The following is a 55,749-nucleotide window of genomic DNA, read 5'->3' as shown; positions in this document are numbered from 1 at the left end:
AACGTTACGCTATCAAGCCGTTGCCTCTTCCGTCACCATTCCATTAAGACAATCAACTGGGTACAGATTTCAGCCTTGATATCCAGTCTTATCCTATTTGAAAGTTCGTCAAATGTTGCTACTTGGTGTATTTTCCATTGAGCCATTTTTAACGTTTTTGAAATCTAAAGATGCGTGGCGAAGAATTACCATGTTACGAAACGGAGTACTTCCAATATATAAAAATACCGGTAGATTTGACGGGGCTCCGAAGCACCAAAGACTCTGTAATATTTGTAATGATAATTTTGTTGAAAATGAAGTTTACTTCTTATTTGGATGTAAAATGCATCATGACTTGTGAGTATTTTAAAGCACTGCCGCACTACACAGATCAGCAATACTTTCTTAACACATTATCATGCACTAACTTCTCAACAGCAACTAATTGTTCCTCCTACATTAAGTAAGCATTGTCACTGCGTTCTCTATATATATGAATTTGACTGTCAATGCCACTATCTTACAGTTTCACTTATTTATTTTGTATTGTACGCGGGCCTAAGGAAATAAACTTCATTTATTGACTTGGTGAACATTTTAATCACGGACATTCTTGTCATTGTCACGGCTGTTGTATTGTACATAACCATTGTACTTGTTCATTCGCGCTGCTGTATACAGCCACTGGATTCCAATAATGGTCATTTATTTTATATATATGCATATGTCTTTTGTTTGTTTGTTTGTTTCCCACTAAAGTATTGTGCTTGCAAATACATTAGCTATTTAGTTTCCATTAAACCCACTTTAAATTGTTACATACAGGAAATCATTTTAACCTTTGTGATGATTATTGACAAGCCTCCTCCTTACCACACGTAAGAGACGCAAACAGAATGACCAGAGGCGCATTTGAGCTGAGTTTGTCCACCACCAGACATTGATATCACCTAAATATAGTGCAACGCATTTCCTATCCCCTGGTATAATAACGTGTATGCGCCAACATTGACATGTAGTGAGAGAATGAGAGAATAGATACATCTACTATAAAAAAGAGAAAAAAAGAAACGCAGAGTCGATTTGTATTTTTATAAACCTATTAATTACCTATTGTGCTCAAACAATAGTCATAGTCATTAACAAAAGGTGTTGATAACATGATTTTACACAACTGCACCAGTAGAAAATAGATTTTACTTGAAAATGTTGATCTTGAAGAGATTTCTTACAAGGATTAAAAAGGCCTCGCCACAACGTAACAGAAATCTTCTGCCAGTGGAGACTGTGCTGAAAAGAGCATGCACTGCCTGGCAATAAAGATCCACAATACTTTCGGAAATTGGCAGTCACCCTCACTCGGCGACACGGAACATCGTCATTGAAAGAATGCACGCTGGAGATAACCAATCTTCTGTTGCCAAACCTCTAAACTAAGACTTGAGCACGGTAGTTTCTCTCGAGTCCTCATGTGTTTTTGACAAATGGCTATTCGGATAACACAAGTCAAAACACACATAGTGCGCAAATTTCCATCTTCTCGTCTTTACATCAAAATAATCTCTTTGCTATTCTAATGTTCTATAACGCAATGATTTTTATAATCAAACGGTTCACCGAACTTTACTTTCCATCAAACGGAGTCAGTTTAGGAGGGTAATCAATTCTTGGTTGTCTTGTGCATTAACATTGTGCAAATAATTTCGTTGCTTTTTTACTCTCATAGTGCTTGTGGATTTAGTTTGCTAGTTCAGTTTTAGGAAACTGGTAGCTTAAATCTTTATCGCTTGCTTCCTATTTGATACGTGGGTGGATTCTATAATGTTTCTCATATCTTCGTAGTATCAACACTTTTTGGCAAGAGAAGACTCATATATTTACGGCTGCGAACTCTATTGATCATATTCACTACCACCTAATTCACCAGAGAAGACTCAAATACTTGCAGATACAACCTTTCATAGTTCACAGTGTCAACCACTTGTTTGTCGTGGGAAAACAGGTTCAATGTTTCTTTTTCAATGTATCAACCTTTTGATGAACAAAGAAGTTAATTAAGATAATTTCGATTTAAAAACGTTGATAATATACTCAGAACCAATAACTTCTTATTTAAGGTGAGATACATGAATCCCTAGCATGTTCGTGTTGTAATGACCCACTTGCAACCACTGCATGTTTCGTATGTTTGTCAGTATGCAAATATATAAAAACATATGGAAACGTCTTTCAGAATAGCTTGCAAAATATACTGGAGGAAACATTGAAGACTACATATTGTTTGGACTTTAGGGATACAGATATACTATTAAGAAAATATACTTTTCCTACATGAAGAAATATTTAGATGCTACAAAACATCACAATCTACAGTATTCTCAAACTGTTAACAACCAAGTTTTCATGTGCTTTCGTTGTCTCTGCACACGTATTTTCAACAGTCCTTTGTAATGCTCTAGACATCTAAATGGCCATTCAATTTTGTGTACATTTATAGGCACATGTACAGGGTTTTTTTTCAGCTTGACCTGGTCAGTTGAATACCAATACAATGCGTGAGCGTGTCCAAACTGGTTGGTGATATTTGTGTGAAAGGGGTGCGCTTTAGTCAGCTGCTTCTCAACATGTCCAAACAGCCGTAACAAGATCGCCGTTTGCGTCGAGAAATCGTCAGCAATGTCGTACCACTTTTCAAACAGTTAACTACAGATGACGTTATGTTTCTTTTTCGGGATTTTAGGCAGCCAGCAGCAGCAGTGAATCAGATTCTGAAAGTAACTTACTTGACGTTGTAAGGTCAGTACACCAAACCAGGTAGCTGAAGACTGTAAAAGCAATTAAATTAAACAATGAAATGTTTGTGATTTTTTTGTAGAACAATTGTTTCCCTGGACAAGTTCTGTAACGAATCCGTGTGTGTACGGTTCGCACGAGCGCAGCATTAATAACATTCTCTGCACCCCTATTTAATGAAGTTAATTCGACCAGCCGTTTGTTCCGTTTAAACCCCGGGTCATATGCATATGCAGAATAGCTCAGGACAAACCGAACAACCTGTAAAAGCATATATATTTATTAAAATGTTCATAAATGAATGGAATTGTAACCAAAAAGAAGAAATAAAACCAAAGAAACAAAAAGCACTAAAACTTCATACGTTTTTGGTTGTCAGTAGCAGAATGCAAAAGCTAACGTTGTATTCATTGCCGATTAATCAGAAGATCACCCGAAGATAAATATTAGTAGATCTTCTTACTAAATGTAATAAGTTAACAGTCAGAGCAGGTGCATCACATTTCCGTATAATATCTAACTGGGTAATAATTAGTGTTAACGTGAGGCTGCTGTCACAGAGCACCGACTGCGCTTGTCCACAGCAGAGAGCTGTTTGGTCTACACTTAAGTTTTCATATTTTATGTGTGTTTCAGTCACTCTGTATGTGAGGTACACGAAAACGAAGCAAGCTGAACCTCAGATAGACATCCTGCCACGGGTTCATTCTCGGATAGCCGTACCTACTACCATGTGTTGAATCCCGGATAGCAACACAGTCTGTGCAAACCTTAGTGGCATCTTGCAGTAATTCCCTACGGCTGTGTTGTTACTTCCTCTTCTCTGTCATTGGGTACAATGTGTGAATCCCAATTCTGGTGTCCCCGCCATGATATTGCTAGAATATTGCATAAAGTGGCGTAAAACCATACTCACTCACTCTCTTCTTTGTCATTGTTTCCTCAATGACCCGTAAAGGTCCTGGTTAGAATAGGCCTTCAGCAACCCATGCTTGCCAAAAAATGCGACTATGATTGTCGTTCGAGGCGACTAAAGGGATCTGGTGGTCAAGCTCGCTTGATGCTCATGTTGTTGATCACTGAATTGTCTGGTCCAGAGTCGATTATTTACAGACAGCTGTCATATGGCTGGAATATTGCTGAATGCGGCTCAAAACTCGCCAACTCACTCACTGTTTCATCAATATTTCTATCGTCTGTCGGCGATTGGAGTAGCCCCAGAACACAAGGGAAATAACTCTTGCAAGCTTGTCTGGTCCAGAGTCGATTATTTACAGACAGCTGTCATATGGCTGGAATATTGCTGAATGCGGCTCAAAACTCGCCAACTCACTCACTCTTTCATCAATATTTCTATCGTCTGTCGGCGATTGGAGTAGCCCCAGAACACAAGGGAAATAACTCTTGCAAGCTTAAAGAAGTAGGTTTTGGTATGCCGGTAATTGGTAAAAGAGCGATAGTGTAGCCTACTGGTTTCAATGTTCGTTCGCCATGCCAACGACCTGAAGTGGATGCCCTACATGGATACAAATAGTTAAGCTAATTTCCTGTATAACACGCAGTGATATTGCTGGAATGTTGCCAAAACCGGCGTAAAGCTAAATTCACTCACACATGAAGGGTAAACTCTTAATAGAGCCGGCACATGGATGATCTCAACAGCATGCCACGACTTAGCATAATAGTTTGAAAGAGTACATTGTAAATTACTTCGGTTTACTTGATGACATAAACGTCATTACACCTCTACCAAACAAGCGGTTATTTTAATCCCAAGATTTTGAAAAGGCCCCGAGTAGTCTCACGTACATGCTAAAGGTTACTGATTAGGCAGGGTTACCAGTATCGGGAACTTTGTACATTTCATACCAGTGCACCCGAGGGGGAAGCAGAGATGCTCGTTATATCAGCCTCTGCCTTGGCTGATCCAATATTGACAGGCTTTCCTTGTACTAACTGAATATTGTTGAGGGCACCGCATAAAAAAGAACTACCACAGTGACAGGATAATGGTCGATCAGTCAATAAAATTTCGCGATTGACGATGTCGAGTTGTATCCCTTAGCTAAAGCCTTTTCTGATGACAACATAAATGAATTCTAAATTTTTCGAAATAGGATTTTTGTTTTGTCACCTTCATATATTTTATCATTCATTAGGCTGAATATATTCTATTAATGCACAAGACTAGCCGGCTTTGACATTCACAGAAACTCATTATATTTGCACTGGGGAAAGGGAAAAATAAATGTTAAATTATATGAGTATTTGAATGTAAATCAGTGATGACAGGTGTTTGCTAAAATGTATCACATCCTGCCTTACCGGTCACACCCAACATTTATGATATTTGCCTAAAGCTAGAAGCATTGCGTTACTACCGCATCCGGTAAACAAACCAGAAATCAGTTTATCGAAGAACAGGACAATCCAGTTCAGTAATATGGGATTAAGAATTCTGTACTCTAGTATTCTTGTGCTTAGGGGTACAGAAGAAAAAGCTTCCAATACATTTGTTTCACAACACATTGTGGTCAATTTGAATGTCTCGGACTACACGTGTCTTTGCCAATGGACTCCGCATACGAGGAAATATACGACTTAGCGTGGTACTAATGCTATATTGAGTGAGCTTAAGTCTCACGTAAATATCACCATGACGAACAGGGCCAAAGTGATTTAACCCGTGCCGGTGTCTAACAATAAATTATTCTGTGCAATATGCTTCGATATGTTTGTTTGGCTCTAGAGAGATGATTACCAGTTATGTTTTATGACACTTTATATGATTTACAAGAGCAACGCTTGGAATGTTCAGGTCTATACCTGTTCAGTGAACCCCTGGATAAGCGCTCTGGTCGTTTTCCAAGTTGCAGGAATATAATTCACTGTTGTGTTTTTACAAACTACAAAATGTTCATTGCATTTTCAACAATGAAGATTGCTAACAGCAGTGTTAATATGGCTGTAACGATTCATTGAACAATCGATGGATTGCAGTTGTTGAGACTCCAATAGTAATTAATCAATGGTAGAAATGAAAAACTTTCGTAATTGACTTCGGTTGCTAAACACAGGAAATACCAGATTTGTTCATTTTGATTTAGAGCTATCATCCTCGCAATCTCTGATCTGGCTTTCAAATTTTGTTATAAGTTATTAAAAGAGACTGAGATTATTTCAGCTTGCTTTTATTTCATATGAACTATACAGGCATTCGGAAAATGACTCAAGTTTCAAATGAGACAATTCTAGGAGAAAACAACTATGGCAATAATACTGGAATAGTTAGTGGCAAAAGGCTATCGCTTTCCAGTTGTATGTGGCAATAAACCGTCGCTATCGCAATAGTTGTTTCCCCCACAATAGTCACAACACAAAGTGCTAACATCAACAAAACCAAACATACCGTCTATATATTGTTACCTGCTGTGGTACAACACCGAACCACGCGAACACAACAACACAAGGTCCATTTTGAATATTTCCTAAATCCTGTGTGAGTATACAACACAACACAATGTCTAATCTGCATAATGGTAACTGCTAAGGTAAAAATAACACACAAACACAACACAATGCCCAGTGTGACTTTGTGCTAACTGCTACGTTAACTCACGAAACACTATGTCCACATGCAAAATACAATCTAGACAAAAACTATATACTGCAAGAGATATGTTTGTGATATACAGGAAAAACCGACCAATAGATAGAGAGCATAAACTTGACAAAAACCTCTCAACAGAGAACCTTATGGGTTTTAAAAAACACTTGTTTTTGTGTCCGATGTTAAAGAAGTATTTTTGAGCACACTTCGATAAGACTTCCAGGTGTCAGTGTAATATTGTCTACTCATTATCTTAAATGAAGACTTGAAGTTACCGTCACACAATGTCAGTCATTGTGTGACTCTATACTGATGTCAAGACGGTGGCTATTTGAGATAATCAGTGTACCGATATATTCCATATATAAAAGTAACTAAAACCCTGATATAGAGTGTTGCTTTATTATAACGGCGTGCTCCATAGTACTCCATTGTGGTACAAGATTGGTATCCATTGTATTCTCTCAGCTCTCAGTGGAATTCCCGTTCGTGGTGTATCAATCAATCTATCAATCATTCAAGCAAGCAAGCAGCCAACCAACCAACCAACCAATCAATCAATCAATCAATCAGTCAACAAATTGTAACCATTATCACTGATATGGCGGCAATAATGCTAATCTTTGCTAATAAATCTTCGGACTCACACATCCATTCATGATTGATGAACTTTTTTTATAATTTCGTCAAACAAGCTGTCTACACAGTCAGCATGAGGCCTTTCTCAATGATTGAAAGAGATACAGCATAGGTCCTACGTATTTTACTTTAGTCGGCTGAGGCTGTTGATGGTCTTGATTAACACATCTCCATAATTTCTAGGATTTTTTTTACATTTCATTCAACTTTATTAAAGTTTGAGTTTTGTAATTCAGTTTGTGTTTTCTTTCTGGCGACAAGGTACATACCTATTTGTCGCCGGTAGCGGTATATGATTACACCAAGGATTATAAGTAAAATGAAAAGCACGGGCAATCCGATTGCAAGCCCTAGAGTTGCGTCTGTGGGAGGGTTTTCCTCAACAGGAGAGGGGCTGGTGGGCGTGGTGGAGGACTCGAGGCCCGGGGTTGTTACATCTAAAACAAACCCAAACAAAAATATCAAATCTTTGAAGAGCATATAGAAGTGAACTGCATAACGCAAGATTTATGGATGTCAACATAAGTACTCGGAATTATACTGGAGTGTATGCTTAACCAGATGAATGATGAAGCATACACTCCGAAGCAACATGTTATTAACAATACAGAAGCTATATCCATACATCTTGCACATCTTGTGTGTGTTGTTATCGAGAACAGTGATTTAGTTTGGTTGATGCAATCACGGGCTAATTAACTTATTAACTTACTTGTTGAAATCAGACAGAAACTATCGAAGTAAATGCTTAAAAAATGATTTGCCCATTATGAATATACTGTTACGTTTACATTCAGACTTGAGTATATGTCTACCTCCAAATCCATGCAAAGAAGTTAATATATGAATGTGTCGTAGCATTAAAGTTTTAGTACAACATCATGGGTTCAAAAGAAACCACATCACATTCTTGTTCATGAATACGTGGTGAAATTCCATTCGGTGTAAACAGATATTTGTGAACATGATGTGAATGTATCGCAGAATGTTTGATGATGATCACGTAATGTCTAAATATATCGTGCACCCGCCATGCCCCCAAACTGATTTCCTGTCCAACTCACCGGATACTGTGACTGTAGATGTTTGTGTAGTCGATAGTGTTGCTCCTACAAGTAAAGAAAATGTGCAGTGATATTTAAAGTATCAGTTGAATGAATTCATCAACGATGAGGCATATACTTATAACTCGCAAGATCGATTATTGGACGTTTATCTGTTACAGATAATTTGGGGTTTCACGTAATCCCTTAAGACATGATGAAATCACTGTGGACCCCAGGGAATTTCATGTATTCCCTAAAATTTCAAGGGACTTCATGAAATAATGATTTTCATGGAGTTACGTTTCACAGTCTCTAATAGGATATCAGGGATTGTGTGAAATTGTTTCTAGCGTAAAGGAACGCTGATCCAAAGCAGTTCCAAGGTTGATACATGATGTCCACCATTTTTAAGAAAAAGTAATTTAGTGAACAACAATAAACAATCAATCAACGTTAACCCTTTGAAGGAAAGGCGTTGTCTCAGAAAAAAACAGAATGCATAAATACACTACTTTTCATCAAGATAAGATAACCTAACTGATGAATTGCGTATATTACGCGCGTGTGTGTGTGTTTATGTGTGTGAGTGTCACCCACGACCATTCTCAAGTTTTTATTCTAGCTAATTGTTAATTGCGAAAAGCGTAAACATGTCCTGCACCTGCAATCACCAAACTGAAGCTTTGTGAAACTGAAACTTACTGGATACGGTGACAGCAGATGTTTCTGTAGTCGATGATATTACTCCTATTGGTAAACGAAGTGCGTAAAGGCAAAGGTATTTTAAGTATAATTTCAGTGAGTACATTCACGCTTAGACACAGACGTCCGATATCGTAAGATCGATGCCAAGTATTCAAGTCTACGCAGAAGCAGATTTTTCTGCAGGGTCAGATGACAGAGCATATGCACATTTCTATTACTTTCTTACATCTCTGTATGTTTCGTTGGTCAAACGCCCTGTTTCTGTCCGTAATCTTACAGCTTGTACGCCATAAGCAGGCACGGGAGATAATGTGTCTAAACGTTATGTTATTGTGGTGCTGAAAAGATACCACGAAGAACAGGATTACTGGGATCGGGTGGTCAGAGTCGCTGACTTGGTTGACATGTCATCGTATCCCAGCTGCGTTGATCGATGCTCATGCTGTTGATCTCTGGATTGTCCGGTCCAGATTTCGATTATGGGTGCTGGTATATATTCACATACGCACACGCACACGCACACGCACACGCACACGCACATGCAACACCTACTATATCTTCACACGTGCACGTTTGTCACTGGGCACTATGACATCGAATTTGAACAATCTTCAATTCATCATTGATGTGCAAGCTTCTGCTGAACCCTGTAGTAATTCTAAGAACACAAGATAAGATATTTTCGCCATCCAACACGGAGATCCCAACGGTTACCATTTCCAACATTTTTGAGGCATCACTGACTCAATATATGAGGTGTACTCACCATTATTTACGTATATTTCCCATGTGTTTATACTATAGTAGTTAATAGAAAATATTTTCGAAATATGAATAAACCCATCCTAAAAACTACTGCACCAGTCGTGTTTAAAAGGAGAGTCCAAGGGCCAGCAGATCGTGACACCCAAGGGGCGCTACTCTCCACAGTGACATCTAGATCTATATTGACCTCGGCTTGTTATCTTCACGAACATATAAAACAGTAACTCTAACCTATTTTCTCGGTGTTATAATGTTGGGGACTAGAACAGAACTAATGTTTGTGGTCTATCATTATCTTTTAAATGTTTATACATTTCAAACATACAAATACAAATATTTACCACTCAGCTTGTTTACTCCGTCACAGTCAAGGTGTCTTGGGACGCTGTCACACATGAAAGTGACAGTGACGTCACCGAAGTGATCAGCAGTGACAGTCAACGACTGTGTGAGAACAACGTCAGTTACATTGCTCATGGTCTGGTTTCCCAGGAGAGTTTCAGTAATTATTCCAGTTGTGAGATCAAACCCAGCTTGTTGAGAACAATAGTAGCTTCTGATATCGACTGTCAGGGTGAGATTTGTACCAGGATCCAGTGCGGTGGTGACTGTGTCGCTGCTGATATTGCAATATGGTGGACCTATTTGCAGGATAGGATTTTCTTAAATGAATGAATAGATGGTGTATGTATGAAAGGAAGAAACACGTACAATACCATGCAAAATGAATGAATGCATGAATGAATGAAGTTGTACAATACAAAATGAAATAAGATTGTTAAAAAAATAATTCTGTCAAATGTCCATTCACCAACGTGTAGATAATAATAAAGTAGTGCCAACACGTGTCTCTTATTATATGATGGCCACTATACAACATCTGTTGAGTTGAGTGAACTACTAGGGCCTGAATGTAAAGGGATTTGTTGAACGTATGGGTGAACGATACGGGATTTGTTCTATGTATGAATGGATAACAATAGGTTTGGTAAGTACGGGATTGGGAAATCAATGATGAATGAATGAGAAGGGATTTGTTGAATGTATGAATACATTCATTCGTAAAGTAAACGTTCTTTTCCCATTCAAATACTTAACAAAGTATACTAAACAAAGTATTTGAAATATAGTTATCTATACAGACAGATATATATTATCAGTTACATATATTAATTCATTCATTCATATATATATAGTTTATACATCTCGAATGCCAGGACTCGCTCATCAATGTTTATATACATTATGTACTCAGGGATCGCTTCCCACACGAACTTATTATGCCAAGATATAACTGAACCTTTCCCACGACCCATCAATGCAAACTCTCTAGTTCAGGAACCTTTCGTTCTGTACACTAAAATACCTGTCTACTTACTTTTCAGCAGCTTCTGGACACCACTACAAGTCAGAGACCAAATTCTGTCACATGTGAAGCCCATCGTTACATCACCTAATCGTGTGATGTCTACAATGAATGTCGTGTTAATGGTTAAGTCTGTTTCATCACTGACGTTGTGCCTCTTCGTCAACTCTTCAATAACATCACCAGTAGTGAGATCAAAGCCAGCCTCTGCTGAACAGTAGTAGCTTCTGATGTCCACCGTCAGGGTCAACTGTGTTCCAGGTTCCAGGGAGTTTGTGTCCTCGTCACTGCTGATATTGCACTGTGGGATACCTGATAGCAAGGCAATGTGGAGAAAGTTGTTTAACACGCAAGTAGTATAATATAAATACAAAGAGTAACGTTTGTGTACATTGGAGGTTTGTTTTTCCTTCATTTAAGGTTGTCTTTTTACACTAACGTTTGTCATATTTACAGCATGTATCCACATTTGGGGCGTTTTTGTATAATAGTCAAGGTTTCACGACCTTTCAAACACAAAAGCTAAACTTTCAATCATTATGATTGTGAATATTATTATATTAAATAAATCTCCAAATACGTTTCGACAAAGTCTTCCGTATACGGAGTGCGTCAAAACACCCATTGGGCACCATCCGATAGTTTGGCCATAATTCATAAAGTCACCTAAACTTTCATTAGTGACTCAAAAAAGGAAGCTGATTCATGTCATCGATAAAATAATCCATTGATGTGTAATATGACAAATGGAAACAAACGAGCATTACGATGTTCTATTTGATCCTTAGTTTTTTCCCCATTTGGATAGGTAGATACGCTCCCTGTACTTCTGTTACTTTGATACATGCCTTAGGTCAGATTGAGGGACTTAATGTATATAGCTGAAGTCAAGTGTAAGTGTAGCAATTGATGGTACAGGACCATATTAATTCATGGCAGGGGTATTTAATAAACGGTTTTGTTACCATTGTATTGGAAACAAATACAATTTGACGTTGTCAGGTTTTGAGACTCAAGGTGTTAATTAAGACGATCAGAATGTCTTGTCTTTTTACTCACCAGCTGCTGTCAACTGGCACACCTCGACTTTGATGGCATCCTCCACGTTTGCATCCAGTAAGAACCAGTTACCAACATCTGTCGTCTTAACACTATCAATGACTAGTGTAGACACTGTGTCGTTCAGAGTGGCAGAGTACCCAGGTCCAGGTGGGATGCAGACATCTTCGCAGACGACGACAATCGTATCACTAGGGTCTATCCACGAGAAGCTCGTGTAGTTGCTCCTGTCAGCGAGTATTGTGTATTCTGACCCAAGACGAGCCATTCCACTAGGGCATTCAGTGGCAGTCTGAGCTGAAAATAGGCCTTACTTGTTATATTGCACATAAACGTCGTTAGGAGCAAATGTCCGGTTAGCGTGCAGTATTTCAAATTTAGCATCGAAATGTGTTCACACACAGAAAGTAAGGAAAACATGTACACTGAGCAGAATAACACGTTTTAAATCATAACATGTATTCACTGAGATCTGTATAAATTTGAACTTCAGGCATTGCACTACTTACGCCTTTATGAGAACATTTATTTATTTATTTATTTATTTGTTTGTTTGTTTATTTATTTATTTGTTTGTTGGGGGTATTGCTTGTGTTTTGGCTGTTTCACATTCTGTTTATTGCCAACTATACAACGGCGGAGTGTAAATAATTGAATCTGAACTATATAATAAAGCAATTAACATCACGGGCATTGATCAACGCAACTGGGATATGATGACATATGTAACAGTTGTAACCTGGAACTTCACGAGGGGTTTATGTTGGTGTTTTAACCATACTTCATGAGTCCATCTCCCTAGTTTGAATACCATATGCCAACTTTCACCAAAAGACATTTCGTCACGTACTAATGCCCTTTGCAGACATTAACCACTTACATTTTAGCACAATTGGCAGCTGCATGATTTGTTAACACTGAATTCTTTCTCAGTGTACTTATTGATATGACATCAGTGCTTACCACATGTGAAGGCCACAATCACATTCAGCAGAACGAGGTTTATCATCTCTTTGTCGAGCATTGTCACTGAAACACTGAAAAGGAAAATGATATCAACAACAAAAGTGAAAGATTCTTCTTGCACGTTTACTCAATGCAGATAAAAGGGCCTACTATTCGCAATAGTTTAAAAGTGTGATTTGGAGCCAGTTTTCCATTATACCACCCCATTTCAGTTTGATGTGAGATAAAAGCATCATGAGGTGCAGCATTTAACGTTTACACCACGGTGAACCCTTTCATTGTGGAGCTTGGAAACGCAATAAACGAACTTGTCACCAGCAATCTTTTTTTCTTGGTTTAGCATAACAAAAGCGAGAATTAAGTGTGTGGGGTGACAGTTTAAAGATATAAAGACACTAGGCTATAAGGTCACAAATGATTGCACAAAAAAGAAAAAAATGTCCTCGCAGAAGAAAAGGCGCCGTTGGTCCTATCGATGTACCATAACGTTTGATTTCTGCCCACATAAAGCAGATGATTTATTAGCCATGCACAATACTGGGTATATAGATGGCAAACAGCAAGTGGTGTCAGGTACAAGGTATGCATTGCAATGTTGCGAATTGACATTTGATCCATATTCCACATTTGGGTAATTATTGCACTTTATTGTGCCATATAAGAGACAAACAGGGTGTGTGTTTGATGTATTATTGGCTATAAAAATGTTTATATCAACATCGTTCAGTATAACATTCCAGAGACTTTGCAATAATGAATTCAGAAGTCGACTTTCCATAATAACACACTACTGGAAATGCAGATGCTTTTCAGTCTACGAGTCAACATTATTCTCCTGCGTTAGGCAGGAGGAAGATAGTTCAAATGGAATTATGTTTCCAATAATTGCCCTAAACAATACAGAAATACTACGGATGTGCCGACTGGAATATCTGCGTCTTATTGCAATCTCTGGGCAATGCCAGAATCATATATGTTTCCGTTCACGGAAATTATTACTGTTGGTTTTCGGCTGTTTCCTGTTGCTGAAAGTATGAAGATTAATTTCAGCGTCTGGAAACTGCCGAAAACCAACGAGGTTAGTCTCCAGAAAAGGAAAGTGACAGGGAAGTATCATTGTTAGTGTCCATTGCATAAAACAACTGGAACACATCATGGATATTATCCATTAGTAACATTTGAATGAACCGATTGTAGAAAAATAAATGTGTATGCATATATCCAGTAGCCTACATTAACCTACATTACACTGCCTGTATTCTATGTTAAACATAGCGATCTCAGTGTTTCTTTACACCAGAATTCAAATAGAGGATATTGTCACATTAAATATTATTAATTTCAAAACAACGGAAACCTACTTCAAAGAATATGGAAACTTAAGATTCTACTCTGTCCGTTTGACGCACATATATATACGTGTGCAATGTGAAGGTTATCACTGCTAGATGATACGAAAGTGGGACATGGGAAAGAAACACCCAAATTACAGAAGTGGTCATTGTAACTACTGACATGTGCACGTTGTCCTGAAGCAGTAGTATGATTCACTTTGATCTGTTCTCACTGACGCAGTTTTCGTGAATACTATCATCTGTTGAATACATTTTCAACAACAAAAAACACCCGGTTAAACGTAATTTCCTTTGTGGATTAGGAGAAATATTGTCAGCCGTCTCCTTAATTGTAGAATCAACAAAGTGGTGATTAAAAGTAATATGCTAAAATATGCAAACGTGTGTTGCTGATGCCTATTAACATTTTTCATAAAACAACCACATTTTGCACATTTGATAACATTATAACTCACCAGTATTTTGCACTTCAACGATACAATATATCCCACACTGACTGCAGCCGACTTTCAACAATCTGTCGCAGTGCTCACGAGGAAGTGTACTCCAGCAGTAATAAAATGCACTCGTGACTAAGATACACCTCTGCTATTAATAAATATATGTTTATATATGTAACTCCCAAGGCACATGTGAGCATGATACACAGAGCAACAGGATGGTAATTCAATCCTGACCCGGAATATCATCTTAACAATAAAGACGAAAGCACACAGTGAGGCAGCTGGGTGGAGGATAGCGCAGTGAAGTCAGGTACACGTATTCAGATAACACAAACCATGTTCAGCAAAGATTGCCAAGAACACATAACGGTTGGAGCCATAGCCTGTTTTATTTTTTTGTTTGTTTTGTTGTTGTTGTTGTTGTTTTGTTTTTTTGGTTTTTTTTGCATATTGTATTGTCCCTATTAGTTTTAACTTTCCACAATAGGTTTAGTTGTAATTGTGATATTCTAGGTGTTCTGCTGTCCTTTGAGGACATGTTTTTATATTATACACATATGTCATTTCAATGTCAAATATATTCTCGTCTTGACATGATTGAAATATTGCCGATGTGACGACATATCGTAACCCAAACACTTACTCTTGACCGATGGATTTTCACTTATCTGGCGGTTGCAACAATTCAAAGTGAATTGTGAAAACCAATAATGTCACTACTAGCATCTGATAAAGAAGCACAAGCCACATCAACAGATATGTAGAAACATCGGGAGGGTAACATCAAATATTTATACGACATAGACATTATAGCAGTAAGTGTAAACAAATATTGAATGTGCACCAACGTATTTATAGCAAGCAACTAAATATGTTGCTTAACGGCCTCTGTTGATAGAAAGTCATATGTCCGTTGACATGTTTCATCATATAATGTTTTAGAAAAATAAATAAACAAAGAAATTGTAATACGCTCCGTATATCTGTGACAAAGCAATTAGGTCCAAATGATAAATAACTATGACCTGTATGTTCAGCTCCAGTTTTCCTTCTACAAACACTTTGTATCAAATAGAGTATAGCTTTTCTTGTTAATACACTGTCACAACACTGACTAGCTTTCTTCTACAAAAACTAGCCATGAAATGAAATATATACAATACCTCGCGAAATGTCCCAACATGACTCATACGAGGTCCTCACAAACTGTAGTCGTAATGAACATGTGAACATGAAATCCAGGAAACACACCCATGCCGTCACCAAGAGTCATATCAGAAGTCATATAAGAAAGTTATACATGGTCGGATCAATAATCCTTGTCATGCATTGGTAAAACAGGGGAGTTGTGAGTAAATGAATTGACACTGCAATTGTTTGCTGTGTACGGACAAATACCCACACGTACAAGAAGGGCAATGTGTGTCGCCCTTGTTGTCGCAAGGATCTGCTTATCATGAGTGAGTTAATATTTAAAGTCACATCCGCAATATTTCAGCCATATCGTGACGAAAACATGTTTGATATTGAAATAAAATAAATAGACATTATGAAAAAATGTCGTCAAAGGACGGTAAAACAACTAGAATATCACAGTTACAATTAAACCTATTGTGGGACGTTAATACTAATATCACAATTTGAACAATACTATATACAATGGGCTATAGATTGCCAACAACTGAAGGTAGATCACCATACTAGGGATCGTGGGAACTTGCGGCACATTTGTTTCCTGCATGGCCGTAGCTGGATTTACACCATCCCTTCAGCTGTTAACAGTTTAGGAAGTCTAGCCAGACATAAAAAAGACACGTATTCTACGCCGCTTATCATGACTTCAGATACCAAACAGGCCTATTTTACATGATTTGATTCACCAGTGTTGTACATGTCTACAATATGGGTCAACCAAGCACAACTAATACCACTAGAAAGTGTTCAAAACGATATGAAACAGCAAGCAGGTCGCACTTTCAAACGACCCAATCTGAGTCTAAGCCTGCTGTTTTGTCACAGGTCCTGTTTTCGCTACTTGACCTGACCTTGCGATAATTTGGCTACATGTACAATGCACAAACCGCACTTGAGGCGAGTGGAAAAAATAAAATGTTTCATTTCCTTAAATCTTTCGTCCTTATATACAATTAAATATTTTTTCTAATAAGGTTTTTGCCATGAAATAGACGCGTTCGTATAGGTTGTTGCAGCCTGTTTGCTGATCCGTTTTCTTTCGTATTTTTTATTTTTAATATAGTACATGTTTTAGGGGAGGTAAAATGTTGTTTAAGTCGAATAGTCCTCTTCTGAACTCGAGATAATGATGATCAATGCCACAACCTCATCTGTTCCTAGATTGCTGTGACCATAACTAAGACGGTGATGAAACACTTGACACAAGACTATATGACCAAAGTATGATTTTTCAGGAGTCAGCAAAGGACTTGAAGTCTCAGATGACTGAGAATTAGAGGAAACAGCGCACTAGTTTTACCTTTTGTTACATTGTTTGAATAGGGATATTTTCACACTGCAAAACGGCTCCAATACGTGATAGTGTCAAGTCTAAATACATGTGTGTAGCTTTGTTGCCACATCTGAAATGCGTCAAAACAGTGCTGAGAACAAGACAATGACACATTGTCACGATGCTGCGTTTAATTGTACTCGTTTTGTCGTATATTAATTGCAAAAGGTTCCAAAGGAGCAACGGCAGTGTGGGTTACCTTAGAAACTGAAAGCAATACTTTCGCAATGGAAATTATTGCATATATTGTTCACATATGAAAAGTAGTTTCACAGCTAGGCGGAATCGCTTTATATCGATTAATTCAGCTATTCTGGAATAATGTGTTGCTTCTTCTATGTGCACAAGAAAAGTATGATCCTGGGTGATCAATTGAATGAAAGATTACATTTCATGCATAACTGAACAGCGTCGAATATAATGCATGTTTCATAAAATTGATTTAATGACGTTACCCCATTTTGCATGTTCTTTTCTTGTGCCAAGCACTGTATCAAGTTTAAACCAGTAAAGATCGGGAATGCAGGATTGGTCTTCAGTGATTGTCATGAGAGGCGACTATAACGAGATTGGGCGGTTGGGGTGGGCAAGGGTAGTCAGGCTCGCTCACCTGGTTGGCACATGTCATCGTATCCCAATTATGTGAATGATGGGAATGGTGTTGATCACTGCATTGTCTGTCCCAAACTTGCAGGCCACTGGAATATTCCTGGGTGATATTCAGGATAGTCAATCAGTTAATCAATCAATGAACAGGATGTCTTTCCATTTTAATTTCCACGGTGATATTCCGATTACATTTGTGTGTTGAGGGTTATTCTTGATACACATTTCCCATGCTGTGAGTGACTATGGTTTTACACCGGTGGAACATTATTCCTGTGATATCATGCCGAGGACACGACATAGCGTTACATACGTCATAATATTAGTCATTGGTTTAACAGGCATCCGCCCTAAAGCTGGAGTGTCACCTAGTGCGGCGTTAGGCAACATGCACTTGTATAAAGTCCCATATCGACCAGCAGGTCAAGCAGTCTTTAAGTGGGACAAGATCCGTTCTTCTGTGTTATGTAGCCTGCGCACGCCTCGATCTATAGAAACGAATTCCAGAGTCTCTGATGAACATGTTTGTCAACGCCATACTAGTGATCACTGAGACCACCAAACAACTGCACCAATTCGGGACCTTACCATTCCGATGACCTTCTATAGACCTAAATTGCAAGACAAAGCAGCGTTACCCCTACCGTTATCTAACAATACGTATAGCAATGGGCGTGCACTATGTCAGCTTGACCTTAGGCAATCAGTATATTAATAAAGTTTTATGACATCATTTAGAGCAGGAACATGGATTTCAACAACCACTCATAAGTATTCCTCGACTACTGCAAGAGCTACCGGGTGAAAACGTTAACACAAAAACTATGTTCCCTGTTTGCGTGAGTGAGTGAGTCAGTCAGTCAGTCAAATCAACAGTAAGAGAAATACACAAATGTGATTGATCACTGAGTGAGTGTGAGTGTATATGTGAGTATGGGTTTATGCTGCTTATGGGTTTCAGTACTATTCCAGCACGATCATGGCGGTATGCTCTTCACACAAGGATATTGTGTATCTTACAGGCAAAGGATACTGTGTATATGTGGTTGATAACCCAACAAAAGAATATATTTCTGATGAGTCCAAAATATGTGACTATCTTAATAAAATAAATTTAAACTACGCTGGGGTACCGAAGATCTCCTTCACCCATGCATTAGCTATTGCAGAGTATTTTAACGGGACGTCACTATGAACACACGAACTGGGTAAATATTGTAACGTATTAGAAAAAAAACTGGGAGTAATCGTATTATATTTTTGTTTGTTTGTTGTTGTTGTTTTGGGGTTGTTGGGGTTTTTTTTGTTTTTTGTTTCTTGTTTTTTTGTTTTTGTTTTGTTTGTTTTTTTGTACGATGAGCCTTTGTACCCTGTTTTTGAGTTCGTAATTAAGAATTATCTTCACCTGATCTCAAAATATGTGATTGGTACTTAAGGTGCTGTTTACCACAATTCCAGCACGGTTAAAGGTTTTTCCGTAATAATTTTAAATTCAGAAACTAGACAAACCTCTGGTCGGTATGCAGAAAGAAAAATTAGTCTGACGTCACCGTGTCACTGATTTGTTTCCCTCGATGAAGAAGACAGTCTTCGATCATGTCTTGCTGTGGTTCACATCAGAGACGAAACGCAGGGGAGTGTTCAGAGAAGACCATGTGAGTGAGTGATTGGATGTGTGGGTGAGTTGTTCAAGAGAGGATGAATGCTTGAGTTACTGAGTTAAAATGATAAGTTTTCAAATATAAACAACAGAATACATGTATGTTGTAGGATTTGGTAAATATTTCAGTATTGGTGGCTTATGCTGGAAAGTTCCATCTGATTGTAGGGTCTTGTAGTACCTTCTAGACCTCCTGTATAATTGTAGCATTAGTCTAAATATAGCACAGCGCAGCCTTTGGGAAAAGTTCAACAGAAACAAATGAGTGAGGTTATTTTTATGGCGGTCAAAGCAGTAGTCCAGTAACATCACTGCAGATGACACAAAAGTGAAGGGTTGTGAACCACAATCTTTGTACAGTTGAGGGAAAGCTTTAAGCTACTTCAACGCCTCTCATTGGAAACAATGTAATACACTTCAATACATGATTAAATACATATGGACATTAACAATATCGAGAAGGATGTAAAAATTGTTTTCATCTGTTTGCATGAATGAATTAGGATTTGAATAACGTAACCTAAAGGTAAGTATATTAGGGCGCGAGCGGACAATGAGAACTATGGCGATGACAAGGATTAAGGCAATTCCCATGGATAATCCGACAGCAAGAGCTACAGTATCACTTTCAGTAGGAGGGGAGCTGGCCGCTGGCGGCTGGCCAGGCGACAACGTTGTATCTGAAGAAGAAATTGTTCATAGCGATAATGTGAACAACATAGCCAATATTTATTCAGTTAATAACAATGTACCTAAGGAGAAAACAGCAATACTGCCTGAACAACATAAGCAATAGATGCTCAGTTGGTAACGTTGTCATCGTTACTCCACAAGCCGTGATGACAGACTTGATGACAGTTATTAACAGGACGAATGGTGCAATCCCAGAGTCAGATTTACTGAGTGACGAGCTACTGCTTTATCGACTGGGTTTACCGCACCACCAACAACGTTTGGATATTTTAATATTTTAATTTTAATACATATGAGTGGCCTCGTGATGCTATCACACAAGAACGTGACAGTGACGTCTCCAAAGTAATCAGCAGTGACAATCAAAGACTGTGTTATCACAGTGTCAGTTACAATGTCCATTGTCTAAAATAATTATCTACTTACTTTTCAACAGCCTCTGGACACCGTTACAAGTCACAGTCTAAATTCTGTCACATACGAAATCCATCGTTACATCACCACTTTGTCTTTTGATCAGGATGTTTGTCATAGTAACCTAATGTTCGGATAAAAAATATCACAGCTGGACCAATTTACCATCAAGGTTATGTCAACTTTAAACATAACAAATGTGTATCACTTACTCTATCTCTCACTTCTTTGAATTGTTACGTAAATAACTCATCATCGTGACGCATTTTTACATTTGTATTGTTAATATTGTATATTCTTTGCTCTTGTACTACCAATGGTGGTTTTATGAGAATAAAGAGCTGAAGTTGAAGTTGGATTTACGACAGTTATCAAACATTGTAGTGTGCCTATATTTTTTACGCTATTCAGTAGTTATGAGTTAACGACCTTTCAAACTCTCACGATAAACTAACAGTTATTATCAGCATGCAAATGGGGCCACTGTTCATGGACTATCAGGATTTAAAGAAGACTTTAATAAATAGATCTCCAATTAATGTTTGAGGCTCATGGTATCTATTAACTCGACAAATTCTAGCCTGCATTTCTTATCACTCTGATTGAGGAATGTTAGTAACAATGCACAAACACATAGACCCAGCATCACTGTTCTAAAAAATCTGAAAGTATCGACTGATCATTTTAACTGATCATTATGACACCTGTTCATTATGACATATGTTTCGACAGGTAGATTGGCGATTAATTATTGTATCTTCAATTTTACGTTACAAACTTAATAGTACGGTATATCGCTAATGGTATGTCACTTACTTATTAGCGTTAATACATCCAATGGTAAACGAGGTGTTGATACAAACATTTATAGTTACGTTTTGTTCACTGACTGAACTGAACAATTTGCTGTATGTTCCTCTCGAGTTTAGACGCATTGTTATGACAGTCTAGAGCTTGTATTTTAGGATATATATACATGCATAGCTGCGTTATTGTAACTCGGCCTCAAGAGTCATCGATCTGATCCACAATACACCTGTTGTGATATGTTTAACATTGCTACAGTGTCTCTATACTAATTACTGCTTGACAAGTAGTAGATGAGCCATGACCTGACAAATGACCCCAATTTACATGTTAGGGAACGCCATCCAGAACATTCCATTTGAAACAAGAGGGAAATAGGTTGTCGTCTAAACATTGAAAAGTTAAATTTCTTCGTGCGATTCTTGTTTTCATTGTTATATCATACTACTGCTTGACAAGTATTACTGATGAACCAGTATGAGATGAGCCACGACCTGACAATTGACGCCACCTTGTATATATGGGAAGGCCCTCTAGAACATTCCACTTGATAAATGAGTGAAACAGGTCGCCTACAACTTGACAAATTCAGTTTCCTTGCGAATCGTCTCTGCGGTGTTAAACAGAAGCGTCATCGAGAGCACGCCACGGTCAGCGTGTATTGCACGTGCTTAATCACCATCTACCATCACCATCAAATTTCACCAAATGACATTTAGTCAAGTAATACTGCCCTGTGCAGACATTAGCAGTTTAAACTGAACAGATTACATGTCCTATTAATCAATGCTATCTGCTATACAATTGGTATATGCAGGATGTGTTAACACTGAACTCGTTCTCGGTGAAATTATTGATGTGATAACAGTGCTTACCACATGTTGAGGACACAATCTGGGTGAGCAGAACTAGACTTTTTTCTGTCTACCATTTTCATTGAACCCCTGAAAAAGAAAATGATATCACCAATTTAGTCCGTCAATGCAGATAAAACAGTCTAAGTTGTGAAATAGAGTACATGCGTGACTTTGCGCCCGTTTTCAGTCACTCCGATTCTGTTTAATGTGAGATGACAGCCTGACTAGAAGTAGCACTTACCGATTAAACCATGGTGAACCCCTACAACTATGACCCTTCGAAACGTAAAAAGGAAGTTGTCAACAACGATGTTTTTTTCTATGTGGGTGCAACTTCAGAAAAGGGACAATTATGTGTGTGTTTGAAAATATAATTACACTGGGCTTTAAGGTCACAATGACTTCACCAAATGAGAAAACAAAACAAAAAAACAAAGCAAAACGCATTTTTGTCCTTGGCGATGAAAATACGCCGTTCGTCCTGTCCTTGTACCATAACATTGAACTTCTGCCCACATCAAGGAGATAATTTATGAACCATTTACACTGTTGGGCATAAAGATAACAAACAGCAGGTGCTGCTGCGTACAGGATATTCCCAGCATTGTAGCACTGTATTGACACATGGTCTAATGTATCCAACGATGAGTAATTTTGCAGGTCATTACTCCTTATAGGATGCAAACAGGACGTGTTTGGCATTATCAGAGGGGTATTGTTGTTTACTTTGAAAAGTGTATATTTCACAATCGTTGATTTTACTACTCCAGAAGCTTAGCAATAATGTAAATTGGGGCTTCGACTTTGAATAGTACAACAGCAACCTCCATCTTGGTTCATTAAAACTCTGAAGACAGTAAGTAATTACTGGTGCATACACCATACGTGTGTTATGTGACTGTATGGAAGGTTCAACACTGCTAGATTATAAGACAATGGGACATCCGAAAGAAACACCCAAAGTATAGATGTAATCATTGCTACTTGTGTGTGACATGTGCACGTTGTCCTGAAGCAGCAGTATGTTTCACCTTGATCTGTTCTCACTGACGCAGTTTTCCAGAGTGCTGTCGTCTTTTGAATTCATTCTCAACAAACAACACCCAGTTATGGGGAACACATGAAAGGAAGAGCCGCGTACAATACCATACACAATGAATGGATGAAAAGAGGAAATTTGTACAATACAATGCAAAATAAAATAAAATTTAAAAAAAACAATATAAAATAATCCTGTTGGTTTCTGAGTCGGTGTTGTTGTAATTTGATGGATCTCATAAAAAAACGAATAAAATCAATGATTACACGATGCCATTTAGAAAGTGGTCAAATGCAACATATGTCATATTTGGGATTTCACTTTCTTAGTAAAGTACAAATTCTAGTACTTTTTTCGGTTGAGTCCCATCCGGGATTCGAACCCGCACCCTCAGAGTCAGGCACCTAATCGCCAGCACACAAAGTCAGCCGCCTAGCCCGCTCAGCCACCGCGACTTCCACAAAAATGAAAGTCGGACAACTGGTAGTCTAGACTGCGTACTTTGTGTACCCCTCTGATGAGTGTAAATTGGCACGGCTCCCATGGCCGAAAGCTATGATTACACGATGCCATTTAGAAAGTGGTCAAATGCAACATATGTCATATTTGGGATTTCACTTTCTTAGTAAAGTACAAATTCTAGTACTTTTTTCGGTTGAGTCCCATCCGGAATTCGAACCCGCACCCTCAGAGTCAGGCACCTAATCGCCAGCACACAAAGTCAGCCGCCTAGCCCGCTCAGCCACCGCGACTTCCACAAAAATGAAAGTCGGACAACTGGTAGTCTAGACTGCGTACTTTGTGTACCCCTCTGATGAGTGTAAATTGGCACGGCTCCCATGGCCGAAAGCTATGATTACACGATGCCATTTAGAAAGTGGTCAAATGCAACATATGTCATATTTGGGATTTCACTTTCTTAGTAAAGTACAAATTCTAGTACTTTTTTCGGTTGAGTCCCATCCGGAATTCGAACCCGCACCCTCAGAGTCAGGCACCTAATCGCCAGCACACAAAGTCAGCCGCCTTGAGGGTGCGGGTTCGAATCTAGACTACCAGTTGTCCGACTTTCATTTTTGTGGAAGTCGCGGTGGCTGAGCGGGCTAGGCGGCTGACTGTGTGCTGGCGATTAGGTGCCTGACTCTGAGGGTGCGGGTTCGAATCCCGAATAGGACTCAACCGAAAAAAGTACTAGAATTTGTACTTTACTAAGAAAGTGAAATCCCAAATATGACATATGTTGAATAAAATCAAGTCAACATGGAAAGGGATTTAAAGGAGTTTGCATTGAATAATGGAATGAACGTACGAATGAAGTGCTTAACTAATTGAATGGAATATTGTCTTAATAAACAATTGCAAATTTGCTTATTATAGATTGAAGCGAAAGTATTATTCATGATCAACACTATACAGATTCCCGTGGCTTCTGCCAAGCTGATGAATTACTAGGACCTCTGTCCCTTCGGGTTTTCCTGCAACTGTAAGCAGGGGTATTAAACCAAACTCATCAGGTCAGAAATGTTTCGCTTTGCGAGCTAACGTTTCTACCCACTTTTCAGTAGTTTCCGGACACCATTACAATTCAGAGGCCAGCTTCTGTCACATGTGAAGTCCATCGGTTACATCCATCACCAAATCGTGTGATGTCTACGATGAATGTCGTGTTAGTAGTTAAGTCAGTTATAACACTTACGTTTTGACTCTTCCCGAACTCTGCAGTTACATGACCAGTGGTGAGATCAAAGCCAGCCTCCACAGAACAGCAGTAGCCCGCAATACCCACAGTCAGAGTCAGCTGTGTTCCAGGTTCAAAAGAGTTGGTGTCCTCGTCACTGCTGATACTGCAGTGTGGAATACCTCATAGCAGACAGAATGGGGAAGATTAATAATAATGCATAAATACCTAAATGCATTAATCGCAACAATGTTTGTGAAATGTTAGTTCAATAATCTAAAAGAAAGAATCGATTGATGATTAAAATTGATGATTAAAATCGATATTGTATGCGTTCATTGATTATTTCTAGAAGTGGAATGATCGCTTCTTCAGTTTTACGTTTCACACTTACGGAGTGTCTGGTGATATATCATTTATTTCATGTAAAGACATCTAACTGTAAATGAGCCTTTAAGCAAATAAGTATAGATAGGTTTGTCAGTGAATGGAACCAACTGCAGTATTTTCTTCAAGAGTTCAGAAGTGTTGTTGTGACAGTCGAGAGTTTGGATTTTGGCACGTCGTTACAAGATAGGATCGTCGTACATCGAATGGAGTTATCGATCTACTGCACAAGAACGTTGAATGTATAATGTCAATACGAATGTGTTCATATGAAAAAAAATGTTATATTTGGGATTACACTTTCTAAGTGAAGTACAGTTTCTAGTACATAGCGCTATCATTTACATTCGAATGGCAGAATGGTAGGATCATGAATAAAGCCGACAAAGATATTAACTTGAGAGTCTTGCCAATTTACTCACCAGCTGCTGTCGACTGGAACAGCATCCATCACGGTTGCGTCTCGTAAGAACCATTTACCAACATCTATAATGTTGACATTGTGTATAATTAGAGTAGACTCGGTGTCGTTCAAGGATGCAGTGGAGCCAGGTGATGCTGAGTTGCAGTCGGAGCTGCAGATGACGACAACTGCACCACTAGGGTCTACCAAAGCAAAAACCGTGTAGTTGTATCCGTCAGCGACAAATGTGTATGCTGATCCAAGAACAGCCATTCCCCCGGGATACTGGGTGGCCGTCTGAGCTCTAACTTTAGACAGGTATGACTAAACGTAGCTGTATTATTTTCGTAATTATTGTTCTAAGCCTACATATTATCTAACCATGTTCATATTTTGCAGAAAAAATATTTAATAAAATCAGTCAACAGTGTGTTAACATAAACCCTGTCATAGGTTCCACGTATAGCTTGATGCAGCATACTAAGAGAAAACGTGTACAAAATATCAGAGGCCATATTAGATTCGTTATTTCCATAGTATACATCTGCAATATGTACATGATACATTGAACGTCTGCCAGCAATCACGTGAGTTCATAAACCGAATACGTTTATGATATTACAAATGACACGATAGAGAAGATTTATCTACACTGCGTAAATATCAACTATAGACGCACCCTTTTATGACTTTGGGTTTGACTAAACAGCTTCCTTTGTCATAAATATTGATGCCTTTCTATTACAACCAGGGGCCAATCTGTCTTGGGATCGATATTCATTATACAAAGTAAATGAGATCAAGTGTAAATACATTTAGGGAAGTGAGTGTTATAACGTTATACAACGGCCATGTTTAAGGTTGTGCTGGATGTCGGGGTGGCCTAATGGTTAAAGTGTCCGCTCATCATACAAACCCTTTCCCGATTCCCCACATGGGTACATGGTGTGAGGCCCATTTAAATTGGTGGACAATACATTTTCAATCGAGACATATTACGAAGTTCGTCACATTTTGCAGCTTGGTGATTTTAATCAAGGACATTCTTGCTATTATCATGGCTGATATATTATACATAGCCATTGTACTTGTTCTTTACCTCTGCTGTATACGGTCACTGGATTCGAATAACACCCACTTTTTATGTAATCAACATGTATTTGTCGTTGTTTTATTTTTTGGTTTCACACTAAAGTATTGTGCGTGCAAATGCATTGGTTGTTTTGTTTCCATTGAAGTCACTTTAAATCGTTATATAAAGGAAATCATTATAACATTTGTGATGATTATTTACAACCCTCCTTACCACACGTAAAAGAGAAAAACAGAATGACCAGCGGCACATTTGAGCTGAGTGTGTCCATCATTTTCATTGAAATCTGAAAAAGAAATTGGTATCAGCAAAATATAGTACAACGCATTTCCTATCCCCTGGTACGTGTATGAGCTAACACTGACGTGTAGTGAGAGAAAGAGTAGCTATTGCTGATACATACACTATCCAAAAAATGAAACGCAGAGGCTATTTGTATTTCTCCAAAGCTATTAATTACCTATTGTGCTCAAACAATAGTCATAATCTTTAAAAAAGGTGTTGATAACATGATTTTACACAACTGCACAAGTAGAATATCGAGTTTTAAAAAGGCATCGCCACAACGCAACAGAAATCTTTTGCCTGTGCAAAAAAGAGCAATAAAGATCCAGCATACTTTCGGAAATTGTCATTCGTCTTGAGTCTGCGACACGGAATATCGTCATTGAAAGAATGCACGCTGGAGATTACCAGTCTTCTGTTGCCAAACCTCTAAATGTTAGTCTGAGCAAGATATCATGGCTTGCAGCCCAAGATTGATACATCCGGGTACTGCAGTAGCGTGATCGTACTTCGGAGGATATCCGGTCGAACTGTACGAAAGAGGTTGAAAGAGATTGCTCTGAGAGCCCGGAGACCCGACGTGTCAACGTTACCGTTATCTAAAAGTAATCACTTGGTTGTATAGACATTAAATTCTTCTAAACTAGTGTAATACTTCATGCACTGTAGTCTATATGTGCATGAGTTATACATGTTTGAAATAAAACATTATTGCAAGAGATTTCCGCTCTATGCGTTTCCTTTTTGGGATAGTATATGTATCAGTGCTCCGATATTGCTAAAACACATCTCTAACTAATCATTTTATGTTACAAAATGCCAGTAAAATGACAGCTTGTTCCCAGTTAAGAGTTGTAAGTTTAATTGCACATTTATCAAGCACTCAAGATTTTATATGTAACTTCCTTCGAACTATGACATTGCATATAAGGTAAAAAAGGATTGATATTGTCACATACAACCCAGATAGCGTTACAGAACATGATATATCACTTGGGTATGATAACACTCCCCTTCATTCCAGCGTGTCGATTATATGTTGAAATATGGTATAATTGTTCCTGCTGAAACTGCGTTTAACGTGTGGACACTCAGGTGAAATGGTCTTCTCCTTGGGTTAACAATGGAATATGTTTATTTTTACTACGTAGGCAATGCTCATCGTTTTATAAGCGAAACATAATTACCCCATGTTAAGCTGACGGGGATACTCTTCTCAAGACACCGGGCGTTTACAAGCGCCATCTTTTACACATGACAATACTGGTCTGTTTAGCTCCGACATGTTAGTAAAGAGACTAAATCATCATTACATATCTTTTACATATGAATTCTATTATACGTATTTCCATATGTATAATAATGTATATATTCCAACCATGCGACTGAACGTCTTTTGCCTTGTTTTTTACAAACTAATCTTCTTTGGTTAACAGTGGAATATATGTATTTTTACTACGTCAGCAATACTCGTTGTTTTATGAACGAAACATAACAGCCTCATGTTACGCTTCACAAAATGTTAACAATTGACGTTAAAAAGCGCCACCTTTCAAACATTACGACCACACTCCTTTCAGCTCTAAAAATTGTGTAAGGAGGCTGAATCCGCATTGCATATATTTTCCACATGAATTTTGTAATAGTGCGTATGCTTCAACCACTTGGCAGAACGTCTCAGGGCCAGGTTTCATTGCAGGCTCACAGGATAGTGAATGTGTGTGTGCGAGCGCCCATTCCTGCTGCTTTTTTACATCTCTCCGTTTATGCCCGATTTCTGTCTGTAATCTCTAAAGCTTCTTGTCGAGAACGAGTAGATTTGCTTATTGGTATCATAAATTCTATGTCTGCCCTTAATGTCTAATTTGATTTGGTTAGCTTTTGGCTTTGGGTTGTTACTTTGTGCACCAATTATGACATTCTCAGCCCAGATGATGAATTCAAACCAGGAGCCAAATCTCAACGATACGGTAGATTTTACTTTTATCCATGTAGCATGTGGGCACCTTTGAAACGGATTATTAGTTATTTTCTAAATTTGTGTACAGGTGAAGATGCGGGTTAGAACTGGTCATCAGTACCCCATGCTTGTCGTAAGTGTCGATTAACCGGATTGGGTGGTCAGGATCGCTGACATAGTTGACACATGTCATTTTGAGTGAGGTTAGTTTTACGACACATTCAGCAATATTCCAGCTATATGACTGCGGTCTGTAAATAAATCTGCATCAGACAATCAAGTGATCAGCAACATGAGCATCGATCTGTGCAACTGGGAACCGATGACCTGTGGCAAGCAAGTCAGCTTGCCTGACCACCCGATCACGTTAGTCGCCTCTTATGGCAAGCGCTAGCGAAGTCGCCTTTAGTGGCAATGACAAGTTACTGAAGACATTTTCTACCCCGAATCTTCACGTACCAACATCTCATGCTGTTGATCACGAGGTTGTTTCGTCCAGACTCTATTATTTACAGACTGTCGCCATATACCTAGAGTATTGCTTAGTGCGGCGTGAAACAACAATCAATCTATATTTGTGTATTCTGATTCCATGAGTTTCACGAATGTGCTTGTTTGAGCATACAAGCAGGATATGTTGTCATGGAGACATGCTTTCTTAATTGTGGAGTTGACAAAGCTAATTAAAAATGACTATTTATCCGGTATATATATACTAAATGGTTTTCGGGTATATATCAAACAAATCGTTGTTTAAAGAAATAACAACTCACCAACGATGTAAGTCACCTTATTTAATTCACTATGACTTTCACTTCAGTCCAGCCCACACCGTCCGTTTTAAGTCTTGACGTGCAAGTGTACTCGAGCTATCATAAAATAAGCCCACGAGTTGGTGAGATATCCCATAAATACTGTGCAATTTAATATACTAGTTTAATTTGCTAGTTCGCATGTGGGCGTCCCCCATGTCATCAACACATTACCTGCACGTTGCAGAGATTGATGTACCCTTTATGAGTATTTCAATGTAACAAGCACAAGTGTACGAAAGGCAATATTTATATATACCTTTCAATTCATGAACAGCTTTACATGTTATTTTCATACATTGAATCCATAGATCAGTATCAAGATCTAATGTTATCATTTGGCACTCCTCCAAATAGATTTCTAATCGGAACACCATCATTCCAAACGGTTGCAAAGGTTTTAACAGATTACTAAGATAGTTACAAAGACGTTCTCTGTTACATTCCGTGTGTGGACAGAACAGATATACATGTTTTTACAATGCCATGAGCATATGTGTCACATAAACATTCTTTAGATTGTATAGCAAAAGTGGTTACACGGATAAAATAGGATATGTCATGGAAGTAGTCTGAATCATTGAGAGTTATTAGCCAAAGTTTGTTACCAGCAGCTGGGTTGCGTAAGAGAGAATATGTGTGGAGATGGACCCTGTAGTTAAGTTCAGAGACTTGTAGACTATTGATGTTTAGTTAGAAATGCAGATGACTTACGACAAATGTCAACATATTCAGTAAGATCATATTTACAGATAAGATATTGCATATGATGTAAAGGAGAGGATTTACACTTCAGCATGTTTTTCATACTATGACTAAAATCATATTGAGCTAATCTGTACTGAAGACTCTGAAAATGAAATTTACATGGAACTGCTTGCAGTTTTAAGCAGGCTTCCCAGGAGCAATAACGCTCAATATATGCACCGAGTGACACGAGTCCAAGACGGGAATGACCAAGCAAATGCGTTTACAGAATCCTTGTACTTTTTAACATTGTACTTTTGCACACATTCAAGCATATCGAATTCTACAGCTGATCATTTACACCACATATTAGAAGCAAAAAGACAACAGGGTGGTATAATTGGTTCCCATTTGCGTACGGCATACATAGGGTGTAGACCAGCAAGATACAATCCATAACTGTAGTTAACATTGACTAGCTTTTTACATACTCAAACAGTACGACTAATGGTAGATTTAGCGGTGTTTATGTACAGACCCGCATACATGAAATCCGTTTTGTCGATATTAACTTGATCACCCAAGTATTGTTCTGGGAATTCATGTTTATGACAATCACCAAACAAAAGAAATGCACTTTTACTGGCATTAAGCTTTGGGTGCATTTTTAGCATCAGATATAACATTCAATAAACATTGAACGTAAAAGCCATCTTTCCAGATTCTGATACCTTTCGGTGTGCGCTTACCAAAGCAAATCATAAAAAAATTCCAATTTCAAAATATAAAGTTGACGTCTGTAAAGCCATAAACAAAGAGCCGGCTAAGCTTATCGGTAAATGAAACAGTGGGCATACACACACACACACACATACACACACACACACACACACACACACACACACACACACACACACACACACATACAAAAGTGAGTGAGTGAGTGAGTTAAAATTTAACGTCACATCGGCAATATTTCAGCCATATCGTGACGGGAACGTAACATTAAAATGGAATATATGAGTAGTATAAAAACCTGTCGACGAAGGACAGTAAAACAACTAGAACATCACAGAAAAGAATGTAAAACTAATACCTATGCCTAAAACAATTTATCTATAGAGGACAATACAATATAAAGGTGGGCTATAGATTGCTAACACCTGAGGGTAGATCACCATACTAGGGACCATGGGGACTTACAGTACCTTTGCTACCTGCATGGACCCTAGCTGGATTTACACCATCCCCTCAGCCGTCAGCAATTTGGGAAATCCAGCCATACAATAAAAAAACACTTATACTATGATTAAAAACCTGGAAATTTAGAATTTACTTGAATTTGAATGTTTGTGGACTTACGTACCCTCTCAGGAGGACAATAGTTTTACAGTACTTCAACCCCCTTTGAGGATACAGCCACTGACAAGCACAGTTATGAATTTAAACTTCCAATAATTAAATATTTATCTATTTAAAAGTCAGTCAATAAATGTAATTCTTGTAAAAATGCAATGAGTAAATGAGAGCTTGTGTTATTAAAAAGATCCTTCAGAGTTGAATTAAAATACAGATGTCTGGTGATGGAATAGTCAACACAGTCAAGCAGGATATGCTTGACTGTGGTTCTTCCATCACAAGGGATACAAAACGGAGGATCCTCACCTTTAAGCAAATATTTATGTGTATATCTTGTGTGGCCAATACGACATCGTCTCATGATGACCTCCTCAAATCTAGACTGACAACCCAAGTAGGTGTAATCAATATACGGTTTTATTTCATGTAATGTAATGATACCTACCTGAGTGTCCCACTTCTTCTGCATCAGATCACGGATATACGTTCTAATGCAAGCTTTGTAATCTGAATATGGAAGAAGAAGTGGGGTCACAGATCGGCCATCACATTCCCAGAAATACCTACTTGGCTGGGTAACCAACAGAAGACGATGTCGTATTGGCCAGTAGCAAGAATATTATACAGTTCAATAATTTCAATTAAAAGTGGATGTTTACAAGAGATATGTTTAATAGCCTGAAGGCAAGAAAGAGAGTCGGAATATATTATATACTGTTTACGTTTAGGGTATCTTTGAATATATTTAAGAGCTGTTCATATGGCGTTACCTTCTGCTGTAAAAATAGAACTATTGTCTGGTAATCGAGAAGATATTGTTCTGGATCCAATGACAGTGGCACAAGCCACAGCGCCAGCGTCCTTGGACCCATCTGTAAGTAAGGATTTGTAATTGCTATATTTACGTTTCAGTTGATTATATTCTTGTTTGTACTGTAATTCATTAGTTTCTGATTTTTTAAATGTCGTTAATGTTAGGTCAACTTGTGGCCTAACCAACTGCCAAGGAGGAGAAGGAGCAATGTTTTCCAGCTCAATGCTGGCAGCAGAAATAAGTGGTTTTATTCTTAAACCAAGAGGTTGAAAAAGAGAAGATTTCTTTTTGTATAAATCCTCATACAGGGGATTGAAAACACAGTTATATGCAGGGTTTGACTCATTTGAATATAGTTTTGTTACATACTGTAAAGCTAATTTTATACGTCGCTGCTAAAGAGATGGTTCATCAGCCTCGACATACAGGCTGTCAACAGGTGAAGTTCTAAAGGAGCGAAGACAAAGTCTTAGACCTTGATGATGGACTGAATCTAATAGTTTTAAGCTGCTTTTGCAGGCTCCACCATAGACGATGGAGACATGATCAAGTTTGATCAAGTTTAGAACGCACGAGAGATCGATATAGATGGAGAAGGGTAGCTTGATCCCCTCCCCATTTAGAATGTGGAACCACTTTCAAAAAGTCAAGTGCTTTCAGGCATTTAGTTTTAAGTGATTTAATATGTGGTAAAAACGTTAAATGTGAATCAAAGGTTAGACCTAAGAACTTGGCTTCCTTCACAACCTTAATGGGCGTCCCATCTAGAGATAGTTCAGGGTCTTTATGTAGTTTGTATTTACGACAAAAATGTATGCAGTTAGTTTTCGATTTAGAAAATTTAAAGCCGTTTTCAAGACACCATTTATTAATCTTGTTTAAACACAACTGTTATTGTCGTTCAATAGTATGCATCTTTTTCCCACGACAAGAAATATTAAAATGATCCACAAATAACGATCCATCAATTGAATCGTTAAAAACTTTTGATAAACTGATCTTGATGCTAAAAAGAGTGACAGACAAAATACTGCCTTGTGGAACACCCTGATCCTGATTGTAATGATCAGACAGGGTAGAACCCACTCGGACCTGCAATTGTCTGTTATTAAAAAACTTGGCTATAAATTCAGGCAAACGACCTCGCAAGCCGAAGTCATGTAAATCTCTTAAAATGCCATTTTTCCAAGTAGTGTCATATGCTTTTTCAAGATCAAAAAAGATAGACACAGCATGTTGTTTGTTAATTATAACAAATGATTCCAGTCGCACGAGGTGATCAACAGTACTTCTGTTTTTACGGAAACCACACTGTATATCTGTGATAAGGTTATTTGTTTCCAAGTACCAAACAAGTCGATTATTTATCATGCGTTCCATGGTCTTGCAAACACAGCTAGTTAATGAAATCGGACGATAATTGGATGGATCCGAATGATCACGTTTAGGTTTAGGTATTGGTACTACTATGGCATCACGCCATGAGGGAGGAAAGTAACCCGATGTCCAAATATCATCAAAAATACTGAGAAGAGTTTCTAGACAGGATTCTGGTAAGTGCTTCAGGAGTTGATAATGTATGTTATCAGCTCCTGTAGCAGTGTCATGAGCTTGATCAAGAGCAGTATGGAGTTCATGAATAGAAAACTTTTCATTATAATCTTCCCCATTATCAGAATAGAAATTAATAGTTTTCTTTTCTTGTTGTTTTTGATACTGTTGGAATTTAGGTAAATAATTAGAAGAGTGTTTAGCAAGGGTTTCGCCTAGTTTATTTGCGATATCTGATTTATCAGTAAGTAACTGATCTCCATGTTAAAGATGATGGACAGTAGATTTAGTGCCTTTACCTTTAATTTTTTGGACCATGTTCCATACCTTGGACATGGGTGTCCGAAAATTCATTTTAGATGCACAATTTTGCCAAGATTCTCGTTTATTCTGTTTAAAAGTACTCCGTGCTTTAGCATTTAAAGGCACCTGTGGTGCGCCACCTCCTCGTGGTGGGTGCTGGGTTACTATAAGAGTTCATGTTGTGGACCCGGGGGGATATTTGGTCCACCAACCCGTTTGCCGTGGGTTGCTGCCCTATGTCGGTGGAGGAAGGGATCCTTGTGGTTGAAGGCAATAGCAGCATGCAACCGTGTTCCTGTTGCTCAACACACCACTTTGGCCCTGACTTCACCTAGACGGGTGGTTGAATGGGCCCGATTCAACCAATCGGCTGGTCATGCCATGCCCTGTGCATGGACATTCTGGAAAGTATGTACTATAATTACTGTGAATCTTTGATAACGAAAGTTCACATTCTAAATTCGTGTTATATATGTTTGCCTAGAGTCTGATGCCAGAAGGCGGTGGCTCATGGGCCAATCTTTAGATACTGACCTCTAAATTCTGAGCTTCTTAAGAGGAATGGCATGGGCCGAACCAGCCTGACATTTCTTCTTTTAGACATCTTAGCTATTTACGTCTGTATCTCTGGAGTATAACATCCCTGTAGCTCTGATCGTGCAGTTTGGTTTCCACTGTAGGATCGTCCTTGTTGACACTCGATGGCGGGTGGAGAGCAGAGATGCGGAATATTATTAATCTACCATGGCTCTAAACCTACTCTCTGGTTCAAAGAAAAATAAACGCAGACATCTTTGAACATCATCTGATGATGAAGTGTCTTCCGCAGAAGTGGATACTTGGCCAAGATTCTTGGTCATTGAAGCAAGAGATGGAAGTCCATTGAAACTGAATCCATTTGCCATTTCTAAGGGCATCAAAGGTGTCTGTGGTGAGGTGACAAACGTAACAAGGCTTCGTTCTGGTTCACTCCTTATTGAATGTGCCCGAAGGCAACAGTCTATCAACCTGTTAGGATTAAAACAGTTCGTTAACACTCCAGTTGTTGTCTCTGCACACAGATCATTCAATACTTGCAAAGACATTGTCCGAGACAGATCTCGTTGTCTGGCTTATATGTCGGAGGGAGACATTGTTACAGAACTGAAACATCAAGGAGTGACGTCTGTAAAGCGTTTTACGAGAAAACAAGATGAAAATATCATTAACACAAATACCTACTTGTTTATGTTTGGACTGTCAACTATACCAAAAGCCGTTAAAGCAGGTTGTTTCAACATCCGAGTGGACGTGTACATACCTAATCCACTGAGATGTTTCAGATGCCAAAAAATTGGTCATGGTGCCAAGTCATGTACACGAAAGATAGTATGCTCCCGTTGCAGTGGGGCTCGTGATAACAGTGAATGCACAGAGGCCATCAGATGTGCCAACTGTACAGGTGAGCACATGGCATCATCCAAATCCTGTCCAAATTTCGAGTATGAAGCAAAACTTCTAAAAATAAAAATCACAAACAACCTCTCCTACCAAGAAGTCAAAAAGTTTTTATTCTTGCACTCTCAGAGTCGAACATATTCATCCACTGTTTCCGCCCCTGTTCATGGTCTTGTTGAAAAGGTTTCCACTTCATGTCAGACAACTATATCTTGGGTGCAGGACAAACAAATCACTCTCGATGAACAAAATAGAATTTCTGAAAATCAACCAGGTTTAATAATGTCGGCTTCACAGACAGAAGTAGACCTAGAGATTGAATCAAACAAACAGTCTGGACAAGGAAGAGCCACTTTGACGAATAAAGAAAAAAAAACAGCAGCGAAGGGCAAAAGCTCTACAGCATTTACAAGTACCGTCTACCCCATCTACGTCGGTAACGGATCATAACCCATTTGAACCTCTCGAGAACATTTTTTACTAAAGTGAAACATGCATACATTATAAACACCTGTCGTCAAAGGACAGTAAAACAACTAGAATATCACAGTTATAATTAAAACTAGTGTGGAAAGTTAAAACAAATACCACTATTTGGACAATACAATATAAAATACGGGCTATAGATCGCCAGCAACTGAAGGTAGATCACCATACTAGGGACCATGGGGACTTACAGTACCTTTGCTACCTGCATGGACCCGAGCTGGATTTACACCATCCCTTCAGCTGCTGGCGAGTGTAAGAAATTTTAGCCAAAATTAAAAGAACACAAGTACTATGCTTAAAAATCCTGGAAAGTATAAATTTACTTTGAAAATTTTTGGACTTACGTACCCTCTCAGGAGGACAATAATTTTACAATACTTCAACCCCCTATGAGGGTACAGCCAGCAATGATCAATGTTCCTAATCTATACTACCATCCCTTAAAATACAACTATCTACAGAACATAGCAATTATAATTCAACCAGGAAATCAATTTCCTTTAAAAATCCAATAATTAAATAAGCATTTACTGTGTTAAAGAGATCCAAAAGTGTTTTTACATTAAAATATTTATCCCTTATGATGGAGAAAGCGTATGATACCACAAGGATTTACATGATTTTGGTTCAAGAGGTCGTTTACCTCTTTTTATATCACAGTTTTTAAAAGACAGGCAATTTCAAGTTCGAGTGGGTTCTACCCTGTCTGACCATTATAATCAGGATCAGGGTGTCCCACAAGGGAGTATTTTGTCCATTACTTTATTTAGCATTAAAATCAACAGTTTATGAAAAGTTTTAAATGATTCGATTGACGGATCACTTTTTGTGGATGATTTTAATATTTCTTGTCGTGGTAAAAATATGCATACTATTGAGAGGCAACTGCAGTTGTGTTTAAACAAAATTAATAAATGTCGTCTTGAGAATGGTTTCAAATTCTCTAAATCAAAAACTAATTGCATTCATTCCTGCCGTAAATATAAACCACATAAGGACCCAGAACTCTTTTTAAATGGCACTTCCATCAAAGTTGTCAAGGAGGTCAAGTTCTTAGGTCTGATTTTTTACTCACATTTAACGTTTCTGCCACATATCAAATCCTTTAAAACTAAATGCCTAAAAGCACTTGATTTATTGAAAGTGGTGTCTAATTCAAAGTGGGGAGGTGATCAAGCTACTCTCCTACATTTATATAGATCACTTGTCCGTTCGAAGCTTGACTATGGCGCCATTGTATATGGTTGGGCCTGCAAAAGCAACCTACAGCTATTAGATTCTGTCCATCATCAAGGTCTAAGACTTTGTTTTGGCTCCTTTAGAACTTCTCCTGTTGACAGCCTTCATTGGCCATACGGGGTATACTCACGAATATTTATTAAAAGGTGAAGATCCTCCGTTTTGTATCCCTTGTGATGAAATATTCCATCACAAGGGATAAATTTTTTCACTCACGAACTTTGAAGGATCTGTTTAATAATGTTACGTCTCATTTAATTATTGCATTTTTAAAAGACTTAAATTTGCTAAATGAATTGTAAATATACAAATATTATATTCTTGGAAGTTTGAATTAGTAACTTAGAGTGTGAGTGGCTGTATCCTCGAGGGGGGTTAAAGCACTGTACAATTATTATCCTCCTGAGAGGGTACGTAAGTCCCAAAACATTTAAAGTACATGAAGACGTTCCACTGTTTCTAATCGTAGAATACCTGTCTTTTTTACTTTATGCCTTTATTTCCTGACTTGCTGACGGCTGAAGGGATGATGTAAATCCAGCTAGGGTCTATGCAGGAAGCAAATGTACTTTAAGTCCCCATGGTCCCTAGTATGGTGATCTACCTTCTGTCGTTGGTGATCTATAGCTCGTGTTTTATATTATATTGTCCAAATAGTAATATTAGTTTTAACTTTCCACACTAGTTTTAAATTGTAACTGTGATATTTTAGTTGTTTTACTGTCCTTTGCTGACAGATTTATTTATGAAATACATATTATCTCTTTCAGTATCCAACATGTTCTCGTCACGATATGACTGAAATATTGCTGATGTGACGTTACATATAAACTCACTCACTCACTTTAGCATTTAAAATTTTGAATTTATTTAAATTATGCACCATAGGATGGCGACGGAAATAATGTTCTGCTTTTTTCCTTGCCTTCCTAGCTTGTTTGCAGTCATCGTTGAATCATGGTTTTCGAATATGTTGAACAGCAGAGGACGTTGGTATACACTCATCAGCTATAGAATTCAATGCATCAGAAAAGCATTTAATAGCATCAGCAACGTCAATAAACCGTTCGGGTTTAAGTTTTTCAGCACACAGTGTTTCATATAAAGCCCAGTTAGTCTTTTTAAAATTCCGCCTTGATGATGGAGGAACATCAGATGGAGTTACAGATTTTAGTATAGTAGGAAAATGGTCACTTCCATCGTGGACTGACCATTTAAATTCATTTAGTAGTTCTGAATTTGTACGTGACAAGTCGAGAGCAGAATAAGTTCCTGTACCAGGGTGTAAATATGTGTTTGAACCGTCATTATATAAGCATAAATCGTTATCTGAACATAATAGTTTACCTTTAGTATTCGTAGTTGTACCGCCCCAGAGTGGGTTATGGCCATTCAAATCTCCCGTAATAATACACGGTCTGGGAAGTTGATCGTATAGGGTTTGAAGGTCAGTCTTCTGAAGAGCTGTTGACGGTGAGACATACAAAGAACATAATGTAAGGGTAACATGTAAAGTGAGTCGGACGGCAACTGCTTGAAGATTAGTAGTGAGTGTAATTGGGCTATGGATAACATTCTGTTTGACTATGATTGAAGATCCTCTAGTGGCTCTGTCACCCGGAGGTGAGAAACAATTATAAGCATTGAAATGACGTAGCTCAAAAAGATCTTTAAATAAGTCTCCTGCAGACAGACTGCTGACGGCGTACAATCCTGGACAATAACTGTAACTCATTATAATTATGCCTTGGTCCTCTGCAATTCCACTGTACAATATTGTTTAATGGGGATCTACCCCTTTTTGGTGGGCGACAAGCTGTCTGCCCTAAAATGGACATTTTCGGACACGTCAATGTCCTTAAGTGATCCATATTTGTTGTAAAGTTTAATCTTATTTTCGGACCCTTTTGGGGCTCTGCCACTTTGTTTTTGGGAAGCATCCGGTTTATGTTTACTTTTGCCTTTAACAGCTTGTTGCACTATACACAACAATTGAGACCTTGTGGTAGACTGAGATGACAAATTGTAATCACGATCTGGCTCTGGCTGACTTTGAGACGTGCCAGGAAGTGGCTCAGCAGTTTGTGTAGATATTGCAGGTGCAAAAGTCTGTGGGGAATCAGTGTTCACCCACGTCAAATTTGTTTCACAGCCTGAAGTTGATCTGGTTGCTTTATTCGTCGCCTCAGATGATGTCTTAGTTTTTGAAGCATATGTTTCTGTTCATTCAGATCTCTGAACAAGCTGTTTTGCTCCTGAAAAACTAATATTTTGAGTAAATTTCAGTTTGTTGATCTCCATCTGCTGCTTCCATATTGGACACTCTTTTGAAAATGAGGAATGGTCTCCTGAACAGTTAGTGCATTTCTTATAACTACTGTCACAATCTTCTGTTGTGTGTGTCTTCTCAAACCACAGTGAGCACACACAACAGACAATGTGCAAGTATTGACGCCATGCCCATACGTCTGACACTTGACACATCTCAGTGGATTCGGAATATATGTTTCCACTTTGATAAGACAGTAACCAGCCTTTATCGATTAAGGAGCAGTCGGAGTAGAGAAAGAAAACAAATAGGTGTTTGTTTGTTGGATGTCGTTGTGTTTCCGGGTAGTGAAACGTTCGGTGGGCAGAAACTGATACGGGAATGCCAAGAAAAGATATGGTTGACAGGAGGTTATTTGCCTGTTGTCTCTTACTACATTCAATAAGTAGTGAACCTGTACGCAAACGTCTAACATTTTTAACATCCCCTGCTATGCCTTGTACGCCTTTTGAAACAGCAAAAGGGTTCAGCTTCAAAGGCGTCTTGTCAACAGTCTCAAGTAGTATAAAACGTGGCCAATAGTCAATAGATGTGGACGGTCTTTGTTCATTAACATCAGGATCCGTGTCAAGAGGACGTTTTTTCTTGGTGATAGGGGTTTCGTAAGCCATAGTTAGTGTTTTAAGGTTCATCATCCGAGCTCCCCACCCACCACGGAATATCACAAGGACAATGCTAAAAAAAGTGGGTCTCCAACTTGCAGCATCAAGGATACTCGGATAATATACTTCAGCAGAAAAGTTATAAATAGCTAATCCACCAGATTGGCCCATGAGCCACCGCCTTCTGGCATAAGACTCTAGGCAAAGAGCAAAACATCATATTGCAAATCATTGACATCTGATAAGAATAAATGTACCAAATCCAAATGTAAAACATTTTCAAATTAAATTTGTGGAGTCACGTACAAGTCCATACACAGGGCTTGGCATGACCAGCCGATTGATAGAATCGGGCCGATTCTACCACCCGTCTAGGTGAAGTAAGGGTCGAAGTGGTGTGTTGAGCAACAGGAACATGGTTCAGGCTCCTACTGCCCTCAGCCACCAGACTACCGCCCTCCCGCGGCAAACGTACAGGTTGCCCAATTCGGTTGCTCCTTGCAACCAGCAGTGGGGTGCTATGGACCTAGTTGACCCGAGTCCACCCGGTGGTTTGAACGGCTCGTGGCGTTACCCAGCACCCACCACGAGGAGGTGGCCGTTCACGGGTGCCATATACATACAAAAGGCTTCGTTACACTTTAGTGCACACCCGCCGGTTCTGACGGGGTTCTGTATCGCGGCTGTTTCGTATCGAGGGAGATAAACACAAGTAATATATATTGCACTTTAGATTTTTGTTTATTTCATGAAGGAACAGCGTCATGTTATAACACAACATATCGGAGCGTATGCTTACTCCTTTATCACCTGATGAAGGAGCAAGCATACGTTCTGAAACGTTGTTATCAACAATAAAGAAGTTTACATCCACAAATCTGACTTTTTTATGCTGTCCACTTCCAAATGTCCAAAGACATTGGAATATACAGTTATCTTTACAATAAGTAATTTACTTCCCGTGCCATAGCTATCGTATTCGCAAATGGAAATTGCCTACACATAATTGTTATAACATTGAAATCACTTTGTCTTTAAAGAGTTTATTGAACTCTCCTTTAATCAATACTAATATTTTGCCCATGCATACAAAAAGGCTTTGTTATAAATCTGCATGAAAGCTAGGTAGCCTAGTAGTGAAAACATTCGCACGTCAAGCAAAAGGCCCGGTTTTGATTCGCCACCTTGGTACAATATGTAAGGCAAATTTCCGGTTTCCTCTGGCGTCATATTACTGGACTATTGCTAAAACGGCGTAAAACCGTACTCACTCACCATACTTGAAAGAACAGGTATCAAACAATTATAATCTACTTTAGTTGTGTATGTACTCTTGAAGTGATGATGGATCTTGTTGAAAGGATGAGCTGGTTTCATTTCCATACAGGCAAGTGTGGCAGTTTGTGAGGATACCAGCAGCTTTGTAGCATTTGCTAACTGGCTGCAAATACAGTTTCTAATTCTTGAAATCTAGAAATGCACATAGTGTGATCAACGCAGCTTGCCGAAAAGGACACTCAACACTGACTCTGACAGCTGACGTCTCTTGTTTATGAAAGTTTGATTAGCTGTCATCACGCCTCCTTTGTATCCTACTATGTAAGGTGAAAATGGTTGAGCTTGGTCACCAAAAACACACATCATTGTTCCATGAGATTCTCTGACTTTTCAGTTTCAACCTCGCTTTCTAGAAACATACCAGCATCATGGAAGCGGCCTTCAATGGGGCCAAAGAAATGGGCTGTCATCGCATTGGGTGTTACTGAACCTCAAACTATGTACACGTTTTTGTCCATTTAAAACGAGGTTTTGCTTTTGTTGTGGACGGCTAGCGGTCGCAGAGTACCACCAATGAACCCCCAGTAGTTAGGGAGCGGCGACTTGATGCAGTGTAACCTCTACCGCTAATGTGGATGTGAACCTAATTATCAAAGGGAGGCCATCCTGAACTGAGGTCTCACTCAACAGAACATTTTACGGATTGCAGTGTGGCCAAACAGAACAAACATCATTTTATGGGTGCTTCAAATTGACGTCGGAACTCTTATCTCAGTGACGACATCGTATTTCATTTATAACAAAATCAAAGATCTTTGTATGCATTTGTTCCATTTACAATCAAATATTTTTAATCATTCAAGAACGCACAAAAGAAAGTGTTTGAAACAGAATATTCATGTTGTTACACCCGGAACATGTGTACCATATTTTTTTGCATTGTCTAAATAGTTATGGAAATGAATAAAATATGGACAAAAGTCACACATCACATCACATCACATCACATCACATGTATGTTATTCAAGGAATGAGCTTTTAGGTTAGTGGGCTTGCTGTTTAACGCTACTCAATATTCCATCTATATGGCGACTGCCTGTAAGTAACAGACCCGAGAATTCTGTGATCAAAAGCACGAGCGCCAATTTACGCAAAATTGGGATACAATGACATGTGTACACGTAAACCAATGTAAGCGAGTCTGCAGCTGACCACTCGATGACTTTGTAGTTACGCATAACGCCTTCCTGGGGCATATCTGTATACTGCAAACACGCCAGGCCGATTCCTCGAGAGAGGGAATGTGTGAGAGCATAAGGTGTCAGGAATTCAATGTCCGGGAGAACACAATTGGAATGACTAACACCAACCCGTTAAGCTGTACGTGCTATGCAAAGCATGTTTACATGTCGCCTTACTTCAGTGCAGCGTTGTATGAATACAGACAAGCCGTGAAACATGAGCGGCAGAGCACATGTAATCTTTATCAGCGTATTTAGCGTACGGAAGCATTTTAGGGCCATATGGTTAATCAAAAAGACTTTTGAATTTTAAGATACATCCTCAAAATATCAAGACACATACTTAGCTAAAGAGGAGAAGTGTTTGAGGAACAAATACCAACTAAACATTCTGAAATCTCGGGCAGTCAAATCTAAAAAGAGACGAAATAGACTTAATTATCTGATAACCGTGCATTTGTCTATTGTATATTCCAAACATGAGTGTACACAAACCCGAAATAACGTGTTTCCAAGGAACAATAGCATGATGAAGATTTGAAAACTTTATCCGTGCCAATCGATTGTCAGAACTTTCAAGGAAACAATATCTCGTCTTCATACCTATATGTACTATCCAAAACAAGCATAGACGAGAGATCTACATTCTCGAACATGCATAAATCGTCCACAAATAGACTTTAGTGCATGAAATATTACACCATCTTGGAAGAACGTAATGTCTAATACAACCAAGTGGATACTTTTAGATAAGGAGATGCTGAGCGCGATGGTGACGACATAGCGCGGCCTCGACGTCGGGTTTCCTCACTCTCAGACCAGCTTCTTTGAGCCTGTTCCGTACAGTTTCATCTAATATCCTCTGCAGTCTGGGCACCCTGTCTGCTATGCTCTCGCCCGTGGCAGTACGATCACGCAACTGTAGAACCCGAATCTTGGGCTGCTGTGACTCGAGGTCTCCCTGTACGGGGACGGTCATTTGTTATACCTGTACGGTTGCAACGAACTGCAAGCCAAACTGTTTTGCTCAGACTAACATTCAGACGCCTGGTAAGAGGATATAGGTAATCTCCAGCATGCATACCTTCAATGGCGATGATCCGTTTTGCAGACCTGACGCAGTAAATTGACCTTGAAAATCCTTCAAAACGAATGCCAGTTTCTGAAAGTAATTTTAATTTTAATATCTGAAAATGACTTTTATTGCCAGAGACTGATTACTCTGCTGCACAATTTCAAATGTAGGGTGATTTCTGTTGCCTTATAGCGATGCTTTTAATATATTTTTCTTACAATAAAAAAACGATTTTGCGTTTCTTTCTGGAGATAATATACCAATAGTATCTTGTGTGGATACGATTGCTAGAACTCCATCAAGGAAATTGATTTTACTTTCTGCAGCGGCACAGTCTTCCAATCCATGTAGGAATGTATCGTTTTCCCGTTCCACACAGGGCACCCGTGGCGAGCCACCTCCTCGTGGTGGGTGCTGGGTAACGCTAAGTGCTCGCCAACCCCCCGTGTGGATCCGGGGGCATATTTGGTCCACCAATCCGTTGGCCGTGGGTTGCGTCCCTGTGTCGGTGGAGGAGGGGATCCTGGTGGTTGAGGGTAATGGGGGTCTCGAACCACGTTCCTGTTACTCAACACACCACTTTGGCCCTGACTTCACCTAGACGGGTGGTAGAACTGGCCCGGTTCTATCAATCGGCTGGTCACGCCATGCTCTGTGCATGGACAAACTTCCTCAGCAATTATTGTGCATGTTTGTACATTTGTGACAATGAGCGTTTGTTATTATCATACTCTATACTATAATAATTTGCCTAGAGTCCTATGCCAGAAGGCGGTGGCTCATGGGCCAATCTAGTGATGTTGACCTCCGAATGATGTATGTCTCTAATTTCTTGTCTAGGGCCGAACCAGCCTGGCATTGAATTGGTAGACAAATACAGCTATTCGTGTCATACTCGCTGGAGTATACCATCCCTGTATCCCTGGTGTCAGCATCTTGGATACCCGTTGCTAATAGACACCGTCCTTGTTGACACTCCATGGTGGGTGGGGAGCAGGGATGGTGAATGATTTTCCTTTCGCCATGACTTTCCAACAAGCTGGTTCAACTCGACATGACAAAAAACGACGTCTGGACGAACTAGATCGTCCATCCGACACAAATTCAACCACTGATTCCTGGGCTAGATATCTAGTGATCGAAGCAACTGATTTTCTGCCTATCAAACTCAACCCATTTGCCGTGTCAAAAGCTATCTATGGGATCTGTGGGGAGGTGAAAAATGTCACCCGTCTCCGTAATGGTTCACTGCTAGTTGAGTGCGCACGGAGACAGCAATCTCTAAATCTTATGTCTGTTAAAACATTTGCCGATATAGAGGTTGCTGTGTCCGTGCACAAAACTCTTAATTCTTGCCGTGGTATCATACGTGACAGGGCACGATGTCTGTATGATATGAGTGAAGAGGATATTGCAGCTGAGCTTGAAGATCAGGGGGTTACAGCAGTGAAACGTTTCACCATTAAAAAGGATGGAATTGTAACTAAAACACATACATATCTCCTAACATTTGCCAGACCTTCTTTACCACAGTCAATTAAGGCAGGATATCTTAACATCGGGGTGGATGTGTATGTCCCCAATCCACTCCGGTGTTATAAATGTCAACAGTTTGGTCATGGGACTTACTCATGTCGTAATCCCGCAGTATGTTATCGCTGTGGCGATCCTCATGATGGCACAGGTTGCGAGAATGATCTCAAGTGTGTCAACTGCAAAGAGACTCATGCTGCTTCTTCAAGGTCATGCCCTATATATCAAAGGGAATCGAAGATAATGAAAATAAAATGTGAAAAAATCTCTCTTATTTTGAAGCCAAAAAACTTTTCACCACTCAGTCCTCAACCCCATCAAATATAACACATTCTGCTGCAGTTACCCGTTCTGTAGCAATGTCCTCAGCTGCATGTCAAACTGACTTGACCTGGGTCAAATCAGAAAAACCTGTGTTTTCATTTAACAAACCTGCTTCTGAACCGAAAGAATCTACTGCCCCAGTCACTCAAACAACGTTTGAGTCTCAGACAGAAATTCAGTCTGAGTCATCACAATTGACTGCTTCGCCACTAGCTACATCACAACCACCCACTATTCCAGTGAAAAAGCAGAAAGGTAAAAACTTAAATAGGAAAGAAACACATGTTGTTCCTCTACAAAATACTTTTGGGCCTCTAGACATGGAGGCCCAAAAGACATGGAGGCCCAAAAGCCACCATGACTCAGCTGGCCAATATAATTCAATGGAACTGCAGAGGGATTAAAAATAACTTTAACGAGTTACAGTTACAAGATCATCAACCGTCGGCATTCTGTATCCAAGAGACATATCTTAAAGATACAGATAATTTTAAATTGAGACAGTATGATGCTTACCATTCTTTTTCTCCTCAGAGGGATCGTGCAACTGGAGGTGCTTCTATTTTAGTACATCACAACGTCACCCATAGCCCTGTCGCTCTAAATACACAATTGCAAACTGTAGCTGTTCGTATTACGTTGCACATGGCGCTGACATTGTGCAGTTTATACATACCGCCCTCTTCAAATATTCACAAATCAGATCTTCAAAATCTATATGATCAACTCCCGAAGCCATGTTTAATCATGGGCGATCTTAACGGACACAACCCACTTTGGGGAAGTGTCAACACAAATACTAAGGGTAAAATCATCGAGGATTTCATATCCGATAATAACTTATGTATTTTCAATGACGATTCAGCTACTTACCTACATCCAGCTACGGGAACATATTCTTCCCTGGATATATCATTTGCCGACTCAAATTTGTGTAATGAATTCGAATGGGAGGTGCATGATGACCTGTGTGGGAGTGATCACTTCCCAACTATTCTTAAAGGCATTATCCCTGGGGATGATCCACCCTTATCCAGACGGAACTTCAAGAAGGCTGACTGGTCCTTATATAAAACACTTTGTATTGATCATTTAAAACCTGATGTTTTTGTAAACAGCGAAGATCCTATACAGCTGTTTTCAGATATAATCAATAACATTGCTGACCAAACTATCCCCAAGTCCTCTGCAATTCCACATGTTCGCAAACCATGGTTTACTAATGACTGTAAACAGGCCAGAAAGAGTAGGAGGAAAGCGGAAAAGTATTTTCGCCGCCACCCTACAGTACATAATTTAGATAGAGTAAAAAAATTAAATGCCAAGGCTCGACGCACTTTTAAACAGAGTAAGCGTCTGTCTTGGAGGAACTATGTCTCCAAAATTAATTCCCGTACACCTATGTCTAAGGTGTGGAATATGATACAAAGAATTAAGGGCAAAGGTTCCAGATCTACTGTTCATCACCTGATGGATGGTGACCGGTTATTAACTGATAAATCTGATATTAAGTCTTTGAATGTCATTTAGAAGTGTAAATACATAAGAATGAAGATTTTATGGATATCAACTTCTTTATGAGAGAACACAACGTTTCGGAGTTAATGCTTACTCCTTCATCAGGTGATGAAGAGAGAACACAACGTTTCGGAGTTAATGCTTACTCCTTCACCTGATGAAGGAGTAAGCATTAACTCCGAAACGTTGTGTTCTCTCATAAAGAAGTTGATATCCATAAAATCTTCATTCTTAAATCTGATATTGCCAACAAGCTTGGTGAAACTCTCGCCAAACATTCTTCTTCGTCCAATTACGTACCTGAATTTCAACACTACCAGAAACAGCAGGAGAAGAAGAGAATAAATTTTACCTCAGACAATGGCGAAGACTATAATGAATTATTTTCATTACATGAGCTACACACTGCCCTTGAGCAAGCTCATGATACAGCGTCAGGAGCTGATGGTATTCACTATCAGCTCCTGAAACATTTGCCCAAATCATGTTTGGAAACAATGCTAAATATTTTTTATTCAATATGGACTTCGGGAAAATTCCCGTCTTCTTGGCGTAATGCTATTGTAGTTCCTATTCCAAAACCTGGCCGGGATCATACTGATCCATCGAATTACAGACCGATTTCTTTAACGAGTTGTGTCTGTAAAACCATGGAGCGTATGGTAAACAATCGATTAACATGGTTTCTTGAAACTAACAACCTTATCACAAATATTCAGTGTGGTTTCAGGAAGAATCGTAGTACCATAGATCATTTGGTACGTTTAGAATCCTTTGTAAAAAATGCATAACATGCTGTATCGATCTTTTTTGATCTCGAGAAAGCATACGATACCACCTGGAAGCATGGCATTTTAAAGGATTTACATGGTTTCGGTTTAAGGGGTCGTTTACCTCTTTTTATATCGCAGTTTTTACAAGGCAGGCAATTTCAAGTCCGAGTAGGTTCTACCCTGTCTGATCATTACAATCAGGATCAGGGCGTTCCGCAAGGCAGCATTTTGTCTGTGACCTTATTTAGTATCAAGATCAACAGTTTATCCAAGGTTTTAAACGATTCAATAGATGGATCACTTTTCGTGGATGATTTTAATATTTCCTGTCGCGGTAAGAATATGCATACTATTGAACGGCAACTGCAATTACGTTTAAACAAAATAAATAAATGGTGTCTTGAGAATGGTTTTACATTTTCTATGACAAAAACTAATTGCATCCATTTCTGCCGTAAGTATAAACCACATAAGGACCCAGAACTATTTTTAAATGGCACTCCTATCAAAGTCGTTAAGGAGGCCAAATTCTTAGGTTTGATTTTCGACTCTCATTTAACTTGTCTTCCGCATATCAAATCCTTGAAAACTAAATGCCTGAAGGCACTTGATCTATTGAAAGTTGTGTCAAATTCAAAATGGGGAGGGGATCAAGCTACTCTCCTGCACATATACCGTTCACTTGTCCGTTCGAAGCTTGATTATGGCTCCATCATTTATGGTGGAGCCTGTAAAAGCAATCTAAAACTCCTTGATTCTATCCACCACCAAGGTCTGAGACTTTGTCTTGGGTCGTTCCGAACTTCTCCTATTGACAGTCTGTATGTCGAAGCCGATGAACCATCTCTTACACAGCGCCGTATCAAATTAGCTTTACAATATATTACAAAACTATACTCTAACGAATCCAACCCTGCTTTTAACTGTGTTTTCGATCCTCTTTATGAGCATTTATACAACAAAAAGCCTTCTCTTGTTCCACCTCTTGGGCACAGAATTAAAGCATTCATTTCTGCTGCCGGCATTGAGCTGAAAAGTATAGCGCCTTCTCGTCTTCTTTCTTCTCCTCCTTGGCAATTAGTGAGGCCACAAGTTGACCTCACATTAACAAAGTTTAAAAAATCAGACACAAACGAATTACAATATAAACACGAGTTTATGCAATTAAAAAATAATTATAGTACATACAAATCCTTATTTACAGATGGGTCCAAGGATGGTTGCACAGTTGCTTGTGCCACTGTCATTGGATCCAGAACAATATCTTCTAGATTACCTGACAGCAGCTCCATTTTCACTGCAGAAGCTAACGCAATATTAACGGCTCTTCAATATATTCAAAGACATCCTAATCATGTACAGTATATAATTTTTTCTGACTCATTTTCTTGCCTTCAGGCTGTTGAAGATTTGTCTTGTAAACATCCACTTTTAATTGACATAATTGAATTGTATAATGATCTTGCAACTGGCCAGTGCGACATCGTCTTTTGTTGGTTACCCAGCCATGTAGGTATTTCTGGGAATGCAATGGCCGATCTTGCTTACAACTTACATTCGTGATCTGATGCAAAAGAAGTGGGACACCCAAGTGGGAATAAATAAATTACATGCCATAAAACCTTATATTGGTTACACTCACTTGGGCTGTCAGTCCAGATTTGAAGAGATAATTATGCGACGATGTCGCATTGGCCATACGCGTTACACCCACAGTTATTTACTAAAAGGTGATGATCCTCCGTTTTGTATCCCTTGTGATGAGAGAACCACGGTCAAGCTTATCCTGCTTGACTGTGTTGAATTCTCCATCATAAGGGATAACTATTTCAATGTCAAAACAATGAAGGATCTTTTTAGCACAGTTAGTACTCATATTAATTCTTGGATTTTTAAAAGAAATTGATTTTCTTATTGAATTGTAATTGATATGTTCTGTAGATAGTTGCGTTTTAATGATTGGTAGTTTAAATTAGTAACTTAGATTGTTAGTGGCTGTACCCTCAACGGGGGTTGAAGTATTGTAAAATTATTGTCCTCCTGAGAGGGTACGTAAGTCCAATACTCTCATAGTCAATTTAAATCTACTACTAGTTTTTAATCGTAGAATATTTGTTGTTTTAAGTCATGGCTAAATTTCAGGATAATCGCCAATAGCTGAGGGGATGGTGTAAATCCAGCTAGGGTTCATGCAGGTAGCAGATGTAATGTAAGTCCCCATGGACCTTAGTATGGTGATCTACCTTCAGTTGTTGGCGATCTATAGCCCCGGTTTTATGTTGTATTGTCTTCTTTAATTCCAATGTTTTAACTTTCAATGCTAGTTTTATGTTCTGTGATACTCTAGTGTTTTTACTGTCCTTCGGTGACAGGTTTTACTTTTTCTCTTTTCTCATCCTAACATTACTATAACTTATATTGTTCTCGTCACGATATGGCTGCAATATTGCCGATGTGACGTTAAATGTTAACTCACTCACTCACTCACTCCCGTTCCACACCGTCGGCAAGATATGAGAGCTATGACAATGACTAACAGAACATAAAAGATGACGGTGACAACGATGCCTGCAATAAGCCCTGGAGACACCCCCGCATCAGTCGTCTTCGTTCTCTGAGTTGATGTCTGCGTTGATGAAAAAGAAGGGTGGATAGAAGGTGACGTGCTGACAGCGCCTTCAAAAGACCACAACGCAGTGTTGGTTACGTGAATGTGTGAGTAACGTAACATTTAAAGCCACATTTCAGCCATATCGTGACTACAAAATATATCTATTCGTAAAACAATGTGGTCTTACACACCCTCACAGGTGGACACTCTTTTACAGTTCTTCAAACCTCATCCACGGTTAGTAATCATATAGTAATGTCCTACAAAAATTAAACTATGTACAGCCGTGTTGGTTTCGACGAATGATAAGTGCATAATTTACTTGACTAAAATGTCCACCCACTTAACCATCTTGACGAGTAGTGGCTGACCTTTTCTCTTACCCATACTAAGTATCTTCTAAAAGCAGAATCATTCTGAATAAATCATAAGCAGGAGTCCCTGTGTCACTTGCAAATAGTGATGGTAGGAGTGCTTGCTAAGATGTGAGCGCATCCTGCTCCGTAAGCACAAGCATACATGCAAAGGCATGGAAAGGTTCCCTTGAAATACATACTAGTATTTAATGTATGCATTTTACGATAACACGTTTTTAATCTTCTACTTTGACTTCAACATTTTTAACCTTGATCAACCAACCTTGGACCTACATTCATATGACGCTCCCAGAGATTATATGTGACAGAACAGACTCGACTGAAAACGCAACATATTTGAAATGTACAAAACAAAGACTGGGGGCTGTTTGAGTATCGAATAATATAAACGTTGACCGTTGGAATGTTTATGCAATCTCTTATTATCGATATACTTGAAGCATGATTTAGAATCCTTTTAACATCTCCTCTCCTCTGTATTGCCAGTTAGAATAGAAACCCTGCTTCTTCTACTTTATGAAAACATTGCGGGACAAATGTAAGAATGTCACCTAAGCACTAACATCCAATTTCTGATTGTCCCAGACGTTTTACATCGGCATCACGAATTATGAGATGGAAGGGTTAAATTTCATTTCTTTCCAGATGCCCAAAACAATGTCATGTAGTTATTTTTTTTCATGGCAGATGTTATGTTTGTGAGACATATTCTATCTTTGAAAACTCCTTCATGAATGTACCTTTAGCATAATAAGACCGAATATGCTCACCAGATACCGTCAGCTCACACACGTCCGTGGGGACAGCACCATCGATAAGAGCGTTCAGTAGGCTCCAAGTTCCAGCATCTTCCACCCGGACGCTCGCTATCGTAAGTGTCGATTGTGTGGTGTTGAAGATTGCACTATATCCTGCCACAGGGCTGCAGCTAGGGTTGCAGGTGACGACATACCGGCGATCAGGTCGAACCCACACGAAGCCTGTGTAGTTACTTCTATCACCGACTATTGTGTATCCTTCATCAATCAGACCATTACCATGTGGACACGGTGTATCTCTTGCAACAGCACCTTTAACGTAAGTTCTAGCGTGGAGTTGATGGGTAAGAAATATAAAAAGAAATATAAATATAAAAAAACCCGGCAAAACCAGGACGGTTGTTTGGGCTCGGGCACAGGGATAGAGACACCAGCTAAGATGAGATAATCCATTAGGAGAATTAAACTGGCGAGGTAAAATCCATGTCATAACACTTTACAAATAATATGCAGTCCTGTCCATCTTCGGGCGCTCATGTCACCTATATATTTGGAGACATTTACGATGGCTGAGCCTTTTTGTGAGTATCGTACATATCTCAAAATATTCGCTATTGAAGAAAGACACGTAAGGTGTTAATCAATAGATGAGATATTCTCCATACACTTAAAAAAGCATAGCATAAAATATGTTTGATGTGACCCCTAATGCTTGTAGGCACCATATGCATTCTACAACAGGCGAGTCGATAGTCCGTCGTCATCCTGGCTGAGCGACCTATAGTTTGATCCATTGATTACAGCAGCTATTCATATTTTTGCTAAGTAATGGCCGATTTTACGAGTAAACGGGCTTTTTTTCTTAACATCCTATTACGCATTCCACTGAACGTCAAGTTTGGCCGATGTGGGTTATTTGGACATGTCCCATTTACAGTTGTGTCAGTTACACAGTAACAGCGTGCATCAGTTGCTGATTTCCGTGAGTACTTCCGAAAGTTCACCAGTTTAAGGATTATATATGACTGTGTGAGTGAGTTACGCCGTTTCTAGCAATATCATGGCGGGTGACACCAGAAATGGGATTCATACATTGTATCCATATGGGCAATAGAACCGGGTTTACATAATTAGGATGGTGTGTGTGTATGTATGTCTTGGTGTGTGTACGTCTGTGCGTTTCTGTGGTTGGGTTGGTGTGTGTGTGGCTGGTTTTGTGTGGGTCTATGTGTCTGTACCTGTGTGTCTGTGGATGGACTGGTGGGTGTAGGTGAGTGTAGGTATTTAACGCTGCCTGACGACCTCAGACACGAATCAGACGTATAAAGGTCCTATTAGGCATTTCTCCAAAGTCATGTCTCAGTTGGCAGAGGATATTTGTTCTTCGGGTGTATATGTGTACCATGTGCTGTCCATGGTACTGCTGAATTCGTGCAACTAAGACACCCAATTCCGTGTCGATTACTGAAACACTTGCCTCACATATTATCTCCAACCAGCCACGACATGGGATCATTGCAACTTGTTCATACTGACATGATACCAAGATCTGATCAAATGTGAATATTCAAGAAAACATAAATGTAACATATTTAAACAGGCAACTTTTTTAGAATGTGAGAACTTATAACATAATGTATTTACCAGCGACGAAAGTCAAAGTGAGAATCAGAAATGCGTGCACTTGGTTTCTCTCTTGAGCCATTTTCATCAAACTGAAAAGAGAATTACTTTGTGAAATCACTATTTTTCTCATGAAACTGAAGCAATTCAACACATCTGTAACGTATTCCCAATGTAAAGTTGCTAATCGTGTAGGCTACATGAATATTCCTACACATAAGAACGTACTACTTTTGTGATCGAGATAACTTCAGGAGAAAACAACACCAGGTAAATGAAAGTAGTCTAAAAATACCAAAGGGATGAGGCGAACATAGTATTCTACATACCCAGCACCCACGGATTCATACAAAATACCTAACAGTATGCTTCACATCATTTGTCATATCCGGGCTATATACCAGAACAACATACCCAAGCGACATACCCGTGTTACACACTATACATACATATACAGCCAAAGTACCTGGCTTATCACGTCCAAGATCCGGGTTCCCAATATGTGAATAAAGTGTAACGCCCATTTCTGGTTTTCCCTCCGTGATATTGCTGGAATGTTGCTAAAACTCGATCACTCACGCAAGTACATATGTTGCATTCTATACAACCATATACATCCTAAGTACCCGTTTTACGTACCATACAACAATATACACACTAAGTATCCATGTTACATACCATACAGCCATATACATCCTAAGTATCTCTGGCACATACCACACAAACATATACATGCTACGTACCCGTGTTACATACAATACAACCATATTCATGCTACACACCCGTGTTACATACCATACAACCATATACATCCTAAGTATCTCTGGCACATACCACACAAACATATACATGCTACGTACCCGTGTTACGTACAATACAACCATATTCATGCTACACACCCGTGTTACATACCATACAACCATATACATCCTAAGTATCTCTGGCACATACCACACAAACATATACATGCTACGTACCCATGTTACATACAACCATATTCATGCTACACACCCGTGTTACATACCATACAACCATATACATCCTAAGTATCTCCGGCACACACCATGCAAACATATTCATGCTACACACCCATGTTACATACCATACAACCATATACATCCTAAGTATCTCTGGCACACACCACACAAACATATACATGCTACGTACCCGTGTTACATACCATACAACCATAATACATGCTATATACCTGTGTTACATACTTTACTACTATATACATTCTAAGTAGCCATGTTACATACCATACAACCATATAGATGCTACGTACTTCTGTTGTATACTATACAACCATATGCATTATACGTACCTGCGATACATACTGTACAGCCACACACATCCTATGTACCTGTGTAATATGTTATGCAATGATATACATCCTATGTACCTGGGTTACATACCCTTATCGTATACCGTATACTAGATCTACCTAACCAAGGTCATGCTCTATAACATACACATCCATGCTACATACACGTGTAACATATCCGTGATATGTACCAGCGTGATATGCACGTGGAACATATCCCGCCCCATGTACCTTTTCATACATGAGCAACATATCCGTTTTAAATATCTTGTTAAAAGCAGGAGTAACATATACATGTTATTTCTCTTATCACACACATGTGTATCATATACGTGTTACGTAACAAACACGTGCAACACATCCGCTTTATGTATCTTGCCACACACATGAGTAACATGTCCGTGTGATGCTCCTTGTTAAATGCCTGGACAACAAACCCGTGTTATGAAGTCACTTGACATGCAGGCGCGCATACGTAGACATGCATGCAAGAAATGAGGGTTATGTGCCCATGTCACATAAACCCGTAATGATCCGGTTTAGAATCTTTTGTA

The 55,749-nt window shown here is 39.0% G+C and overlaps 2 protein-coding genes across 2 annotated transcripts; both read right to left on the bottom strand.

Moving 5' to 3' along the window:
- Window positions 1–5,950: 5,950 nt before the first annotated feature.
- Window positions 5,951–14,843, bottom strand: LOC137291173 (uncharacterized). The gene is made up of 7 exons (XM_067822468.1): window positions 14,742–14,843; window positions 12,929–13,002; window positions 11,966–12,262; window positions 10,919–11,218; window positions 9,882–10,181; window positions 8,089–8,133; window positions 5,951–7,461 (listed from the first exon to the last, which is right to left on the bottom strand). The coding sequence occupies exons 2-7, from the start codon at window positions 12,987–12,989 to the stop codon at window positions 7,223–7,225; spliced, it is 1,242 nt and encodes a 413-aa protein (XP_067678569.1). The 5' UTR covers window positions 12,990–13,002; window positions 14,742–14,843; the 3' UTR covers window positions 5,951–7,222.
- A 10,036-nt stretch (window positions 14,844–24,879) lies between these two features.
- LOC137272452 (uncharacterized) lies at window positions 24,880–53,012 on the bottom strand. The gene is given in 4 exon segments (XM_067804836.1): window positions 24,880–24,957; window positions 24,960–25,192; window positions 52,261–52,560; window positions 52,985–53,012. Coding segments are annotated over 4 exon segments (639 nt in total).
- Between the last annotated feature and the right edge of the window lie 2,737 nt (window positions 53,013–55,749).

Source organism: Haliotis asinina, chromosome 1 (genome assembly GCF_037392515.1).
Source record: "Haliotis asinina isolate JCU_RB_2024 chromosome 1, JCU_Hal_asi_v2, whole genome shotgun sequence".
NCBI classification, from domain to species: Eukaryota; Metazoa; Mollusca; class Gastropoda; order Lepetellida; family Haliotidae; genus Haliotis; species Haliotis asinina.
Note: the sequence above shows the minus strand (reverse complement) of the source record. Positions and strands in the feature narration are given on the sequence as shown.

Coding starts and splice junctions, on each gene's coding strand:
- LOC137291173 (XM_067822468.1), bottom strand. CDS start 12,989: ATGCTCGACAAAGAGATGATAAACCTCGTTCTGCTGAATGTGATTGTG. Junction 10,182..10,918: donor TGTCCAGAAGCTGCTGAAAA/GTAAGTAGACAG, acceptor TCCTGCAAATAG/GTCCACCATATTGCAATATC. Junction 7,462..8,088: donor ATCTACAGTCACAGTATCCG/GTGAGTTGGACA, acceptor GGTTTGTTTTAG/ATGTAACAACCCCGGGCCTC.